Below are 72,089 nucleotides of genomic sequence, written 5' to 3' on the forward strand. Positions count from 1 at the left end.
GTAGAGTGCTGGCGTCTGACGTTGACGCGTTTCGCGTGCTCAGGCACGCTTCTTCAGAACGTAATGGCATAATGTGTTGATTGTTTAAATAGCCAGCATCTTAATTAGACGTAATTTGTCACGGCTATTGGTATTACCATATTGGGGCCATCTAGTGGTATAGGCAGTGTATCACAGTGACCATACTCAATTTAAAGCTAAATTAAAATTCTAGCATAGAAACCTGACTCTTAGTGAAATCGAATAAGTATAGCATAGGATTTGTTTTGTTATCTGTAGAGGAATAGCATTTGTAAAGGAGAGGATGTGATACCAGTGCAGAGAAGTTACAAAAAGCCAATCGGGGCTTAATGTTGAATCGCTGAAATCATGACAACCCAAAGGAAGGATTTCTCGGTGTGTCTACCTGCTGCATCTGCTGCTGCTCTGCATTTGCCCATATGGTCTTCCTGGTGAGTACTGGCCCCAGGTTTGTGGGAGTTGTTCCCCCTCTCCTCTTTCATCCTCTCTGATCCCGTTGTCCGGCTCATCCCTGCAGGTCAGCGCCAGATGAAAGCCTCCTCGCCCTCCGGTGGTCAGCCCGCCCTTAATAGGTATGCGGGGCTTGGGGGTTGGGGAGTGTAGAGAGGGGGGGGATTAGGGCATTATTTATGTCCTGGCTCCCTGTTTTTCTTGCTTTTGTTCCTTCGTCTTACAGCCCTCCTAGGTCGGAACAGCATTCCTCACGCAAGAGTGAACATCGTTCAAGTCCTCACCACCGGCACTCCTCCTCGAGATCTACTCGGAGGTCACAGTCAGGCTCCCATCATCATGGGAAATCATCTGCCTCAGCGGGCCCCTCAGGACGCCCAGATAGAGTGGGCTGTTGGGGTTGTGGTGCACGTGTCCCTGAAAGCAAGTCAATGTGCGACAAATGCTTCTCTCAAGCTGCGGGAGAGAGGGAAAATCCAGATCAGCGACTGGAGGCCCTAGTCAAAATGGTCGTCAAGGATTCCCTGGCAGACTTGGGAGTAGGTCGGGCACAGGGCCCAGAAGTGACTCCTCCAAGCTGTAATGTTCCGGTACCTTTTGGTACCCTAAATTACACTTTCCACAAGTGTATGCGCCTTACCATTTACTTTTGGAAAGGTGCGCATACACCTTTAAGACTGGAGCTGTCATCACTCAGCGCCGGACTAGATGGCTATTTAAGGCGTCGGTTCTCACTCACATGTGTTCGTTCAAACACCCTTATCTGGATGCTAACCTTGCTTGAAGCTTCCATGCTTGCAAGCTTACTTCGCTGACGGAACCTCGCTGCGCTGATCCCTGTATCCCGCTACTGGATCATCCGCCTCTCCTGAACCACCCTTCGGCTGTATCGCTAATAGTGCTAAGTACCCCGCAGGGGAATTCTCTATAAACTTATACTAAGCTTACACTATCTAGCTCTGCATAGTAGAGACTGTTTATCACATTTGCATAAACTAGATTGCTAGCTCTTGAGACTACTGCTACTTTTCTGCACTGGGTTGATCTCTTTTGTATGTCCACCTGCTATTCTATCATCTGCTATCATACAACATTGCTAAACCTTCCTGCATCCATCTGCTACTGTCTCACCTTCAAGTGTCTATCACCTACCACCTCCACTCAACCTATCCCTCAACCTTCATCATTGTGTTACCACATGCATAAAGTCACTCTAAGAACCAGCTTGCTAATTGTGTGTATTTACTGGCTGAAATAAGACCTTCCACACATGATGAGTCATTGAGGTTGGGAATGGTATCTCAGCATATCTCTTACATGGCTACTGACGTGGAACTATTTCTGCAGCTGAAAATCCACACCATATAAAAACGCAGGAGCGTTACAGATTGAACGAACCTAAAAAATGGATTCAGCAGAAATAGTTCCAGAAATAACCACTCAGGTGACACAATTAAAACAGCAAGTATCTGCGTTAATACACGCACTTGCTGAATTAAAAGAAGACAATCAGGCTCTGTCGCAGCAGGTAGACTGACACAACTTACCTCTGCTCAGTCCCCTGAACCCAAGATAAATCCCCCTTTGGTATTTACAGGCGATCGCAAAAAATTTCGCGAATTTAAAAACGCATGTGAGTTACTTTTTTTTGCTAAAACCTCGTACCTACCTTACTGATCACATTAAGGTTTGTACTATTATTTCTTACCTATCAAGCGATCCTCGAGCCTGGGCAGATTCTCTTTTTGAGAAAAACGACCAGCTTCTCAACTCCTATGCCTTGTTCCTGGCAGAGCTCACTAGCCTATATGATGACCCCAATAGGCAGAGTACTGCTGATCTTCAGTTAAGATCCTTGAAACAAGGAAGGAGGCCTGTGGAAGACTTTGTCGCAGAGTTCAAGAGATGGACCCTTGATTCAGAATGGAATGATGCATCTCTGAAAACCCAATTTAGGCTTGGCCTATCAGAAGCCGTTAAGGACGAGCTCGCCCGAGCGGATCTGCCAAAAACCCTGGATGCATTAATACAACTCAGTATTACCATAGATAGAAGACTACGAGAAAGAAAGGCTGAAAAGATGGGAATGCCATTTTCCGTTTCCTCTCGGAGTCTGGCCGTTCCTATGGAGGTAGGAACCATACGCCCACCGCTATCAACTATGGAAAAAGCCAAAAGACGAAATGAAAATCTCTGCTTGTACTGTGCATCCCCGGATCACAAGATAAACGTCTGTCCCCTAGTCAACAAAAAGAAGGGTGAGTGTTCACATGTCTCCCTAGGAGGATTGACAACTTCATTCACTAACCCCTACATTTCTGTTTTTCTGACATTACAGTGGGACCAGAACAGGATTACTACTAAGGCCATGATTGACACAGGATCTTGTGGAAATTATATGGATATATGTTTTGCTGCTTTAAATAAAATTCCTATTATTTCTAAACTCAAACCTGTCTCAGTAAGTCTTATTACCGGTGTTCCGTTATCCTCTGGTCCGATCACCGATCAGACACAAGCACTTCTAGTCACTATTAACGAGTCTCATAGGGAGACTTCTACCTTCGATTTAATACCATCACCCCACTTTCCCATTGTGTTGGGACTTCCCTGGTTGCACACACACCAACCAACCATAGATTGGAAGAAACGGTCCTTGACCTTCCCTTCTTGTTATTGCGAGGAAACGTGTAACCTCCCGTTTTCCGGGAAGATTCTGTCTGTGGTGACAGATGAGATTGCACCACTATGTTATCAGGATCTTTCTGAGGTTTTTCTTGAGAAAAATGCTCAAGCATTACCTCCTCATCGAGACTATGATTGTAGCATTGATCTACTCCCAAATAGCAAATTGCCGTTCGGTCATGTTTATCCTCTTTCACAGGATGAACTTGCCCATCTCAAAACCTATTTGGATGAGAACTTGGAAAAAGGTTTTATTAGACCTTCCACTTCTTCCACAGCAGCAGGACTCTTTTTTGTTCGCAATAAAGATTCAAGTCTCAGACCTATCATCGACTACAGAAAATTGAATGCTATCACAATAAAAGATCGCTATCCTCTACCGCTTATCCCTGAGCTCATTGAGCAGGTGCGTGGAGCTACCTATTTTTCAAAATTAGACCTGAAAGGAGCATACAATCTCATTCGAATCCGTGATGGACACGAGTGGAAGACTGCGTTCAGAACTAGATACGGATTGTTCGAATATCTTGTGATGCCATTCGGCCTATGCAATGCCCCTGCAGTTTTCCAACGATTTATAAACGATATTTTTAAAGACTTACTAGATGTCTGTGTTGTGGTATATCTGGACGATATACTTATATATTCACGGACCCTGTCTGAACACATAAGACATGTAAGACTTGTATTATCGAGATTGCTTGCACATAATCTTTATGTGAAGCTGAAGAAATGCTTGTTCCATAAAGATGAGGTACTCTTTCTAGGCTACATCATATCCAAAACAGGAATCGAGATGGACATGAGTAAAATATCCTGCATTCAGGATTGGCCTACACCAACTACACGCAAGGCGCTACAGCGATTCCTGGGATTTTCAAATTTCTACAGGAAGTTCATAAAAAACTTTTCTGCTATTGTGAGACCCCTCACACAGCTCACTAGCATAAAAATACCATTTAAATGGTCAGAAGAAGCAAATAAGGCTTTCCACTTGTTAAAGACAAGGTTTACTTCCGCTCCCATATTACGCCATCCAGACCCATCCCTCCAATACATTCTGGAGGTAGATGCGTCAAACCTGGCAGTAGGAGCAATACTCTCCCAACGACCTACCCCCACTTCACCACTTCATCCAGTCGCCTTTTTTTCTAAATCCCTGAGCAGTCCCGAGATAAATTACCCCGTGGGTGAGAAGGAACTGCTTGCTATAAAATTGGCTCTGGAGAATTGGCGACATTTACTCGAAGGCACCCAATTACCAATAATTATATACACGGACCATAAAAACCTCCAATATCTTCAGACTAGCAAAACTCTCTCGCATCGACAGGTACGATGGTCACTATTCTTTCTAAGGTTTAACTTCCTAGTGACCTACACACCTGCAGATAAGAAAAAAAAGGCGGATGCACTATCACGACTAACTGAAGAAAACTACTTTGAAATTCCTTCCGTTCCTATAATACCTCACAAACGCATTATTGGAGTTGTCCGTTCCTTGAAGGAAGAGGTTCTACATGGTATAAGGTTGGATTCACCCCCACCACAACTAACTACCGATGCAGAAGGCTTCCTCTACTACAACGACAAACTTTACATACCACCTACCCTACGCACCAAGATCTTGGAATTATCGCATGATGTGCCTATGGCAGGACATATGGGTATGACAAAGACTTTCAATTTGATTTCTCGGCAATTCTGGTGGCCTGACATGAAAACATCTATACAAAAATTCGTCTCTTCATGCAATGTCTGTGCCAGGTCCAAAATTGACACTACGAGACCATCCGGTCTACTATGCAGTCTACCAATACCCCAAACTCCATGGGAGGTTCTGTCATTGGACTTCATCGTAGAATTGCCTCCTTCCAAAGGATTTAATACCATCTTGGTGTCAGTGGACCATCTGACAAAGATGGCACATTTCATTGCTATTCGCAGACTACCTTCGTCCAAACAAACGGCAGAACTCCTGATGAAACATGTCTTCAGATTACATGGTATCCCAAAAACTCTTTTGTCTGACCGTGGATCCCAATTTATTTCTAAATTCTGGCAAGAACTATGTCACATACTACGGATTGAGCGGAAGCTCACTTCTCCTTACCATCCGCAGACCAACGGACAGACTGAAAGAGTCAACCAATGCATCGAGCAGTATTTACGTTGTTACACTTCTTACCAACAGGATGATTGGTTGGATCTTCTCCCCCTGGCAGAATTTGCCTACAACAACGCAACTCACAGTACAACCAAGCAGAGTCAGTTCTACTTGAACTATGGGTTCCATCCCTCTATTCTCCCTCCACGCATCCTTCCTTCAAATAACCCAGTAGCCTCAGACTATCTTTCCCAAATAAAGGATTCTCTGGGTTTACTAAATACTACCATTGCACACGCTCACAGTCAACAAAAGAAGTACTATGATCTTCGTAGAAGACCTTCTCCACAGTATACTATCGGGGACCTCGTTTGGCTCTCAACAAAAAACTTGAGACTGAAGATCCCTAGCAAAAAGCTTGGACCTCTGTTCTTGGGACCTTTCCCAATCAAGAAACTTATTGGAAAAGCTGCAGTGCAGCTTACATTGCCAATGGACCTAAAAATCCATCCCATTTTCCATGTGTCGCTACTAAAACCCCATGTTCCGGACCAAGGAATAAGGCCTAATATTCCACCTCCCCCTCCTGTACAAGTTGAAGGTGGAGAAGAATACGAGATAAAAGAGATTCTGGATTCTCGTTTCTACAGAAGAAGACTTCAGTACTTGGTTAGATGGAAGAACTATGGGCCCCAAGACGACACCTGTCTAAACACCTCTGACATACATGCCCCTAGATTAATCCGCAATTTTCATGCGAGATACCCAGACAAACCAGCTCCAGAGGCCTTCAGGAGCAGGCCTTAAGGGGGGGGGTATTGTAATGTTCCGGTACCTTTTGGTACCCTAAATTACACTTTCCACAAGTGTATGCGCCTTACCATTTACTTTTGGAAAGGTGCGCATACACCTTTAAGACTGGAGCTGTCATCACTCAGCGCCGGACTAGATGGCTATTTAAGGCGTCGGTTCTCACTCACATGTGTTCGTTCAAACACCCTTATCTGGATGCTAACCTTGCTTGAAGCTTCCATGCTTGCAAGCTTACTTCGCTGACGGAACCTCGCTGCGCTGATCCCTGTATCCCGCTACTGGATCATCCGCCTCTCCTGAACCACCCTTCGGCTGTATCGCTAATAGTGCTAAGTACCCCGCAGGGGAATTCTCTATAAACTTATACTAAGCTTACACTATCTAGCTCTGCATAGTAGAGACTGTTTATCACATTTGCATAAACTAGATTGCTAGCTCTTGAGACTACTGCTACTTTTCTGCACTGGGTTGATCTCTTTTGTATGTCCACCTGCTATTCTATCATCTGCTATCATACAACATTGCTAAACCTTCCTGCATCCATCTGCTACTGTCTCACCTTCAAGTGTCTATCACCTACCACCTCCACTCAACCTATCCCTCAACCTTCATCATTGTGTTACCACATGCATAAAGTCACTCTAAGAACCAGCTTGCTAATTGTGTGTATTTACTGGCTGAAATAAGACCTTCCACACATGATGAGTCATTGAGGTTGGGAATGGTATCTCAGCATATCTCTTACATGGCTACTGACGTGGAACTATTTCTGCAGCTGAAAATCCACACCATATAAAAACGCAGGAGCGTTACACAAGCCCTCCCCTTGGAAGACAGCCTAGGGAAGATCCTGAAACCTCTCCATCTAGTCACCTGTCAACTTTCCTGTCAGAAAGTGATTCAGAGGTTAAAGATCCCTGCTTGGGGTTTGAGTATGCTCTCGTCCCCTCCTTAGTAAGAGCGGTAAGAGAGACCTTGAATTGGGAAGACTCGGCTGTTTCTCCTCCAAAACAGAAGAGACGCTTTAAGCAGCTCTGCAAAGAGCGACTCCACTTCCCCTTTCTGGGTGAATTAGGGGATATCATTACTGAAGAATGGAATAAAGTGGAAACGAAAAATTCCATGCTTTCCAAAATGTCCCGGTTATATCCTTTCAAGGAAGAAGATGTAAAACATCTAGAATCTCCTCCCTTGGTGGACGCCGCAGTCATGAGGCTGGTCAAACATGTGACAACCAGTAGAGGACACTAGAGGACACAGCCTCCTTTAAAGATCTTTTGGATAGGAGGATGGATTCTGATCTCAAACGAATCTACCTGACTGCGGGGATGGCCTGCAAGCCGGCACTGGCCTTGGCCTCATTATCCAAAGCAATGGAGTTGTGGTCTGACTCAGTGGATGAGTCCTTCCGGAGCTTTTCTGAGGAGGCTGCCAGAAGTTCCCCCGATTCAGGAACTTAAGATGGTTTCGTCTTTTCTGGGGGAGGCATCTATTGACCTTATATGTCTGTTGGCCAGGGTTATGCTGTCCTCAGTAACAGCCAAGAGGGCTCTGTGGCTCCGTCCTTGGATGGCTGACCCAGCTTCCAAACAAGTCTGGTGTCGTATTCCTTTTGGGGGTTCTTCCCTCTTTGGGAATAAGCTGGATGAGACAATAACCAGGGCTACGGGCGGCAAGTCTGGCTTCCTTCCTCAGGATCGGCGCCCTCTCAATCCAAGGAAAGGACAACACAGAAGGTATGTCCCTGACCGTGCCAGGGAAGCACGCACCTATAGGCCTGGCAGAGAATTTGATCACAACTGGAGAGCAAGACAAACCTCCTCGCGGAAACCTTCTAAGAGTGTCCTCTCCGGTGAACGTGATACGGCCAAGTCTTTTTGAAATTGGGCCCGCTCAGGCATGTCGGGTGGGGGCTCAGTTGCTACACTTCCGGCATGTCTGGGCGGCCTCAATCCAAGACTTCTGGACTGTCAGGACAGCCACTTACGGGCACAAGTGGACTTTCAGAGAAACACCGAGACCAAGGTTTCTTCCTACCTCCCTGCCACCCTTAGGAGAGAAGCGCCAGGCACTATTTTCCTACATAGAGTCACTGGTTTCTCAAGGGGCTGTCGTCTCCGTACCAGAACCAGAGTGTGGCCAGGGAATCTACTCCCCTCTTTTCTTGGTCCGCAATAAAAACAGAACATGGAGGCCAGTCATAGATCTGACCTTTCTAAATCAATTTATCAGAAAGGAAAGGTTCAAGATGGAAACTCTTCTTTCAATTCAGCAGGCGGTTCAACCTGCAGACTGGATAGTGTCTATAGATTTAAAGGACGCCTATTTCCATGTCCCTGTTGCAGAAGATTTCCAGAAATACCTCCGGATTTCCGTCAATCAATTACACCTTCAGTTCACTTGCCTCCCCTTCGGGCTCTCCACTTCTCCACGAACCTTCTCGAAAGTTTTGCTGGCTGTGGTAGCTCTATTAAGAACAAAGGGCATTCGCTTGCACCATTACTTGGACGATCTGCTCCTCCTGTCCCAAGACAAATCTCAGCTGTTGATGCACCTGGACCAAGTGGTGTCCACCCTTCAGATGTTTGGGTGGCTGCTAAATCTGGAGAAAAGTCATCTTATTCCCACCCAGTCCCTCGTCTACCTCGGGGGCCTTGTTCAATATACTGACAGCGACAGTCTCCCTTCCGGAGGAGAAAATCACAGTGGTCAGGGACAGAATTCTCCGTGCCCTCTCATCACCTCACCTCCAAGCACGTCAGTGCCTGAGAATTATCGGGACCATGGTGGCTGTAGCTCCCATGGTAAAGTGGGCCCTATGGAGAATGAGGCCATTCCAAAAAGGCTTTCTTCGTCAATGGGACACCTGGCATCTGGATCAGACCATCTTCCTGACCCCGGCCATGAGAGCAAGTCTTTCATGGTGGCTGCAGCAGGAGCATCTTCTATGCTGCCATTGTCTTGTACAAACCTCATGGGTTGTGGTAACATCGGATGCCAACAGCACAGGTTGGGGGGCTCATTGCCTCTCGGAAGTGGCTCAGGGCAAATGGAAATTCCCCTCCCAGGGGATAGTGTCCAACATTCTGGAGCTACGGGCGGCCCTTCAAGCTTTGAAAGCGTTTCCTCACTTGACAGAAGGTCTTCCAGTGATGCTAAGACTGGACAACACCTCAGCAGTCGCATACATAAGGAAGCAAGGAAGGACACGCAGTTGGTCCTTGCTGCGAGAGGTGGAACCAATTATGGTCTGGGCTCAAAAGAACTTGTCCGACCTGTCAGCAGTATACGTTCCGGGAGTCCAAAATATCCAAGCCGACTTTCTATCTCGTGTGCAGTTGGACAACAACGAGTGGTCTCTCCACGAAGAGGTCTTCGAATGGATCCTGAGCCTGGGGTACTCCCCAGAGGTAGACCTTTTTGCCTCTCCTCGCAACCGCAAGTTGAAAAAATATTATGCGAGGTTCAGGGATCCTCAAGCTTTAGGGATAGATGCCCTCACGGATTGTTGGAGGTTCAACAGGGCATATGCCTTTCCCCCAGTTCCCATAATCCTTCAGTTTCTCCGGAGACTCAGGTCAGAAGCAGCGGAAATAGTGGCGGTGATTCCATTCTGGCCCAACAGGCTCTGGTTCCCTCTTCTAACACTCCTCAGTGTTCAGGATCCGATCCCGCTACCTCTCAGGCAAGATCTGCTATCTCAAGGCACCATACTGCATCCTTGTCCAGCCCGGCTGCATCTGAAGGTTTGGCTGTTGAGAGGGAAAGGCTACAAGCCTTAGGGTGCCCAGAAGAGGCCATCTCTACACTTTTGAGTGCCAGACGGAGTTCAACTAATAAAGTGTATGAGAGAATTTGAAATATATTATGTGACGATTGGTATCGGCGCTACCTTACAGTATAAAACGTGACTTCCCCAAAATGTAGGTGAAAAAATATATAAGGGTGTCAACAGAAAATGTTTTTTGTGAGTAAATTAAATGAAATAAATAATCCGTGTGTTTATTGAATTTCAAATAAAAAACAAATATAGTGATACATGTGCAATATACATATCGAAATGGTGAAAAAAAGGAAAATTATGGGGGGGGGGGGGGGGAGGGGGGTGTTCCCACAACCACAAGTGTTATATCAGGTATATACTTTTTCTGATATATTTGTGCCACACAAGTATTGAAAATAAACAGGTGCTACTGTGCAGAGTTCGAAATGACCACAACCACAAGTGTTATATCAGGACTTTCACTGATATATGCGCCACACATGTGCTAAAAATAAGCAAAAACTGCTGTGCAGAGTCCAAAGTGTCCACTAGGTGGCGTCTGCAATACGACCTGTGCAGCTGTATGGGGGGTCTCTTCTTCGTATTTGGGGGAGCACTTCCGAGCCGGTGGTCTGGTGCCCTAAATGCTCATAACGAAAGAAGGCCCCAAAGTGAATAGATAATCCATACAATAGCGGCAAAAAAGCGCAGTACACTCACTGTTAAGATGATCTGCTTGGATACGGGCGGCTATAATAAGTCCGGGAGTACGCTTAGTTGACGCCGCTCCAGTTGACGTCCCTCTGACGAAACGCGTAGGGCGGAGTCTAGAACGTGCAACGTCACTTCCGGTTGTCGGCCGTGGAACGCGGAAGCATCCCGGCGCGGACTGTTTTTTGTCTACTCTGATCCAGATCATCTTAACAGTGAGTGTACTGCGCTTTTTTGCCGCTATTGTATGGATTATCTATTCACTTTGGGGCCTTCTTTCGTTATGAGCATTTAGGGCACCAGACCACCGGCTCGGAAGTGCTCCCCCAAATACGAAGAAGAGACCCCCCATACAGCTGCACAGGTCGTATTGCAGACGCCACCTAGTGGACACTTTGGACTCTGCACAGCAGTTTTTGCTTATTTTTAGCACATGTGTGGCGCATATATCAGTGAAAGTCCTGATATAACACTTGTGGTTGTGGTCATTTCGAACTCTGCACAGTAGCACCTGTTTATTTTCAATACTTGTGTGGCACAAATATATCAGAAAAAGTATATACCTGATATAACACTTGTGGTTGTGGGAACACCCCCCTCCCCCCCCCCCCATAATTTTCCTTTTTTTCACCATTTCGATATGTATATTGCACATGTATCACTATATTTGTTTTTTATTTGAAATTCAATAAACACACAGATTATTTATTTCATTTAATTTACTCACAAAAAACATTTTCTGTTGACACCCTTATATATTTTTTCACCTACATTTTGGGGAAGTCACGTTTTATACTGTAAGGTAGCGCCCGATACCAATCGTCACATAATATATTTCACTTTCACCCTTGCACTTAAGGGTTGATTGGTGGCAGCTCACACCTTCTATTTACTTATCTATTTGTCCCCTCATATATCTTTAATCCATAGCGCTGGTCATCCTCCCTTTACTATGAGAGAATTTGGTCATGATTTTCCTCGCATCTGGCCACTAGGTCCAACCCTCATTCATCCATCAGGATTCAGGATGTGCTAAGCTTTCTACAGTCTGGTCTAGATCTTCCTCTATCAGTAAGTTCTCTGAGAGTTCAGGTGTCGGCTAGTTCAGCCTTTACCGGCATTTCTTGGGCTACCCATACGCTAGTCCGCCCATTCTTCAAAGGGGCAATGAGACTCAGGTCCCAGAAAAAGCCAAGGTTTCCTAAGTGGGATCTCCCCTTAGTTCCGGACTTTCTATCACAACGACTACGTGACACAGATGGAACTCTTACTATCCAGGAGTTGACATTGATGACCGTGTTCCTGGTAGCCATTACATCGGCGAAGGGAGTCTCTGAAATTGGAGCTTTAGGGGCACAGGAGCCCTTTCTAACCTTTTTTCCAGACAGGGTAGTCTTAATCCCTATGCTGGAGGCTAGACCGAAGGTTACTTCAGTTTTTCATGAAAACACGGAAATAGTTCTGTCTACTTTTAGGCAAGAAGAAGGTTCTTCTGTCCATCCGCTGGATGTTGGAAATTGCCTCAAGCAGTATCTGGAAGCTACGGTCTCCTTTCGACAGTCAGATCATTTGTTTGTCACTTTCGGTGGAAAGAACAAGGGTCTTCGGGCTTCTTCAAGGTCCGTCTCTTCTTGGATCATCCAAACTATCCAATGGGCTTATAGAGCTAAGAGCTTGACCCCTCCAGTGGCGATTACGGCTCATTTAACTCGGAGTGTCTCTACGTCCTGGGCAGTGTCCAGACACGTCTCGCCTGAAGTGATTTGTAGAGCAGCATCCTGGTCCTCTATAAATACTTTTTTGTCTCACTATTGTGTTGAGCCGGCGGCTCTTTCTTCTGTTAACGTTGGTATATAAGTCCTGTCTGTTTGACAGAGTAAATTAAACTTTTTGTTCAGCACCTGCCCACCCTATTGTGTACGGCGAGTTATTTCCCGATATGTATGCTGCCATGGAGTCTGTCAGGAAAACGGAAAATTTATATCAAATACTTACCGTAGTTTTCCTTTCCTGATGGACTTCATGGCAGCAGGAGTTCCCTCCCGGATTCTGAGGAGGATAGTTACAGAACACGTGTGCTGAACAGGTGCAAAGATTTATGGGAGTGATGTCCTATGGGTAGGTTTGGAGGCGGGGCCAAACCCGATACGTATGCTGCCATGGAGTCCATCAGGAAAGGAAAATTACGGTAAGTATTTGATATAAATTTTCCGTTTTTTCATCATTTTAGGCCAATATGTATTCTGCTACATATTTTTGGTAAAAAAAATCCCAGTAAGTGTATATTGATTGGTTTGCACAAAAATTATCGTGTCTACAAACTAGGGGAAAAATTTATGTAATTTTCTTTCTTTTATTTATTTTTTACTAGTAATGGCGGCGATCAGCGATTTCTAGGGGGACTGTGACATTGTGGCGGACAGGTCGGACACTTAACTGACACTTTTACACTTTTGGGGGGACCAGTGACATTACTACAGTAATAAGTGCTAAAAATATGCACTGATACTGTACTAATGACGCTGGCAGGGAAAGGGTTAACACCAGGGTCCATTAAAGGGTAATTGTGTCCCTAGGGGTGCTTTCTAACTGTGCAGGGGTTGTATTCACTGAATAAACACAGACACCTGTGTTCCTAAATAAGAGGAACACAAAATCCTGGCGTTCATTACTGACAGAACAGTGGCCTGCAATGTTTACAACGGCAGACTGCTGTTCTGTCTCCACGGGGAAAGATCGCGGGTGCCCGGCGGCAATAGAGGCCGCCGGACCTGCTGATTGGCTCCCCCTGTAGTCAATCGGCGAGTGCAGTTACATTGTTTCGTGGGACAGCATGGACTGCTTGCGGCAGTATATGTACTGCTAGCGATCGGCAAGTGGTTAAAGGACATGTACAACCAAAGCTTGTTTCGCTGTACATCTCCTATGGATCACAGGAGTTTTATTCGTGTTGCACTCATGTGACCCATTTTCAGCAGAGAGCAGGCTGAAGTCCGCTCTCTGCTGACATCACAGAAGCAAGCCGCTGAGAGCCTGAGACAGCTGCTCCCCAAACCTCCACAGCCCAGCGCTCCAGTGAGCCAGGAAGGGGCAGATCAGAGAGCAGTGACTGACAGTCAGCAGCTCTCTGCTCGGAGATCTGTCAGAATCGAGTGATCGGTGGTGTTTGATCGCTCGGTTTTCAGTGTAAAGGCAACAGGGGACAGATGCAGCATCAGACCGATTCTGCATCCACCTAGGTAAGTATAAATTAAAAAAAAAAAAAACTAAATAAAAAACTAAACTTCTCTTTTACGCATATGGCCAGCTTTACTCTTTACTCTGGCAAGTTCATTTGCACAACCATTGTTTAAGCGAACAGCTAAACACACAGTTAAAATACATGTACAGATTTTTTACCAAACAGAATTTTAGCAATTCTGTTTACCCTCTGTTATGTTCAGAGAATTCCTTCATGCTGCAAGGGGGGCATCACTTTTTATTACTGCAGCTTAGTGGCTTACTGTGTATGGTGAGGTCCATCTTGTGCAGGTTTTTCTCTTGTGAGTCACCTAAAATCCTCTCCCTTCAGATCTTAAAGTGTTACTAAACCCAAGACCCTGCATTCGTTATATCTGGTCCTTTTCCTACCTTTTCTCCTCAGCAGTATATAGCAGTCTTATCACTTCTTTCAGTGTCCGGCCAAGCACTGGCTTGTAGGAGGAGTTTTCATTCTCTCCTGACTGTCCTATGAGGCTGCACACCCCCTGACCCTCTGTCTGGACAGTGCCGATTGGCCCTGTGCTGATCACTTGCACCCCCCCCCCCCCCACAAGAAAAGAAAGAAAAAAAAAAACACCTCAAGTAGTACACACTAAACTGAACATATGCAGAGTGCCTCCAAGGCTCTGTACTAACAGAAGATGGATTGGGAACAGTAAAAGAAGGGGAGGATCAGGGAAGACAGAATCAAACAGCCTACAGTGCGGAGGATTAACTTCTTAGGTTCCACAGTTAGTATAACAAGCATGCTTTACTGCATATACACACTGCTTTCACTGTTGTGGGTTTACTAACTCTGTAATGACATAAATGATGTTATTATTATTGACAGCGCTGTTAAAAACAATAAAGTCTGACTGTCTAACAGTACTTAACCTCACACTTTCAGGGCTTCCTCACACCACAGATGTTGGGCTGCATTGGTCTGAACCAGGGGTTTCAAACTCAATTTCATTGCGGGCCACATCAGCTTTATGGTTGCCCTCAAAGGGCCGGTTGTATCTGTAAGACTATATAAATGTATCTACTTTTTATCACATTCAATAATGACATTCACCTCTGCATTCCATTATTATTAGTCTTAGTAATAACTTATGATACCAGCGGTGTGCAACCCTCATTCTGAACTGGCATAGAATTGAAGTATTCTTGTAATAATGATAAGCAAATGTCCAGAGCACCCCCTCCCTCCCCTTACATCAGATGTCAAAAGCCCCCCTTCCATCAGAAGTCAAAAGTCCCCCACCCTTCTTTACATCACATTGTACCTCCTCCTTACCTTGTGCTGCTGCCAGGAAGAAGCTGGGGACAGACCTGGGAATCAGAAAGTGCAGGGTCTGGAGGGGGAGCAGAGGAGGGCTGGAGTCAGTTGCCAGAGTCTACTGAATGCTGGGACTAGGGGAGGCATAAACGAGGGGGGGGGGGGGATTTGAAGGAGTTTTGTCTTCTTCTCTGCTGCCAACTGCTGAAATGGGGGGGGGCAGAGATTAGCCTCTCCATGGCAGAACAGAGAAGCACAGAATCTGGCGAAGAAGTTCTGTCCTCCTTTCTGCTACCAACTGCTGAGGCACGGTGGGGGTGGAGATGAGGGTGGTTCGGCAGCTGCAGGAGAGGTGTGAGAGCCTGGTGGGCCACATTTACCCCTTAGGTCTGGTGTTTGACATTGACACTTGTGGTTTACACAATCCCAAGGAATGGACAGGACAAAAAAGCCTTGTTCTCCATTGTGTCAGTTTCCACTAACATGCAGCATTAGTGTGAAAATATGAGGCAGGCTGAATTTTATTGCATCGCACTGCAATGGGATGTGCATGATGTAAAAAAAAATAAAATAAAATAATGCATCTCCTAAAAAATAGCAAACAAGTAAACACCTGAACATAAAAAAAACCGCATCACAGTGCATGTACAAATGCACCACAATGCACATCATCAGCAAACGTCAATCGACATCCGTTGACGTTCATATTGTTGTGTGAGCCTATCCTTAATCCTATTTCTGCTGAATTTGGGATTATAGGGAAATAATATATCTGTTTTAAACAACTTGCAGCTATACTAGAAGCATTCAAATTATACATCTAATGAGTTTTAATTAATACATTACTCAACTGTAGTTGCCTGGATTTCTGCTGTGAAGCTAAACTCAGGGCAAAAGCTAATTACACAGACTGAATACATATAAGGGAACTGTTTTACATGCCAAAGGATTTGCCTTTCGATCCAGTAAGATTTACACAGCTCTGTCACATAGCACAGCTAGGCAGATTACATCACTTTCTCTGTAACATTTAAAGTGGACCTTCAGCCAAAAACAAAAATTGCCCTGATTATTTTCTTCTCCCCAGACTCTATTTTATTTGCAGCTTTTTTTCAGGGAGCCAGGACCTTTTTGATGGTACCTGGTCCCACTTACTCAGTCCTCACCTAGGAGCAACCTCCCCCCTCCCACCCGCATCCTCCTAGGGCAGTGATGGCGAACCTTGGCACCCCAGATGTTTTGGAACTACATTTCCCATGATGCTCATTCACTCTGTAGTGTATTTGAGCACCATGGGAAATATACAGTGGGTACGGAAAGTATTCAGACCCCCTTAAATTTTTCACTCTTTGTTATATTGCAGCCATTTGCTAAAATCATTTAAGTTCATTCTTCTTCCTCATGAATGTACACATAGCACCCCATACTGACAGAAAAACACAGAATTGTTGACATTGTTGCAGATTTATTAAAAAAGAAAAACTGAAATATCACATGGTCCTAAGTATTCAGACCCTTTGCTGTGACACTCATATATTTAACTCAGGTGCTTTCCATTTCTTCTGATCATCCTTGAGATGGTTCTACACCTTCATTTGAGTCCAGCTGTGTTTGATTATACTGATTGGACTTGATTAAGAAAGCCACACACCTGTCTATATAAGACCTTCCAGATCACAATGCATGTCAGAGCAAATTAGAATCATGAGGTCAAAGGAACTGCCTGAAGAGCTCAGAGACGGAATTGTGGCAAGGCACAGATCTGGCCAAGGTTACAAAAAGATTTCTGCTGCACTTAAGGTTCCTAAGAGCACAGTGGCCTCCATAATCCTCAAATGGAAGACGTTTGGGACGACCAGAACCCTTCCTAGAGCTGGCCATCCGGCCAAACTGAGCTATCGGGGGAGAAGAGCCTTGGTGAGAGAGGTAAAGAAGACATTTTTCCTTGCTCAATTTTTTCTTCGGCACTGGTCTTCTCGCCCCTGTGAGTTTTCCAGCCTCTGGGGGAGGCAGTAATGTGGACACCCAAAGAAGGACACAAGGAAGCAAACATAAGACAGAAGGATTGTCATATGGCCTCGGCTTAGACAAGTAAAATGGGCTTTTGGATAGATTAGTTTTTCATACCAGTAATTAGTTGGGGGGAGAAGGACTTTACCAGATAAAAGGTAGCAAATAAAAAAGGTTCACTACTAGGGTGTACACACGCTTTATGAAATACAGTGGTAACATCTCCCTAAAAAATATATATGTGTATATGTCAGTTTTCATTGTATGTATTTTTGCACCTTAGGAAATTTTTTGTTGGAATGTTGGATTTGTAGCACTACTTCCTTGGGAGCTGCTGATTACGGGTTCCCCTGGGTTACCATTAGGAACAACCTGACAGTTTGACATTTTTCCCAGTGTTTTAGCTCAGTCAGAAAACAGTCCAGTAGCTTTGGTTTTTGTGTTTTTATTTGGAACTTGGATAGGAGAAGGGAATGAGTGGGATACTCCAACTTATAAACTATGCACAATAGGCTGGGATGACTTGAAAATGCTGAGTAACGCTGAGTAACGCTAGTCACGGCTAGGCCACTGTTTCACTTTGCCCTTGGCTGTGAAGTATATTTAAATGAGCTTTCTGAGGTAAACTGTACTGTACTGCAGAACAACTTCAGGGCCCTTCCTGGCACCCCTTTTGTTCCTAATCTTCGGGGTCAAATACACAGCACACCCTTTACTGATACACTCCTTGTATGAGCTAGCTCCTTGATCCCCTGACATCTCTGGAGTGGCCCTGGATGCACTGCAGCAATGCCCACCTACTGAGACAGCCATAAACCCCGGTGTGCTACTTGCTAGGTTTCCCCCACTGTCCAACAAGCTCCATCATTGTATACCAGTGGGGCCACTCCCTTAGACCCAGTAAATCACACCTGGAAACATGTGACAGGCAAAACTAACAGATCAAACTCCCCTGATAAGCAGCAGGAGCAAAAAGATGCTTTTGCCTAGCACCTGTCTAGGAGGGTGCTATAGATTTAACCTATTTATTTTAAGTATTTTAAGTATTTACATGAGTTGCACTATATAAGAAAATATAGGGAATTTACAGTAGCGCCGCACTGATTTTTGGATGTATGTGGATTAAGTACAGTGAAAGCACTTGTTTTGTGTCAGCTGCAGCTGGAGATATTAGATATAATAACAGTCGGCTCGCGATAATAGGGTTGCGCTTATTTAATATTGACAGCCTGCTGATTGGACAGTGAAGTAGCAATAGGAAACTGATGAAGTCATCTTCCTGCACTCATTATTTCTTGGCTTGAAGGCTGCTCCTTCCATTCCCAACGGGAGTGCTGCTGTACAGGGGACCACAAATGGAAGATATCAAGTCAAATTCTGGTAAATACATTACCCTATTAACCACTTGCGCCATGCCCACCATACATTTACTGCTGCACTCTGCCGCTGCTGGGCATAGCGACTATGCTCGCTCAAGAGACTGCAGGGGGCGAGCACGCGCCACCACCGGCGCGCTCCTGCCCCCGCTCGTTACCTGGAGGAGCCAGTGCATGTGACCGGTGGCTCCGATGGCCGCCGGCCACTCGCGATCTCCCACAATAGAGAGAGAAGGACAGACGGCTGATGTAAACACAGCCGTCTGTCCTTCTCCCTGAAGTGATCACACAGGCTATGTGATCCTGCTATATAAGATCGCATGTCTCTGTGATTACTTCACAAGCCACGCCCCTCCACAGTTAGAATCACGCCCCTAGGGATACATTTAACCCCTTCCCTGACAGTGTCATTTTTACAGTAACAGTGCATATTTTTAGCACTGATTACTGTATTAATGTCACTGGTACCCCCAAAAGTGTCAAAAATGTCAGTTAGGGGTCCGATCTGTCTGCCGCAATGTCGCAGTCCCGCAAAAGAAAATCGCAGATCACCGCCATTACTAGTAAAAAAAAAAAAAAGACATAAATCTTTCCCGTAGTTAGTAAATGCAATAACTTTTGCGCAAACCAATCGAAATCCGCTTATTGCGATTTTTTTTACCAAAAATATGTATCAGAAAACAAATTGGCCTAAAATGTTAAAAATTTTTGATAAATTGAATGAATTTCATATAAAAAAATGTGAAAAATATTGTTATTTTTTCAAAATTGTTGCTATTTTTTTGTTTATAGCGCAAAAAGTAAAAACCGCACAGGTGATCAAATACCACCAAAAGAAAGCTCTGTTTGTGGGAAAAAAAGGGACGTCAATTTTGTTTGGGTACAGCATCGCACGATCGCGCAATTGTCCGTTAAATTCACGCAGTCCCGAATCGCAAAATAGGGCCTGGTCATTGAGCAGCCAAATCCTCCGGGGCTAAAGTGGTTAAAAAATACATTGAATGATGTGTCAATACATACATAACTGCATTAATTTGTAATCTGCTTGGAGATCAGTTTTAATATAAAATGTATACAGAAGGCTAATGAATAGTTTAAACTGGACAAGCCAGTGCACAGTAGGGTTGTCACCTCATCCCTTTAAAACCGAACACATACCAAAAGATCCCCTTCTACTTATCTTTGGATATTGGGACAAACAGCTCAGGTATGGACTAGCCGCCCCCCACCACACCCACGAAATTGGATCCTCACGTGCCTACTAATAGCTCGCAGAGTTATACTCGCCAACTGGATCTCAACAGTGGGCCCATCTGTATCTCAAGTTCACCATGACCTCTTAAGCCTCATGATCCAAGATCAGCTCAATACGGACTTTAACCTTCCTTCCTCCGCGAACCGCTTTTCACGCAACTGGCAGGACTTTATGGACTCGCTACCTAAGGATGTGGTTACCACCTCGTCAGCAGATAATTTCTTGTATGTTCCTGGGTAGGATAAAGTTGCTGTGGCTTGGGTGTCATCACCCAACTTCATTCCACCCCCCCCTTTCCTTTTTCCCTGTTTCATCCCTTCTCTCTTCTTTTTCTGTTAATCCCCCCACGGCATTAGAGCCATTTTTGTGCCAAAGATCCATCCAACTAGGGTTCTAGTGTGTTTATGTTTTGACCTTGGGTAATTTTATCAGGCTGCTATATCACTTAGGTTCGTTACAAGTCTCTATGTTTTGCTCGTCTTCTGACCCTGTAAAATGTGTTGTTCATCACTATCCCAGTTTTTCCATGTATCATACTTTTGTTTCAATAAAGTTTCTTACAAAAAAAAAAACCGAACACATATTATTAAACAGGTTCTGTGGCCGATTAAGGTGGTAATAAAACTCACTTGGTGCCTTATCTGCAATAAATTTGCCTCATAACCTGTGTAATTCATGTGAGTTTGGGTCTAAAGGGATTAGGTGGCAACCTTAGTGCCCAGTGTTGTCAAGAAAACAATTAACACTGTAACTAAACTCCTTGAAGGCTTTTTTTTTCTGTAAAAGACATATTTGGACCCTATATCCATTGGCAATGAATATACTAAATGTACTGTGTCTGGTGAGAAGCGAGGCTGTGAACATTTCCTACCCTTCCTTACATCTTTTCTTTTGTCATTTATAGTCATATGATATCAGCTGATCAAGCAGGGATTATTAAATTCTACTCTGCGAAAGTGCCAGCAAATCTGCATGAAAGATGGTGTGCTCAATAGACATGGTAATATTCAGAGAGGAGGAAGCAAGGCCTGAAGGACTGCATGCTGATATGATTTATTACTGCCTGATATCCGTTATCAAGAGCTGACAAATCCTACTGGGAATTGTAGTTCCACATCATTTATAAAAGCAGTTTTTTTGTTTTATGATTCAATAATGTATTCTGCAGTAGAGCCAGGACACAGAAAATAATGAAAACAAAAATTATTCATAAAATATATTGACGTAGATATTCACTGTCGCTGTTCTCCAGTTTGTATTTGCTTTTAACGGAATTTCTTTTTTTTGTACAACCCAGGACTTTTTTGGTAAACGTCTGTTAGCAGATATCACATGTGCAGTCAGGCATAGGGAATATTTGGGTATGGAAATTGATCTATCTGAGGTAGCAGCTGGATTATTATCAAGCAGAAAACTCTGAACATCATGGTAAAAGATCTAAATTATCTTCTGATAAGCAACACAATGAAAATGACTCATGTGCTAAGGAATACAATTTAGGCATTCTCTACCTATAATCATTACGTCTCAATACCCAGCTTACTAATTCTATAGTTATCAGCTCAGTTACTACTCAGCAGGATAGAAGAGGCTTGTGCATGTATGTGTCTCTTGAACTACTGTTTCTCTTGTCATCCACATGGTATGAGGGGTAAGGACCTCTTTTGAGTGACGCATGTGGCATGGTCAAATCTTCTACAGACTGATCCGCCTACTGTAAAGAAATGGAAGCCTTTTACATCTTGTTCTGCATGTTGTAACAGAGCTCAGCCCTATCAAAGTGTCAGAAGGGTTAGATCAGAGTTTCTCAACCTTTTTTTTCAGTCAAGGCACCCTTTAAAAATGGACAATCTTGAGGCACCCTTTAAAAATCATGGACAGTCTTGAGGCATCCCATTCTAAAATGTAAAAATGCTTATAATAGTTTTGCATAATGCAGAAAATCCACACAAGGACACCCATCATTAGAGGTGATTTATTCTTCCAAAGCAAATACACTTTTGCAAACTGCTGCAGACTGGTACAAAATGGTAGAGACCAATGTTTCTCTTCTCCCTTAAGCCCCGTACACACGTACCAATTGTCGGCCGTAAAGATTCGGCCGACGACCGATCGGCCGATTGTAGGCTTGTTAGTATGATGCTTCCGACAGCCGACAGCGCATTTTCGACCGAACAGAATCTGTCGTGCAAGCATTAAAATTTTTGTTGGCCAACACCAGAACGGCCGATTGTTCGCCAGTCAGTACAGATTTCGGCCGACAGACAGCAGATTTGCAAGACTGGGCATGCTCAGAAAAGAAAAAAGACAAGGAAAGCAAGGAAAGTTAACCATCACATGACATCACTTCTGCAGTCGGCTGTTGTTGGCCGACAAAATTCGTGTGCAGTCTTTTGCACTTTTCAACAGACAAGACCGCCCTCGGACAAAAGACGGCCGATCGTTCGGCCGACGATCGGTACGTGTGTACGGGGCTTTAGTTTTTCTCCATCACTCAGCTAATGCCTCGTACACACGCAATGATTATCGGCCGACCGGTCGTCCGACTTTTGTCCAGAGTGGTGTTTTGTTGGTTGGAATGTGCCTAGACTGCACAGTCGGAGTCGGTTGTTGGAAGCATCAAACCAACAAGCCGAAAATTGGCCAATCGGACGTTAGCCGAAAATTCACGGCCAATTATCGACGCGTGTGTACGGGGCTTTAGGTGCCCTCAATGCTGATGGAGAGGGGAGGGTCAAACAAGGATGCTATGCAGACGACTGACATCCTCCTTATCAACTGGTAATGTTATTGGCCGTTAGGATGCTAGAAGGTTATAAATGAAATGAAACCCTGTGGCTTTGTGTAACTAGAAGGCAGGCTTCCACACACCAGCTTGGATACAATTGTTGGGCAATTTTTAGGCATTTTGCCAAGGCCCCCCTGAGGAAACCTTGAGGCACCCTGTTTGAAAAAGGCTGAGTTATTTGATAGTCAGCAATCTCCCCTATGCAGGTTTAGGGGCACTGGAATGTTTGTTCTGAGTGAACTGGTTTTACAGTTTTCTCCAGGATTGGTAACTCTTGGATTGAGTTCTGGAGCCCAGAGGTTTTATAGAGACTTGGAAGGCTGAAGTCTCTAAACCTGAGTCCACATTTTACCAGAAACCAGCATCCTGGTTGCGCAGGTTTGCACAGTCTTTTTAATACTGGGCTGTCAATGGTTCAGGGCTTCTAGCCTTGGAGACAAGCTGCTGTAAAAAAGCATGTGTAAACAGACACTGTGAGAGTGTCATTTCTGGCCTCTGGCATTGATTTGATTAGGCCATTGCCTATGAGAGATATTAAAGTGGAATTGTGGGATAAAACTGCTGTATCTAATCTTAAAACTGCTCCCACCCCCTTCTAACACCTATTCTAACTAGTAACTACCCTGCAGAAGAAAGAAATAAGTGTCATGTGACATAAAGTGACATAGTGATTCAGTCCTAAGAATGGTAGTTATCGTGTTTTTGAAGTGGATTACTCTCCCCCCACCATTATCCGACATAGAGAAAGTGATTTCCGTCCATATACAGCAGGGGTGTCAAACTCAATTTCTGTCACGGGGTAACGTGGCAGAGCCTGACGTAAGAGGAGTGGCTTACTGGGTAACTGGCGTAGCACAGGTTCACCAGAGGCATGGAGTCTAAGTGTTAGCCGGTTTTCACCAGGGCCCCAGATGGTGGGGATGGACTTGGCTGCTTGCTAAAACCAGGTCGCGGTCCCCCGGATTCCCTGGTTGAGCCAGGAGCAGGTCCAGGACCAATAGCCATTAGCAGGTAAACAGATCAGGATAAGGCAGGAGAATAGTCAGGACAAGCCAAGGTCAGGGCAGGCAGCAGGTAATCAGAATCCAAAGACAAGCCGGGTCAGGTAAGCAGGAACAGCAGATAATACACAGGAGAGCTGATGATCACACAGCAATGACTCGGAGTGATCACTGGCTTTAAATAGGCCGTTTGGCAAGATAGCCACGAACTGCCCACGGTAGCCTCAGCACATGCGCATAGGCGTTCGCCGGTTAGCGACGCCAGTGCGTCTGCGCAGGGTATTGAGTCCCTGACAATTTCATTGTGAGCCGCATCAGCATTATGTTTGCCCACAAAGGGCCGGTTGTATCTGTAGAACTATATAAATGTATCTACTCTTTATCATATTAAATAATTTCCTCTACATTCAATTAATACTGGTTTTAGTAATAACTTAAGACTTAAATGAGTTGTAAAGGCAGAAGGTTTTTTCATCCTAATGCATTCTATGCATTAAGATAAAAAGCTTTCTGTGTGTAGCAGCCACCCCAGTACCCCCTAATACTTACCTGAGCCCCATCTCTATCTAGCGTTGTCCACGAGTCCCTCGCTAACAGGACTCCTGATTGGCTGAGACACAGCAGAGGCGCCATTGGCTCCCGCTGCTGCAAATTAAATAAAGTCAGTTAGCCAATCAGGAGAGAGAGGGGGCACAGCGAGCTGCAGCTTGGCTTGGGTGGCTCGGGTGACCCCATATAAAGCTGCTTGCTGTGGAAGCACTTAACAGGAGGGAGGGGCAAGGAGCACCGAAGAGGGACCCGAGAAGAGGAGGATCCGGGCTGCCCTGTGCAAATCCACTGCACAGAGGAGGTAAGTATAACATGTTAATTATTAAAAAAAAAAAAAAAAAAAACCCACAAGACTTTATAATCACTTTAAGCTGTGAAGAGCAGTTGCAGACTGGCACGGTGCCCACTCACTCTCCTGTAGCAAATGATGCAAGTCTGAAAAAATGAATTTTTGTAAAATCTTACCGTAAAATACTTTTCTCTTAAGCTCATTGACAGACGGTTATACTGCCCTCTACAGGAGTAGGACTAGACAGGAAAGAAAACGTTCTGGCCACACCCTAGGGGCAGTCCCAGAGGGTATATCCTCTCACTTCCTGCTACAGCAAATCAGTTATGTCACAAAGCAGTGTTTAGAGAATTTAACCCAACCCAACTCAAAAACAGAGGGGCGGGTACTACGTCTGTCAATGAGCTTAAGAGAAAAGGATTTTATGGTAAGATTTTACAAAAATCCATTTTTCTCTGTCGCTCATTGACAGACGTAGTCCTCCTTGATTAATATCAACTCGGGACGTCCCAAAGCAGTGCCACAAATGAGGGGTGGGAAAATGGAAATCAAAATCCAATCTAGAAGGCCCAACCGGTGCCAACTAGAAGTTTTAAAGGCTCATCAATCACACGATGAGACTCAACTGAAATTCCAACGGAAAAAAACCCTCGAGGTAGACCACCGGTCTCCTCAAATTGCGGCCTGCAAAACCTTGCGGCCAAATGAGGCATCCGCCGATGCATTCACATCAACTTTATAAAATTTTGTAAAGGTATGAACCGACGACCAGGTAGCCGCCTTGCACACCTGGACCACTGACGCCTGATGGCGGTAGGCCCAGGAAGTACTGAGCGCTCGAGTGGAGTGCGCCTTAACAGGGAACGGAGGATTCCGACCCTTAATAGAATAAGCCTGTACCACCGTCTGTCTAATCCATTTGGAGATAGTCGCGGCAGATGCAGGCAACCCCTTTCTGGGGCCATCCGTGATCACAAAAAGTGAATCCGTCTTACGGAACGATTCTGTAGTCTTCAGGTATACCCTGATTGCCCGAACCACATCCAAGGAATGCAACGCATATTCCTGAGGATGATTGGGCTTAGGACACAAGGAAGGTAGCACAATATCTTCATTCAGATGAAAATCTGAAACCAACTTAGGAAGAAAGGATGGCTTCGGATAAAGAACTACCTTATCCCTATGAACCACTAGATATGGGGAATGGCATGATAATACAGCCAGTTCTGACACCCTGCGTGCAGAAGTGATAGCCACCAAGAAGGCCACCTTCTGGGATAATGTAAGCAAGGGAATCTCCCTGATATTTTCAAAGGGAGGTTTCTGAAGAACCGACAAACACCAAATTAAGATCCCAGGGCGGTAAGGGCGCGCGCACTGGCAGAGCCAAGTGCCGCACCCCCTGGACACCAAGGAATGAGTAGCCCAAGGCTTCTGAAAGAAGATTGCTAATGCTGAAACCTGACCCTTGATAGTGCTCAAGGATAGTTTCTGATCAACCCCCTTTTGCAGAAAAGCCAAGATTCGGGTCACCGAATAGGTACGTGGGGGAAATTCCAAAGATTCACACCACGCGATATAAGTCTTCCATGTGCGATAATAGACTTTGCTGGAAGTCGCTTTCCTTGCTTTAATTAGAGTAGGAATAACTGAAGCTGACAACCCTCTGTCCTTCAGTACCTGGGTCTCAATAGCCAGGCCATTAAAACCAGCGACTGTAAAGCACGATGGAAGATCGGTCCTTGAGACCGCAGATCCTCCCTGAGAGGAAGTCTCCAAGGAGCGTCCGCGACTAGCCTGTCCAAGTCGGCGTACCCGGCTTGACGAGGCCAGCTCGGAATTTCCAGGATAACTGGAGTTCCCTCCACCTCTATCCTGCGGAGAAATCTCAGCAGCAATTTGAGAGGGGGGAAGACATATAGTAGCTGATACTGCCTTTACAGGCCGTTCAGCGCGTCTGCTGTGTCCGCTAGAGGATCGCGGGTGCGAGCCCTGTTGAGCCAACCTACCAACAGATCCATATCCGGGGTGCCCCAATGAAGGGACAGCTGGTGAAATACCTCTGGATGAAGAGACTATTCCTCTTGATCCAGAATCTGACGGCTGAAATAATCTGCCTGTCCACCCCCGTGATAAATATCGCGGAGAGAACTGGAACAACTGTTCCCCCAATAAGAATGTTGGCCACTTCTATGGCCGCCAGGGCACTCTTGGTGCCCCTTGGTGATCGACCGTGGCATAGTCCGATTGGATCCGAACCGGGCTGCCTGGAGCTGCTCCGTCCAGTAAATCAGACAAAGTCTGATCGCTCTCAGTTCCAACACATTTTTCGGTAACCTGGAATTTATCAGAAGAAATGACTTCCCCTGGCTGAGCATCGGAGACCGAAGCCACCAGACCAGAGCCTCCCTGGTCCGCTCACTCAATCGGATCCGATTGTCCAGGGAATCGGGATTCCGATTCCATATGAGAAGAATCTCCTCTTTGGAGAATTCGGGTATGAGACTGGGCAAACGGTACTGCCTCTAAGGAGGCGACCATCAATCCCAGCCAGTTGACGGACAGCAACATCCGAATCATTGACTGAATCTTCTGGAGTTTCTCTGCATGGAGAAACACTCTTGCCAAGGATGTATCCAAAATTAGGCCCAGATAGTTCAGTCTCCTGGTGGGAACCAGGGATGATCTTTGGGAAAAGCAACGAAAACGCTGATGTCCTGCGAAGATGGGGATATAAGGATAGGCATCCTAAATGTCTATGGACGCCAGGAAATCCCCCTGATGCAGGGAGGCCACCACTGTATGGATGGACTCCATCTCTTCCAAGACCAAAATTGGACGCACCTAGCCCTTTTTCCTGGGCATTGTGAACAAGTTCGACTAGAACTCCTCCAAGGAATGGGAACTACCACTGCTTGTTGTATCAAGCTGTCCCCCGCAAAGCTTTTAAGCGACCCGGGGATGTCGACTATTGGAAGGAAAGAATCGCACCGGTGGAAGTGATCGAAACTCGATCTTGTATCCCGACCATATGACCTTGCGAACCCCTTTATCCGGGATTCTGGAAAGCCCTGGATCCGGAAACCGGTGAAGACGTCCCCCCACCCTAGAGATGGGTGGGGCCCATTCTGTCAATCCAACGGGATAACAGTGGCTTTATTTAGTCTGGAAATCGGTGAGTCCACTATTGGTGGTACCGTCCATCTTTGTAATGAGGGATTCCTCAAAATGATAGCGCCTAGCCATGCGTTTGGAAATAGCAGGGCTCATTTACGGACGACCCTATTTGGGCAAGGGAAATCCTTCACCATTTTGGTAGGCTTGCTAGTACCAAAAAAGGAATATGAGTCTCAGCTACCTCTGCCGGTGTAACCTCAAGATTTAAGGTTTCCCGGACAGACACAACTAGTGCTTCCACCAACGCTTCTTGTGCTATGGCGGAGGCAGAAGCGTCCTCCTTACTGTCTGAGGAGACCGTACCTGAGACAACAACCCCAGAAAAGGGACTGCAATGACCAGCTCAGAATCCGTATCTGAGGTATCAGATGACATAGGGGTAGGCGGGGGTCGCTCTTCTTGACCCCCGTCCCTGACAGGCTACCTCCACCCGGGATACCAAAGACTCCAAAACTGCTGATAATGCATCATCACAAGTGGGGTACTGGAGGGTCCTGCGGCCACCCCGAGGGGATCAGATGGGGATACATGTGTGGCAGGGTTCATGTAACAAGACACTTGCCAGCAAACACAAAAAAATTAATTGCAAGAAAAAAACATCTTTTTTTTTTTTTTCTTTTTTTTTTAACTTAGTCCCCCAGCGCAGTAGCGCCCCTCAGTCTACCTGCTTGGACCCCTCAGAAAGAGAGAGAGAGAGAGACCCCAAGGCTCACCTGATGCACAGAAGTTTCTTATCAACCTACTTCCAGCACTGTCTGTTACAGACAGGAAGTCTTTGGCTTGCTTTCTCTGGGCCAAGGAGGCGGCTACGCCCCTTTACACGCCTTCCGGCGCCTCCCAATTACTCCACGAGGTGTTTGGTCACCTCAAACATGGCCGCCCCCATGCTGGAGACACGAGGCTACGCCAATATGGCGGCCTCGTGCGATCTGCAGGAAAATGGCGGCGGCCTGTGTAGGATAGCGGCGGCTTGCAAGTTAGCAGCGGCCTGCGGGATGTGTGCATTCGGCCTGTGCGGCCTGCGGAAGTGCCTCGGCCTGCGGGAGGTGTCCTCGGCCTGCGGGAGGCTGTGCGGCCTGTGGAAGTGACCGGCTTTCTGGAGGGATGGCGATCTGTGGCTGCAGTAACTCAGGCATAGGCATCGGCCTGTGTACACACTAGACAGGTAGGATACCTCTATACCTCAATAGTAATGCCTTTTAGTAGTCTGCCACTGACTTCAGTCACCCTTACAGTCATATAGTGACTTTAGATAGTCAGCTCCCAAACCAAGCCTCCTGGTTTCTATTCACAAAAATCACACTCAAATTGGGGGATCTGTGACCTGTTATAGGATAGAGGGGAGACCCAGAAACTGAGTGTCCGACCATCCCAGAGAGGGGCCCGCGTCCACCAACAAACCCGACAGGGGGAGAGGGGGAACATTCTACTCACCATACCGGAACCAGGCGGGCGCCAACTCCTGACAGAACCCCTCTCCACTGGGGTGGGGGGGCTGTCGACCAATACGGACGCTGTGACTCTGTTGGTCATTGGCGTCCAGGCGAGACGTTTAACTCGCAGGGTCAGTCCCCGTCCAGTGGGACTATGTCGCGGCCGACCCAGCGCGGAGCTATGGCCTGCACGCGCTCGTAGGCTGAACTGGGGTGACCACTGGATCTCAACATCCAGCCCGTCGCCCAGTTTCCGCGTACTTGCTTGAAGATCTCACAGGAACACTGGAGAAAAAAAGCTGTCTAAAAAAAGTATTTCTAAAAAAAAATCCTGCCAGGAATCTAGGTCCTTACTCCTAACTAGACAGAAAAAAACTGATTTGCTGTAGCAGGAAGTGAGAGGATATACCCTCTGGGACTGCCCCTAGGGTGTGGCCAGAACGTTTTCTTTCCTGTCTAGTCCTACTCCTGTAGAGGGCAGTATAACCCGAGTTGATATTAATCAAGGAGGACTACGTCTGTCAATGAGCGACAGAGAAAGGAAGGTTGCACACCAATGGTATCATCCACATCAAAAACTAGTTTTGCCATGGTATTCTGTCTGAGCAGTCTCCAATAAAGTTTCTTATGGATGATACCAGTGGTGTGCAACCCTCCTTTTCAACTGACATAGAATTGTATTATTCGATCTGGGCTTTTACCTACTACATGTCGTGACTACACCAGTTAAAACATACAAAAGTTTAGCTACACGCCACCTTTTGAATGCTGCCAAATCCTGCATTCCTCCTAATCAGAAAAGTCCACAGACACCAATCACTGGTTTTTGGCTTAATAAAGTAAAAGAAAGAAACAATATGGAGGATTTATTCCTCACAGCACAGCAACGAGAAAAATATTCTAAAACTTGGATGTTGTGGAACATGTTTGCTTATTCTGAAGAGGGGAAGGCTTTTTTAACCTTAGTTGGTTGATTTGCAGTCGCCCCAGTGTCTTTACACCCCCCCTTCCTTTCCCCCCCCCCCCTTGCCTACCCCCCTTTTACGCCTCCTAACTCTCTTCACTACTGCCTTTCCTTTTTCTCTCGCCTTTCCTTTACTCTCTTTATCTCTTCTTAGTTTTTCTAAAAATAAGAAAAAATGGGGAAGGGCAATCCTGTTTATTCTTTTGGCAGACAGTTCTTGGGAGCTTTGAAGATCACAGAGCGGGTACAGTAAAAACGTCTTTAATAGGGACACTCCGCAACCTTGCTGCTCCCTTTTCATATTCAGATCCCATGCATTACTTGGTTATATATATATTCTATGCATAATGGTGTACCTTTATTTCTGTGTTACTCCTCTCTGTTATGACCTGAATTTGCCTTTTCTGGTGAAAATTAAATATTTGAAAATTTATTCTCAAAATAATTATAAAGCAGATGTTAAGTGCCCCCCCCCCCCCTACTATCAGAAGTCAAGAGTCCCCCACCCTCCCTTTACATCACATGCACTGCCTGTCACTGTGTACCGCAAATAGGCACTTTTAAATATCAATATCCAGTGCTAAGCCGTATACCATCTAAAGGGATACAGAGGAGAGGTCCGATTGCCACCATAATATCATCATATCCCCAGTGTTGTTGACCCTTTGGGGTCCCTTCTTTCTGGACGGTGGCTTATTATTGGTGACCGTGGGAGCGGATTAGAGCTGGTCCTAGGGTGACAATATTGGGATACCTGGCCAACCCTCTTTGTCCGCGTGAAGCCATTGAGTGTCTCCTGTCAGGATTTACAGGCGCAATTTTACCAATATCTGGTAAGTAGCTTTTATATTGGTGGAGGATCAAGCACTTGTGGTGGATTACATATTTGGATTTCACTCTATATCACATCCTTTACCGGGTTCTTGGACTTTTATTAGAGACTTTATTTATTGCACTTGTTCATTCAGTACATTTTGACTATTTTTATACTTTATTTGGATATTGAATTATTAATAATTAATTGTGCACATTTTTTTGATCACATATTTGATTATTTGATCACATCTATATGTCAATATCAGTTGTGATCTATGTCAGTTTGGCCACATTTCTTGTTTATTACTAGTGATTTTTGATTGATTACATATGTATGCTCACTAAGCCCCCGTTCACATAGGGGCGATCCGACTTAGGGTGGCGACCTCCGAGATCGCGGTGCGAGCAGCGCGCCGCGACCTCGGAGCGGCCGCCACGGACTTCATAACATTGAAGTCTATGGCGGTCGCCTCCTGGTCGCCCCAAAGAAGCTCCGGACCCTTTTTCTAAGTCGGAGCGACTTGTGTCGCTCCTATTAGAACGGGTCCGCAGCTTCCCTATGGAAGGCGACCTGCGGCGACCTGTGAGGCGACCAGGTCACCTCACAGGTCGCCTCTATGTGAACGGGGGCTTAGCGCACATTGTTTATTTATATAGATCTCATGTATTACTTGGTTATGTATATTCTATGCATAATTATAAACCTTTATTTCTGTGTTACTCCTCTCTGTTATGACCTGAATTTGCCTTTTCTGGTGAAAATAAAATATTTGAAGAATTATTCTCAAAATAATTATAAAGCAGATGTCAAGTGCCCCCCCTACTATCAGAAGTCAAGAGTCCTCCACCCTCCCTTTACATCACAGTGCACGTACCTTGTGCTGTTACTAGGATGAAGCTGGGAGGCAGAAAGTCTAGGGTCTGTAGGGGAACCAGCGGAGGGCTGGAGTCAGTTGCCAGAGACTGCTGAATGAGGAGACCAGAGGGTGCTGCAGATGCACAGAGGGGTGCAGGATCTGTAGGAGGAGATCTGTCCTCCTCTCTGCTGCTGACTGCTGAAACAAGGTGGGTTTCGGGGTTGAGGGGGGTTTCGCAGCTGCAGAAGATGTGCGAGGGCCACATGAAATGGCCTGGAGGGCTGGATATTGCCTGCGGGCCTTGTGTTTTACACATGTAATATACAGCCAAGCTGATATACTGTAGCTCAGTAGGTTTTAGACAAAATGGGGTAGATTTACTAAAACTGGCCAGGGCAAAATCTGGGGCAGCTGTGCATGGTAGCCAATCAGATGCTTACTGCAGCTTGTTCAATTTAGCATTAACAAAACCTGGAAGCTTATAAATTTCTATGCAGAGCTGCACCAGATTTTGTACGTTTTAGTAAATCTCCCCCAATGTGCTTTTTTGTTCACTATGTTGAATCGCTCGGTCGGCATAACCCTGAATCTAACTCTGCACTTTTTATGCTGACAAATTTTTATCACAAGGATATGAGCATCCCTCTTTGTATCATCTTTGGTGTATCTAGTACATCCAATTAATATTTAATACTGCATTTGTATCAGCTGACAAGTAAACAGAGGAAAAGAATGCTCTTAAATCAGTTCACAGCAGTTGGCACTGTTTCTGCCAGTTGTGATGCATGAGATGAATGTATCCATAACATTTCTTTTCACTAAAGTACTGCATCTCTTTGACATTCACATACAGCACTTAGGTGGTAACTGAATGTCATAATATATGCATTGCTAACAGAGGATTAAAGAAAAACCTATCCTAAGAGAAATGCCCAGGCTGTCAATGCTTGCCTTCGCCTGCTGAAAAGGCTAGTGACTTGGCTGTCATGGTGATCCTAGTTCTGATTTACAGACCTAGAACAGGTATGAAGAGTTTTCATCTCAATGGCTACACTGCAGAAAGTTTTGTATTTTAAAGCAGAACTAAAATCTCTCAATCAACTATTACTATTTTTAATCCTTATGTGGCTAAAATTAGTAAAGAGATAAGAAAGTATATCATTTTTACTTGTTTTTAAACGTTTTTTTTTTTTTTTTTTTTGTTACAATTACTTCCTGGATTCCAGGCTTAGGCATAATGGTGTCATACATGCCAGGAATTTTCAGGAGGGGAGGAGGAGTTTTCTCAGCTAAGCACACCTTCCTATCTACATGCCTGACCTAAGGGCAGATGGATTCCATGAAGCAAATACTACAACATACATGAATCATCTGCCCTTATTTTACTCATGATAGCTGCAGCTAAAAATGCTAGGGGTGCTTTTCAAACTAATTTTCGATGCTGCATCTGTCCCTCGCCAATTCTAAGATTGAGCCTTTACTGAGCAGAAGGCTGGTGACGGTCAGTCACTAGCTCTCTGCTCTGTCCCTCCAGCTCCCACTGGAGCGCAGGGCTGTGGAGGGGATGGGAATGGCTGGCTCAGTCTCCCAATGGCTCACTGAGAGTCTGATCCAGCTGCAGGTTGAGGAATGTGGGTGGATTCTGAATGTAAAGTTGGGATCTTTCTTGAGCCTGGATCGGCTGAGTGATGTCAGCCAACAGCGGGCTTTAGCAGAACAAACTACACTCCTTAGACCCTACAGGAGAAGTATAGCCAAAATAGCTTTGACCATATACTTCTCCTACAAAAATGAATTAGCCGCTTCCCTACCGGGCCAATTCTGGCATTCCTCTCCAATGTGTAAAAATTATCTGTTTTTTGCTAAAAAATTATTTAGAATCCCAAATATATATATATATATATATATATATATATATATATATATATATATATATATATATATATATATTAGCAGAGAAAACATTTTAAAGCTTAGCCTATGGAAATTTTTAAGTAACGAAGTTTAAAAAATTGCTGCGCAGCAATTTTCAAAACGTGATTTTTTAGAGAAAAAAATTTTTTCATGATTTAAAAAAAACCAAAACAGTAAAGTTAGCCCAATTTTTTTGTATAATGTGAAAGATGATGTTACGCTGAGTAAATAGATACCTATCATGTCACGCTTTAAAATTGCACACACTAGTGGAATGGCGCTAAACCTCAATACTTAAAAATCCTCATAGGCTACGCTTTAAAAAAGGTTTTTACAGGTTACCAGTTTGGAATTACAGAGGAGGTCTTGCCCTAGAATTATTGTTCTCGCTCTAATGTTCTGGACACACTTCACATGTGTGGTTTGAACGTCGTTTACATATGCGGACTCGACCTATGTATGTGTTCGCTTTTGCGTGTGAGCACAAGGGGATGGGCGCTTTTTTTTTTATTCTATATTTTCTTTTAATTTTTTTTATTTTTACACTTTCCCTTTACATTTTTTTTTTTTTTATCCCTTTTATTCCTATTACAAGGAATGTAAACATCCCTTGCAATAGGAATAGGGAATGACAGGTCTTCTTTACAGAGAAATCTGGGATCTATAAGTCCCCAGATCTTGCCTCGGGGCCAGCAACCTACGACACACGTGCCACCAATGGCATATTTAAAAGTGGCAAAACTGCCCTGGAGCCCTGCCTGCAGGCCCACCCTCTTGAGAAATGTATATTATTAAATATAATTAAATATAAAGATAAATAATTAAAATTAATTTGCTTATCCACTTGCCTACTGGGCACTTATACCCCCTTCCTGCTCGGCCAATTTTCAGCTTTCAGCGCTCTCACACTTTGAATGACAATTGCGCGGTCATGCTACACTGTACCCATATTAAATTTTTATCATTTTTTTCAAACAAATAGAGCTTTCTTTTGGTGGTATTTAATAACCCCTGGATTTTTTATTTCTTACTAAAAAAAAAGAAAAAAGACAGAAAATTTTGAAAAAAAAAAAGTTTTTCTTATTTTCTGTGAGTAAATTTTGAAAATAAATACATTTTTCTCCTTCACTGATGTGCACTGATGAGGCGGCACTGATGGGCACAGATAGGCTGCACTGATGGGCACTGATGAGGTGGCACTTATGGGCACTGATGAGGTGGCACTGATGAGGAGGTACTAATATGCCGCACTGATGAGCACTGATAGGTGGCACTGATAGGCGGCACTGATGAGCACTGATAGGCGGCACTGATGAGCACTGATAGGTGGCACTGCTGGGCACTGAGATGTGACACTGCTGGGCACTGAGAGGTGGTACTGCTGGGCACTGAGAGGCAGCACTGACGGGCGGCACTGATGGGCACTGAGAGGCGGCACTGATGGGCACTGATGGGTGGCACTGATGGGTGGCACTGATGGATACTGAAGGGTGGCACTGATGAGCACTGATGGGCAGCACCATCAGTGCCCACACTCAGTGCCCATAGTGCTGCTAGTCAGTGCCCATCAGTGCCTAGATGAGCAGGCACTGATGGGCACTGACTGGCAGCACTATGGGCACTGACTGTGGGCACTGACGGCGGGCACTGTGGGCAGTAATGGCATTTTTTCTCTCTTGTGTAATCAGGGCACTGGTGATCAGTGCCCTGATTACATTCCTCTGTGTTCCCCTTACCGCTGACGGCTCTCCTCTTCCTCACACTGCAGTCTCTGTGTGAGGAAGAGAGCTGGCAATGAGAGATGATCTCATATGTTTACATATGAGATCATCTCTCATTGCACGGTCTGATCATGTGGTAAATGGCCGCTGTGATTGGCCATTCACCACGATCTGTGATTGGCTGTGTCCAAGGGACACGGCCGACACAGATTTTTCCTGATGCGCGCTCGCGGGAGCGCTTGGGGAGCCTGTCACTGGGAGGCCGTTTAAAGACGGCCTCCCGGAAATTCGAGTCCGCGCTGTAGCCATCTATCGGCTATAGCGCGGGCGGCAGGTGGTTATTTAAGCTTTTTCTGATGCTAAAGCTGGGTATACACCAGTAAAATGTTAAACAAAAATTCATACGAAAATCCTCAGTACATTTGAATATCAAGTTCAAGAATTTGTTTACTTTTAGAGCCGGTCCATACTAGCGCGACTTGTCAGCCTGACAAGTCGCACTCCCTCGCGGTCCATTGACCGCTACAGGACCCGTTCTAATAGGAGCGACACAAGTCGCTCCGACTTAGAAAAAGGGTCCTGTACTACTTCGGGGCGACCTCGGAGTGACTTGCATAGACTTCCATTATGTGAAGTCCCTGCAAGTCGCTCCGAAGTCATCGTGCATGGTAATGCACAAGTCGCCCCCTGAAGTAGTAAGTAGAGTCGTGTCGCCTTAGTGTGAACCGACTCTAAACATTCGATTTTGGAAATAATGGACTTCACCAAACGAAAACAATATACACGTAAGAAATCTATACATTTGAGAAAGAATTTCCATCCTGCGCCTTCGAGTTTTCACTATGGTCCAAAATGAAGGTCATCTTGGCCCCACTAATGATTAGAGAAACATACAACATTCTTACAATTAAAAATGTTGAACAAAATTCTACTAGTATACAATATACCCAGAATAAGTGTAGAAAGAAAGTATTTTTGTAGATATTGTAGTGTGATGCAAGTAGCTGTAAGTTGGTAAAAATGACTGTACTTAGTTTAGATAACTTTAGCATTACCATGTTCAGAGTTTAACTTTGTTGTGTAAATTGTTGAGTTGGCCATTGTTATCGATGGAAAATAAAAAGTACATAGCAGCATGGGGCTATATTCCTTGTTATCTGTCTTCCTAAAAATCTACTTGGAGTTTGCTGTCATGTATATACTTTAGCTCAGTGTTTCTCAACATTTTTCAGAAAAGGCACCCTTTAAAATTCCACTCAATCGCGAGGCACCCCATTATAAAATTTAAAAAACAAAACTAATGGTTTTGCTTAATGTAGCTACATCCACACATAGGACACCCAACATTAGCAGTAATTTATTCTTCCAAAGCAAATACATCTTTGCACACTGGTAATGATTAGTATTCTTCAGAATAGTTTTTTCTACTTTCTCGTTTCTCTCCCTCACTCAGCTAATGTGACCTGGTGCTGAAGGAGAGGGGTAGGTGCCCAATGTCCTCCTTATCACTCCATGACATCATTGGTTGTTAGGACACTGGCGGTTGGAAGGCTGTAATTGTGCACAATGAAAACCTGTGGCTTTGTGTAACTAATAGGCAGGCTTTATCCTCCCTCTGACTTACATATATTTTTTGGTAAATTTCTAGGTATTTTGCCAAGGCACCCGGAAGACATCTGAAGGCACCCTGGTTAAAAAAAGGCTACTTTAGCTACATAACTCATTTGACCTTTCCATTATGTACAATTTGTCAGTTGCAATGACATGCAATAATTGTACATTTATGTGTAAATTTGGTGATATGCCGTGTAGTCTGAAATTTTATAAAACTCTGGTCCGAACACATCTGGAGTATTCTGTCCAGTTCTGGTCTCCAATCCTCAGAAAGGATGTGCTGGAACTGGAGAGAGTCCAAAGAAGGGCAACTAAGCTAATTAGGGGATTGGAGGACCTAAATTATGAGGAACGTTTACAAGCACTGGATTTATTCTCCCTAGAGAAGAGACGCCTGAGAGGGGACATGATAGCGATTTACAAATACCTCAACGGTGATCTTAGCATAGAAAAAAAACTATTCAGTCGCAAGGAGTAAGGAGTGCAAGAGGACACAAGGCCATACAATGCGATAAGAGGAGAAGAGATTTAACCTTAGGCTACGTAAGGGGTATTTTACAGTAAGGGCTATAAGATTGTGGAACTCTCTTCCACAAATGTTCGTAAGTGCAGAGAGTATGGCTACTTTTAAAAGACTCTTGGACATACATCTCCAAGAACAAAACATTCAGGGGTATGGGAAATGAATACTTCCACACACACCTACACAGATTGAACTGGATGGACTATTGTCTTTTTTCAACCTCAACGACTATGTAACTATTTGTGTATGATAAGCCAACTGACCCTCAACTGCATGGAGCCCCCCAAGGTCAAAATGATGCCCTGCATACCATGGGCATGCAAAGGCACCCAGAAAATCAATAGTCACATGTCAACAAAATGATTTGCTATTTCTTGCTAAATCATAAATGTTGTAAAGTTTGTTAAATATTATCTAGCCTGTAGTGTGGTAAGTTTACCAGACAAATTCTGTTTGAAAAAGATGGCCTTTGCATTAGGCTCTGCATTTGAATCCACATATGTCTGTGAACAGATTTTTTTCACACCTGAAAACAGTGTTAAGTCCATCTTGAAGCCAACTTACAACAGATAATTTAGAGGTGTTTGTGTAGGTGAAATTCATTTCCTACAGGCCAGGCATAGCACAACCAAGGCTGGACATACATGTTCAATTATCTTGTACAATTTTCCTTTAGATTTGCCAAAAACCATATAATATGAGGTCAAACAAACTAATTGTATCTATTGTATCCAATTAGGCAGGCCCCTGTACTACATAGTCTAAGGTAAATCTAAAGGAAAATTGTACAAAAGAATTAAACATGTATAGCCAGCCTAAGTTGTGATAGAATCACACTGAAACGAAGGCCAGTTTACTGTTCAGTACACATCATTGGTAAATATGAACACGTTTTGTGTATACACCTGTTAATCTAGTAATAATTAATGAGTTTATCTTGCTACTGCCAGTAGAACTAGGAGTATAAAAAATGAAACTGAAATATGTGGCAAGCTAATGTTCAGTAACATGCTGGATGTCTAATGATTCTAAATTGAGACAACGTGGAAATGGTTGTTGGCTGCTGTGCTAAATATTCATCTGCTGAACACGTAATTATTTAACCACTTGCCTACTGGGCACTTTTACCCCCTTCCTGCACAGGCCAATTTTCAGCTTTCAGTGCTGTCACACTTTAAATGACAGGTCATGCAGCACTGTACCCAAATGAAATTTGTATCATTTTTTTCATACAAATAGAGCTTTCTTTTGGTGGTATTTAATCACTGCCTCAGGTTTTTTTTTTTTGCTAAAAAAATGAAAAAAAACACCGAAACTTTTGAAAAAAAAAAAAAGTTTTTCTTAGATTCTGTCAGTAAATTTTGTAAATAAAATCATTTTCCTCCTTCACTGATGGACACTGATAAGGCGGCACTGATGAGCACCGATAGGCTGCATTTATGGGCAATGATGAGGAGGCACGAAAATGCCGTACTGATGGGCACTGATATGCGGCTCTGGTGGGGAATAATAGACGGCACAGATAGGCGGCACTGATGGGCACTAAAAGGCAGCACTGACTGGCATCACGGATGGGCACTGATTGGTGTCACTGATGGGCACTGCTGGGGCTGTACTCTAATCGGGGCACTGATAGTGGGGCACTCCACAGGCGCGTGAGAGCGGCGGTTCTGAACCACCATCATGTGACGTTGTCCCAGAACGAGAGTGCTTTCCGCCCGCCACCATTTTACTATATGGCAGGCGGGAAGTGGTTAAGCTGGCTATACATGGGTCCATTTTTTTATTTTCAGCCAGCAGGTTGAACAAAAAAAAAAAACTGACCCGATTCTCTTATCCACACATTCAAGGTGGATTGGGAAATCCTCTTTGCTGTGCCATTGTAGGGAGGGAGACTTTCCCCATCGTCAGAATACACAGATCACAAATTAAGCAAAAACGTACTAAATAGAAGTCGTTTGGTAGATCTACAGTGGCCACACATTGATCGACATTTGACTGATTCCTAAGGAACCGGCTGAATTTTGATCCATGTATGGCCAGCTTTACAGCTTTACTAAACTGTAGACTATGCACCCAAGAGCTACCACTACTAACCTGCAATTGATTATACAGTAGATTTAACACAAATAGCTTCTCTGTCCTTTAATGGTGCTAAATCAGTAAAAACTCCATAAAATAAATACCACATACTTTCTGTGACCAAATTGCCTAAATATAGCAATGTAAAACAAGTGCTTATCCCTTGAGGCCCCATTTATACTGGTGCGATGTGGGAAACCCTGTGAATCAGTGCCGGTTCCCGCATTGCAGCAGAATTGCATACTGGTTCACACTGAAATCTGCAAATCGCTGGGAGTGTCAATGTAAGGTTAACTCCTTTACGACCACCCACCACAGATGTACTGCGGCAGGCAGCTGCTCCTGGGCGAATTCGCTGTAGGGCGCTCGCTCTCGGGAGTCTCGGGGGCGAGCCCACGCCGCAAGTGGTGCGCACCCGCCCCCGCTCATCAGCGGGGAAGCTGATGCGTGTGCCAGGCGGCTCTGATTGCCGTCTGACACTCGCGATCGTTCCCTGCTGAGAGAGAAGGACAGTCAGCTGTTGTAAACAGAGCCGACTGTCCTTCTCCCTGGGATGATCACGGAGCCCATGTGATCCTTCTATATAGGATCACATGTCTCTATGGTCATCTCAGAAGCCACGCCCCCCCACAGTTAGAATCACTCCCCTAGGGTCACATTTAACCCCTTGATCACCCACAGGGTTAACCCCTTCCCTGCCAATGGCATTATTACAGCAACAGTGCATATTTTAAGCACTGATTATTGTAGTAATGTCACTGGTACCCCCAAAAGTGTAAAAAATGTCAGTTAGGGGGTCCGATCTTTCCGCTGCAATGTCGCAGTCCCACAAAAAATCCCAGATCGCCACCATTACCAGTAAAAAAAAAAAAAAACAATAAAAATGACATAAATCTTTCCCGTAGTTAGCAGACGCGATAACTTTTGCGCAAACCAATCAAAATACGCTTATTGCGATTTGTTTTACCAAACATATGTAGCAGAAAACAAATTGGCCTAAAATGTTAAAAAATTGGGATTGTTACATTTTTTTGGGGGGAATGTTATATAGCAGAATGTGAAAAATATTGTTTTTTATTTCAAAATTGTCGCTCGTTTTTTTGTTTATAGCGCAAAAAATCAAAATCACACAGGTGATCAAATACCATCAAAAGAAAGCTGTATTTGTGGGAATAGAAGGACGTACATTTTGTTTGGGTACAGCGTCGCACGACCGTGCAATTGTCCGTTAAAATAACGCAGTGTTGAATCGCAAAATAGGGCCTGGTCAGGAAGGGGGTAAAATCTTCCGGGGCTGAAGTGGTTAATGACACCCCCATATTGGTTTGCAGATCGCAGTGCGAACTGTGAAATGGTGCAGTAACTGGATCACATAGGTGTGAACACCCCTGCGTTCCGATTCCAGTGCGAACCAAAAAAGGGTCCTGCACCATTTTGGTGCAAATGCGATGTGATTTCAGCCATACGTTTTGTATGGCTGAAATCGCATCGCACAAATATCGCATGTGATCTGCACAACAATGGGGTGCGAATTACATGTGATGTCTGTCATCGCACTAGTGTGAACCGGCACTCAAATGTGTAACTTATAAAACAAATAAAAGTCCATCGATTCCAATGAAAATCATACAGCCAGATTATGTGCAATCCAGTGCTTCTTTCAGTGTGTCACATCATCAAGTGCTTCAAATCAGTGATCTTTAATTTATAGGAGATCTGCAGTGCTTCAGTTAACAGATATCAATACAGCAGCTCCCACAGCCCATTCACAGCTCTCAAAATGAATCACTTATAACCTCAGAGAGCAAAAAGAGGAACAAAGGCAGACCGCATTGTGTAATACCACTAAAACAATGTGCTTTATTATCAAAGAAAGGTACCCACAATGTAATTTAGAAAAACTGTATCACCACATCGGTAAGCAGACAGTTGGCATGATGACATCACAGGGCAGGTCTCACCCAATGCGTTTTGTCGCAAAGAGGACATTGTCAGGGGACCGGAGCTCCTGTCCCCTGACAATGTCTTCTTAGCGATATTACACGATGAGGTCTATCGTTGTTCCTCATTGTGTTCTCTGAGATAATCAGTAATTCATTTTGACAGCTGTGAGCGGGCTGTGGGAGCTGCTGCACTGACATCTATTAAAAAAGCAAGATTGGCCGATTTCACTTTTTTTCTTTTGCAATTAATTTCTGCAAATGCATTGGGGGTCAATGTGGAAGGCAAAGTTCGTTTTTGTTAAGAATTACTTAGGCTCAAAATGGTTCTTGAGTGGTTTTCTTTGCGTTTTGAGTGGTTTTTTTTATGTGTTTTTGTTATTTGATGTATTTTTCACATACTAAGAAAAAAAAATAACAAGCAACAAATTACACAAAAATAAATGTAAGTTCAGATACTGGTGCAAATCTGATACCCACTTCAACCACGCGGGAGGATGAGGTATAGAACTGAATGAATTAAAGGAATAAAAAAATGCTGCCAGTAGTCAGGAGAGAGACTGGGAATTCATCATATAATTTCTTAAAGTGAATGTAAAGTCTTTTTTTTTTCAATAAAAATAACAAACATGTTATACTTACATCCTCTGTGTAGTTGGTTTTGCACAGAGCAGCCTGGATCCTCCTCTTCCTGGGTCCCTCTTTGCTGCTCCTGGCCCCTCTCTCCCTTTGAGTGCCCCCACAGCAAGCATCTTGCTATGGGGGAACCTGAGTCGAATCACAGCTCCGTGTATCCATTCAGGCACTGAGCTGCAGTTTGGCCCCACCCAGTTTGGCACTTCTGATTGGCTAGCTAACTTTCATTGACAGCAGTGGGAGTCAATGGCGCTGCTGCTGTGTCTTAGCCAATGAGGAGGGGAGTTCCAGATGGCTAAGTTAGTTGTTGACATCGAGAGGGGGTTCAGATAAGCATCAGGATGGCTGACTGGAGCTTCTGCACACAGAAGGTTTGTTACCTTAACCACTTAAGGACCGCACACCGTACATTTACTGCGGCAGGGCGGCCCTTACATGTACGTGATTTAAGGCTCTAGGGGGCGTGCCGACGGAGCCGCGCTCCAGCTGTGATTAGACACAGCGGGAGCCAGTCCGCGGGACTGGTGGTCGCGATCACTGACGGTCTTTCGCAATTGTCAAGGAGACTGACAGAACGGCCACCTGCCTATGTAAACAAGGCAGACCCTCTGTTCTATCAGACAGGAAGGGAGAGATTGTGTGTTCCTAGTAGTCAGGAACCCCGATCTCTCCCTTACTGCAGTCAGTCCATTCCCCCCACAGTTAGAAAACATTCCTTAGGAGCACACTTAACACCTTGATCGCCCCTGATGCTAACCCCTTCCCTGCCAGTGTCATTTATACAGTAACAGCGCATATTATTTGGCACTGATTACTGTATTGGTGTCACTGGTCCCCAAAAACTGTCACATTTACCAAAAATATGTGGCAGAATACAAACTGGCCTAAACTGATAAAGAAATTAGATTTTTTTAATTTTTTTATTGGGAATGTTTTATAGCCGAAAGTAAAAAATATTTTATTTTTTTTTTTTTTTTTTACAATTGTCGGTATTTTTTTGTTTATAGCGCAAAAAATAAAAAATGCAGAGGTGATCAAATACCATCAAAAGAAAGCTCTATTTGTGGGAAAAAAAGGACATCAATTTTATTTGGGTACAGCGTCGCACGATCATGCAATTGTCAGTTAAATAATGCAGTGCCATATTGCAAAAAACGGCCTGGTCATCAAAAGGGGTAAAACCTTCCAGGGCTGAAGTGGTTAACGCATAGAATGCATTAGGATAAAAAACCTTCTGACTTAACAACTTTTTTAGAATATAATACTATATAAAGATCAGCCAGGAACAGGTTTCATCAGTTAAAGTGGAATTTTAGTCAGAAAAATAAAGTGATTGTAATGTTTTTTTTTAAAATACCAAACATGTCATACTTACCTGCTTTGTGTAGTTAGTTTTGCACAGAACAGCCCCGATTCTCCTCTTCTCAGGTCCCCCACCAGTGTTCCTGGCTCCTCCTCCCTTCTGAGTGCCTTTATAGCAAGCCGCTTACTATGGGGGCACTCGTGCTGGCTTGATCCCATTGACACACACAGCATGGCTCAGCCACTCCCCTCATGCTCTCTCCTCACAGACTGTGATTGACAGCAGCGGGAGCCAATGGCTCCCACTACCTTCATGGCCAGTGGCAAGCGAGAGAGCTGAAAGAGCCGCTGCTCTTCGGCAATAGGCTCCTGCAGCTGTCTGTCAGAAACTGGGAGGAGGGAGCAGGGGCATAGCTTGCTGAGTACTGTGCATTTCAATGGATGCACATAGCACCATCTGGTAGTGTGCATGCATGAGTGTCTCCTTACAAACAGGGATGCAAGAGGTTCAGGGACTGGCCAGAAAACCAAAAAAAGGGAAATTTTCAAGGAAGCAGAATATACGTCCTATGTGAGTCTGGACTTTGAATGCAATTTTAAAAAAAAGGTTTAGTATCACTTTAACCGGTAGCAGGATACACAGATAAAGCACAAGGAGGTGCTTACATAAGGGAATAGCTATTTACTTCCGCCCTTCTAAAATATTGGTGGGTACCACAACCAGAGGACAAGCAAATGTCTCCTTGCCTGTCTATGGCCGGTTATACTAATAAAGATATTCGTTTTCTCTTCATTCATAGTAAAGCTTTTTTTTTTTCTCATAATGAAAGTAAGCCAAGTACAGAACAAGGGCAGGTAGCATTGCTGACACTAGAGATACTTTGCTTTATGTACCTCTAATCTGTTTTCAATCTTTAAAGTGTTTCATGTAGTTGAAAACTAGCTGTTGTGACGTGTTTACAATACTGTATGCCAAGGTAACAATCTTGATTAGAAATATTCCACTGTGACACTTTCATTAGTTACACTGTTCGACTTTGTTAGCTTTGCTTATCAAAGGTACCAGTAATGCTATAATAGTCTAATAAATCAAATGTCATGTAACAGTCCTCTACACAGATTAACACCGCAGGACTAATGCCTTCATTTTAGATTTTTTTTTTTTGTATAAGTATTAATCATAGATTTTCAACAAACTCACACAACCTATAACAGAGTTTTTCAATCCTGGCCAGATCTAGGTACTAGGATATCGAGGAGCTGAATGAAGGAATATAAGGGAGCGAGTGCTAAGGCTGGCCATACACTATACAATTTTCTTGTTCAACTTTCCTTTAGATTTACCAAAACCATGTAATATAGGGTCAAACCTAAACACTTTCAATTTGTATGCAGTCAGGCAGGCCCTTGCACTACATAGTTAAAGGTAAATCTAAAGGAAATTGAATAAGAAAATTGTATAGTGTATGGCCAGCCTAAGACTTTTATTTCTTGCACCATTATGCTTTAACCCATCGAAATTTTTGATCCCAAAAGGAGTGTTTCTGGTTCCCACTAAGGGCAACTTACTGCCCATGTTCTGTCAAAACAGCCAACTTGTTGAAATCTCCAATCACGTCACTTCCGGTGACTCTACAGCATCAGTAATTGGACATTTCAACGAGTTGTCTGTTTTGACACAACATCAGCAGCGCAAACACTCCGGTACGTAAAGAGTTACCTGTTTTGATAGAGTAGCTGCTAAGGAGGAATAAAGTTGTCGTCGCCTTGGAGGCAGACATGATGTTGGTTACTAGCAGTTGGACTAACATCGTCCACTCATTATATTGTCTACTGAAGTTTATACGCTGCTGGTGTTATGTCAAAACAGCCAACTTGTCAAAATGTTCAATTACTGATGCTGTAGAGTCACCGGAAGTGAATTGATTGGAGATTTCGACAAGTTGGCTCTTTTGAAAGAACATGGGCAGTAAGTTGCCCCAAGTGCAATTTCTGATGCTGGAGATTCACCGGAAGTAACGTGATTGGGGATTTCGATGAGTTGGCTGTTTTGACAGAAAACCCAAATTTTTGGTAGTGTGCACTGCCCCCTGAATTTTTCATTAGCTGGCACACCCCCCCAGTGGCGTAGCGTGGATTGTCAGCACCCGGGGCAAGGCAAGTAATTTGCGCCCCCTAACCCGACTTTGAGGTCACAAAAGTGTGAAAGGGGCCTTCAGTAATCAAGGTATAGTGTGCCCCCTTTCAATGCAGAGAGACCAGCGTGCCCCCTTTCAATGCAGAGAGACCAGTGTGCCCCCTTTCAATGCAGAGAGACCACAGCATGCCCCCTTTCAATGCAGAATGACCAGCGTGCCCCCTTTCAATGCAGAATGACCAGCGTGCCCCAGTTCAATGCAGAATGACCAGCGTGCCCCCCTTCAATGCAGAATGACCAGCGTGCCCCCCTTCAATGCAGAGAGATCATCGTGCCCCCCATCAATGCAGAGTGACCAGCATGCCCCCTTTCAATGCAGAGAGACAAGCATGCCCCCTTTCAATGCAGAGAGACCAGCGTGCACCATTCAATGCAGAGTGACCAGCGTGCCGTGCCCCCCTTCAATGCAGAGAGATCAGCGTTCCCCCTTTCAATGCAGAGAGACCAGCGTGCCCCCTTTCAATGCAGAGAGACCAGCGTGCCCCCTTTCAATGCAGAACGACCACAGCGTGCCCCCTTTCAATGCAGAATGACGACAGCGTGCCCCCTTTCAATGCAGAATGACCAGCGTGCCCCCTTTCAATGCAGAATGACCAGCGTGCCCCCTTTCAATGCAGAATGACTAGCGTGCCCCCTTTTAATGCAGAATGACCAGCGTGCCCCACTTCAATGCAGGGAGATCATCGTGCCTACATCAATGCAGAGTGACCAGCGTGCCCCCTTTCAATGCAGAGAGACCAGCATGCCCCCTTTCAATGCAGAATGACCAGCGTGCCCCCTTTCAATGCAGAATGACCAGTGTGCCCCCCTTCAATGCAGAGAGATCATCGTGCCCCCTTTCAATGCAGAATGACCAGTGTGCCCCCTTTCAATGCAGAATGACCAGCATGCCCCCTTTCAATGCAGAATGACCAGCGTGCCCCCCTTCAATGCAGAGAGATCAATGTGCCCCCCTTTAATGCAAAGTGACCAGCATGCCCCCTTTCAATGCAGAGAGACCAGCGTGCCCCCTTTCAAAGCAGACAGACCAGCGTGCCCCATTCAATGCAGAGTGACCAGCGTGCCGGGCCCCCCTTCAATGCAGAGAGATCAGCGTTTCCCCTTTCAATGCAGAGAGACCAGCGTGCCCCCTTCAATGCAGAGATACTTACCTGCAGCGGCGCCTTCTCCTCAGTTCCCCGCGTCTCCTCGAGTCCTCCCGCCTCCTCCTCGACCAATGGCATGTGTTTGCCTTTCGTCCAATCAGGAAGTGGGTCTCGGACCCACTTCCTGATTGGCCAGGAGGAGGATCCGTGTGACAATAGCAAATTTTTTATTCGCTATTGTCCCACAATGGGTGGGCTCGGGGCACACTGCTTTGCACCCCGGGTCCACCCTTTTTTGAAGCCTATTAGAGCCTCTGGCTCTAATCAGGTGATTAAAAAAAAACCCACTCTGTGACAGCGCCAGGCTGCTGACTCACTCGCTGCTAAACTGACTGAGCAGTGAGGAGAGGCAGCATAGGTGGGGCTTGGCATGCAACGCCACCCCACCCTACACCAATGGACAGGTGAGACACAGTCCAGCCCTGCCCCGACCCATCATTTTCAGCCATAGGGCGGCCACGCTGGGCATCTTCCAGCCTAAAGATGGAGGCAGCCGCAGTGTGTGAACTGTGTATGTCAGAGTCAGACAGACAGTGACACTGCAGATGCGCCCCCCCAGATGTTGCGCCCGGTGCGGCTGGCCCCCCCTGCACCCCCCCACGCTACGCCACTGCACCCCCCTTCATTCTGTCCTCTCCTTCCATCCCTCAGCTATCATTTTCTATATAAAGAAAATACCAGGACATTAAACTGGTTCCATATACAAACGGTCCACCCCAATACAGCTTTAGCACACGCTTGGTATAATGACAGAAAGTTGGAAATTAACTATACAGTGATAGCCCATTGCCATCAACAACATGAACAACTGAATATTATTCTGAATATTATTTCTATGAATCGCACACTAGATCCAGAAAGTGCTAATACAGAATCAAATAAGGAATTCAAAAAATAAAAGTAGAAGATTAATTTCAAACAAAGCTACTAAAGAAAACATCTGACACACTGAAATATAAAAGATTTCATTTTCTAGGGTAAAAAATGAGATTTGACCCTTGTCCATTATAGGGTGACCTTACATAATCAATGTAGTATCCTTCACAGGTCACAATGTAGAAAAGAAACGGGAGATTGCAAAGGGTTTAGAGAATATTATGTTTAGATTAGAGATATTGCTCAAAGCTTAACTCCAGGTAAGAAGCTAAATACACAGTTTAAATGCGTGTATGGAAAATATTTTAACCTACTGACAAATATGTGACTTTTTTGACCCAGATGCCTAATCTTGTGATCCAGACATCTTTTCTAGACAGCATTGCCAGGTCTTGTACCCCTATTGCTGCAGCAACACAGCTTGGTCAAGGGCATGCCACACAGCCTGCTGATTATTTAAAATGACCAGAAGTACAATAAGGAGTTATCACTCAGTTCACTATGAATTCTTATCCTGTCAACGTGTTTCCTACCAGCACATACAGAAAGCTTAAATCAAGTGAAAATCAGGTACTTAAGCCGGCTATAGATGGTTCAATTCTTGGCCAGTTCAGCAGGAATCGGCCTAGATTCAAACCATGTATGGGCAGGCTGAATGTACCAAGTTGATTGATCGCTGTTATAGTCTCTAGCAATAATCACTGTGTTTTTCCGGTAGGGATGGCTCCCCCCACCAGGAGAACCAAATGGCTCTGCGGGAGGGTTTCCCCTCATCAACACTGACTGTGTTGATCATGGAATCAAGCAATTTTCTTTCCTGCAAACCAATGCTTGCAGGAAAGGAATTTGCTCCGTCTATGGCCAGCATTTCACTGGCTTTTTACATTTAAAATACATTTAATGATGTCTTTATGTTATTAAGTGGTGTTTTTTATTTTATATTTTAAATATAGTTACAATAGTCCAGCTTGGACCAATGTAATTGCATTACCACACCTAGCCGATGCCCCTGGAAGCTGCAAATCACTGAACTAATCACTGTTACTACAGTGATTTCCACTTGCTTCCGGGTTCCGCACCATCTAGGGCAGTGGTTCTTAACCTTGTTGGAGGTACTGAATCCCACCAGTTTCATATGCGCATTCACCGAACCCTTCTTAATTGGAAAAATAAAATATGATTTTTTCAAATTCAAAACATAGGTATATATTATTTTAGGTATATATTTATACATAGGTGCACAAAATGAACAAAACCATTAAGAACAAAGAACAAACCATTAAAACACGATTTTCACACAAAAACATAATAATGAATATTTACTGCAAATTAGTGTGACTTCTGCTGTTGTCTTTCAGAGACCAGTTCAGAAATGCGTGGCTTTATCTTGGCAAATGCCACTCTCATGTCATTATCATGTCTCATGTCACCTCACCCTGTCCTGCTGTAAGGGGGGAGAGCTATATGGGGGACGGGACCTCACCTCACCCTGGCCTGCTGTAAGGGGGATCTATATGGGGGATGGGACCTCACCTCACCCTGGCCTGCTGTAAGGGGAATCTATATGGGGGACCTGGTCCCCCATATAGATCCCCCCTTACAGCAGGCCAGGGTGAGGTCCCCCATATGGATCCCAGGTCCCCCATATAGACCCCCCCTACAGCAGGCCAGGGTGAGGTTAGGTCACTCTGGGGTCCCCATATAGATCCCCCCTTACAGCAGGCCAGGGTGAGGTGTGGTCCCGCCCCCATATAGATCTCCCCCTTACAACAGGACAGGGTGAGGTGAGGTCCGGACCCTGGCCTGCTGTAGGGGGGATCTATATGGGGGACCTCATCTCACCCTGGCCTACTGTAATGGGGGATCTATATGGGGGATCATGTCCCCCATATAGATCCCCCTTACAGCAGGCCAGGGTGAGGTGAGGTCCCATCCCCCATTTGGATCTTCCCCCCTTACAGCAGGCCAGGTTCCCCATAAAATAGATCCCCTTTACATAGTCTTCTCAGTGTTCTCACACAGTCACTAGACTAGTACAGCCAGTACTACTCCAGTCCTACCTTTTTTTCACCTGTGTCCCGACTCCCGATCACAGGCTAGGTTTTCCTCCTGCAGGCTGCAGCACCACTGTCACCACTGGCTCTCTGGCCTCTCACCTGCCGGCTTCTTCTGCTGCTGCGGCTGCCTGGCCTGGCGGTTCTCTCCCGCGCTGCGTGGGTGGCCGCTGCACGGCTTAGTCCCTCCCCCAGACAGTCCCTCTCCGCACCGCACGTCTGGCCTGTCTCCAAAACCCCCCCACCACCACCACCACCACCACTCCACAGTGGGCAACGCCGGCTCCGGCTGGATCGGATTCGGCCAGGAGCCGAGCTGCACAGCCAGCAGTGAGAGTGAGCGAGGGGCAGAGAGAGCTGCGAGTGCGAGCATAGCGGGAGCGGGAGCGGGAGCGGAAGGACATGCCCGAAACTGGAGAAATAGTCCCTAACAGCGAAGTGGTACTAGTGGAGGGTGTGCCGAACCCTCGAGACTGACCCACCGAACCCCTGGGGTTCGATCGAACCTAGGTTAAGAACCACTGATCTAGGGGCATCAGCCAGGCATGGTCCAATGAAACTATGTATAAAATATCCATACCTCGACTGCCTTTTAAGTTTAAAACTCTACAGTATGATTAGAACTATCAAATACTCTTCTCATTTCCCTAATTATTATAGTCATTCCAGAAGCTGGACATTTATAAGCTATGCTGGCTATCATATATCTCTAGAACGTGTGTATACTTAAAGTGGTTCTAAAGGCTGAAGATTTTTTACCTTCATGCAATCTATGCATGAAGGTAAAAAACCTTCAGTATGCAGCTCCTCCGGCAGCCCCTCCCCCCCTTATACTTAACCAATCCTTATCGCGATCCAGCAATTTGCATGAGAGCAGCTGCTCTCCCAGGTCTCTGCCTCCTTATTGGCTAAGAGACAATGGCTCCCACTGCTGTCAATCACAGCCAGTGAGGAGGGAGTGGAGGTGGAGTGAGTCTTATGAACACACAGAGCTGGGCTTGCGAGCAGGTATGCATGAGTGCCATCTTATCAAGCAGTTTGTTATGGGGGCACTCCGAGAAGAAGAGCAGCCAGTAACAACGGCAGGAGACCTGGAAGGAGGAGGATCGGGGCTGCTCTGTGCAAAACCATTGGACAGAGCAGGTAAGTATAATATGCTTGTTATTTTTTTTTTTCATTTACCTTTTTTATCACTTTAACCACTTCCTTCCCAAGCCTATTCTGACACTTCGTTCCTACGTGTAAAAATCAACTTTTTATAGCTAGAAAATTACTTAGAACCCCCAAACATTATTTATTTTTATTGGAGAGACCCTATAGAATAAAATGGTGTGCGCTGCAATTTTTTATGTCACACGGTATTTGCGCAGCGTTTTTTCAAATTACATTTTTTGGGGAAAAAAAACACATTTAAGAAAAAAAAAACCCAAAACAATTAAGTTAGCCCAATTTTTTTTGTTTATTGTGAAAGATGATGTTACACCGAGTAAATTGATACCTAAAATGTCACGCTTAAAAATTGCATATGCCTGTGGAATGGCGGCAAACTACGGTGCCTAAAATTCTTCATAGGCAATGCTTTAAACGCCTTTACAGGTTACCAGTTTAGAGTGGCACAGGAGGTCTGGTGCTAGAATTATTGCTCTTGCCCTGACGTTTGCGACAATAACTCACATGTGTGGTGCGATCACCATTTACATATGCGTGCAAAAGTAACGTATGCGTTACTCTCGCATAAGCACGGTGGGAAGGGTGCGCTTTAAATTTTTTTTTTTTTTTTTTTATTTTATACAAACATTTTTTTTTATTTTTTACACTTTTTAAAAAAAAAAAAAAAATTATACAAATTGTATTGCTATCACAGGGGATGAACAACATCCCTTGTGATAGCATGGGCCGTGACAGGTCCTCTTTATGGAGAGATTTGGGGTCCCCTCCATGCAGCCGATCCTTCTGAGATTGGTCCGATCAGCTGCCTCTTTGACGGCTGGTGGCCAGGTAAACAAAGGGGCAGGACTGGAAATGACGAATACTCGTTGCTCCGGGAGACAGGGTAACTATGTCAGTTCCTCTCTCTCTCTCTGTCCCAGGCAGCCATCCCCCCCACTGGCCGCATTGCTCCCGGCCTCCGGGATGGGACTGGAAAGCCTGGGAGACGCGGCGGCAGGAGGGGGGCAGAAGTAATCGAGCAGCTAATTAGCCACCCAATCACCTCTGCCTAAAAGGGAATCGCTGGCTGCAAACAGTGATACTGGGATATTGCCTGTAGGTGCAGGCATGTTCTCGGTATAACCACTGAAACCCAAGGACGTATGGGTACATGCTTGGGTGGAAAGTGGTTAAAAGATAAAGTATAAGCCAAATGTTTAGACAACCATCAATATGCAACTTGAGGTTTACTAAATGAATGCAAATGAAAAAGCAATAATGCAAACAAGATTGTAATAAGGATATGCAATATTCACAAATCAAATAAGAAAAGGCAATGCGTCTAATACAATAACAGGGCTACCTAAAAGTATTTTCCCTAAAAGGAAAATAGGTGGCAGCATAGTCTATAAGACACTCAATAAAAATGGATAAGCAGTCATTACTAATAGCTACTTGTGTTTCCCTTAAAGGAAATTTTATGGTTACAGCATACACTTTAATTTGATAATGTCATCATAGCAATACAAACAATAGTTGTTTATGGCAATCCAACATAAGCTTGCTTTCATGTTATGAGATTTGCCTGTCTTTTAGCAGTAGCACCCTACTAGTTAGGATACTGGGAACATTTTGTTTTTGGCTTTTGTAACTAGAGTAGCAGTGACTGTTTGGTCTGGTCTCTTCAGGGCTTTACAGGCTGGGCGTACGATTGCTCCCCCTACCTCTTGAAGAAGCTTCTAGAGCTTAGGACAGTGCTTCTCAACTCCGGTCCTCAGGGCACACTAACAGGCCAGGTTTGCAAGAAAACTGAAATACATCACAGGTGATATAATTTGCTGCTCAGTGATTGCAGTATTCTAGTCTGCATCTCCCCAAGGTAATACTTAAAATCTGGCCGGTTAGTGTGCCCTGAGGACCGGAGTTGAGAAACACTGGCTTAGGAACTGAGAATTCAAATGACCAGCCTGGATATTGATCAGGGCCCAGCCAGTACCTGTGAAAGGTGTGCCCAGATGGTGGCTGGGATGCTGTTAAATAGCCTGGGGCTCTGAGGAGATTCTCTTTTTCCCTCCTGAGGGAATGTATCTGTGAGCTGAGAGGAGGAAGGAGGGGGCTGCTTGCCCCTGGAGCCTTTTGGACTGGATGCTGGACTACTCTACAAGATGCTGCACCTATTGACTGTTTATTCCAGTATCCTGTGAGTAGACCCTCCTTTACCTGCGCTAAAACTACTTCATGGTCCCCAGCAATGAACCTGTAAATTGTTCTGGTCTACCTTAACGTGGGCTGAAACTAGTTTGTGGTCCCCAGCTGTGAACATGTAGACTGTTCCAGTCTGCCTTTACCTGTACTAAAGCTACTTAATGGCCCCCAGCCATGAACCTGTACACCAGTTTAGCTGCACTTGTGCTACTGTTACTAAGTGACAGGTGTCCTCTGCAAGCAATATCTGCCATTTTGGAGCATCCCATATCACCCTAAACCCCCTCCTGTTACCAGTTCTACAAGAAAATAAACTTCAAAAGACATCAATTAGACTGTTCAATGAGCCAGAGTGAATGGACTATTACTTATGCCTGGCTGCCTTTGCATTGTGTTGGGATAGAACCTGTTTAATCTACAGCAGCTCCTATGAGGGTAGAGCTACATAGCCATCTCTTTCTAAAAATTATTGGATTCCTTGCATGCTTTGAAGCACCTCCTCTGCCGTTTACTTTCAATTTCTAAAGACTACATATCCTATGGTTCCATGCTGCCCACAAGCTGTGATCCTTGTACTGACACTTCGCCCTGAAATTTTCCTCTCAGCACATCTGTAGGTCAGAAGGCAGGCTCTGTGAAATGCGTGACATAGCAGTGCCTATCCACTGGACACAGTGAATACATATCACAGAATTCAGGGAAGTCAATGTATAGGGATCCTCACCAATTACAATGTAAGTTTTCAAATTTCAGGATCATTCAGTGTAATAGGAAAAGGCTAGAAATAACTGAAATACAACGTGGAAATTGATATGTGACTCATCCTGGCAGCTCTCTCGTGCCTCCCCCTGTTTCTAGAATGTTAGAGAATATTCTATAAGATAGTGGGCGGAAACTAAGAGGGGTTGCCTTGAATATTTAGGGGCCCTTAGCCAATCCCCAGGCTGGGGGCCTGGGAAGAAAATAAGGAGCCTTTAAAGAGTCGTTAGCCATGCCAGCAGGGGAGTCGGGTGAAAGATGAAGCAGTGCTGAGGGGGAGTCTGTCTATGGCCCTTGAGGGGCCACTGCTGGGGTGGGGTTTTACCTTGGGCTGGAGCTTGGGAAGCTGGCTTGGAAGGATCCCACCACAGGAGGCAGTTGGAGGGACCCTAACCGGAGAAGCAGCAGGAGAGACAGTAAGTAGTTTAACATGGTGCAGGGACAGACATGGGGAGAGACTGCCTGCTGTAGCAGGTATCTTTTGAAGACAGCAGTGTGTCAAGCCTTCATCCAACCTTACCCTGGGGAATCTCCATGTGTGTGTCATTTAGAAGAAGTGGAAAGAGAAAGCAGGCAGGTGGGCTGATGGCAGCCAGGCGGGCTAGCATTTCTGCAAGCAGTAGAACTGGGAAAATTGTCTACAGGAAGTAGAAGGTGGTGCGAGATGCTGTTCACTCCACATATGCTACATTACCAGGGGACTCAGAGTTCCTAGCTTGTAATGAGCTATTACTAAGCTAACAAGAGACTGTTAGTTCCTAAAGGAGTGATCCACCAGAATATGTACAAAAGGGAACCAAGTTTGTGCATAAGGAAGGAAGAAGAGGAATCTGTAAATAGGGAGAAAGTTGTCCCTGGTTCTGTTTATTGAACATTTGCAAGGTGGGCATCCCATGATCCCTTACTCCATCAAAGTTATCATCCCCAATAAAACAACAAAAACAAGCAAAAGGGCTGATTTCTGTGTCTTAATGCAAGAAGGAAATGCTGGTTGACTGGCTGTGCAGCAGTGGGCAACCCTGACTTCAGCAAACTCCTACGGGGATATTGCTTCAACACTTTAAGGAAATAACTCTCTCACAGAGATGTGGTAAGAGTCTGGTAGTCCAACAGGGCAACTAAAGGAATCCTTTTCCACAGGGTAGTGACAGGAAGAGTCTGCTCAGGATACACAGAACAGGGCCGGTGCTACCACTAGGCAAACTAGGCAGCCGACTAGGGCGCACTGCCACCTAGGATGCAACCATGGCCAGTGCCACAATCCTCTCCTGTCACCTCCTTATCCCCGGTGGATGTCACCTCTAGAGAGTGGGGCAGAGTGTACAGGAAAGGGGGTGTAGGGTTAAAGGGGGGCAGTGTGTATAGGAAGGGGGGTGTAGGGTAAAGGGGGCAGTGTAAAAACAAAATTAATGCAGCGCTAGCAACAGATTAATATCAAAAATTATAAATTATTTAAATTGAAACCAATCTATATCATGTGAATACAATATGTAATAATAAAATATATTAATCACATTAAGGTGCATAAATTTCTATAGAAATATTTTAAAGTGCATATTTAAACTAAAAAAAATAAATAAACATTCAAAATGTGAGATTTAAAGTGCAAAAATGGTGGAATAAAGTCCTTATTGATGATCCAAAAAAGGTGCCAAAGTGCCAAGTAAATAAAGGTGCTTGTGAGGTGAAGGTGCCCTCTTGGTTCCCCACTCACCGGAATTAGATAGTATAAAAGCCCTTGGTTTTATTGCACATTTGCCCAGGATCAGATATGGAATTCCTCCGATGTGTCCTCCGTATGGAAATCGTTCCCGATAACACCATTAAAAGAAAAGAGGGCCATACATCGTGAAGTACGTAGGTATAATTTTATTCCCCAACAAACGATTGAATACTTACAAGATCAAAGAATAAAAATGGCATATAGCAAACAAAGCAAGTGGCGCCGCTCTTGGCGTGCGTTCCACATACAGGAAGTTCCCGACCGGAAATGACGTTACGTCCGCAACCGTCCAGACGCACTTCCGGTTGCAGGAAGGGGATGTAGCATTGAAGCAGGGCAGTGTGAGCAGGAAGGGGGGTGTAGCATTAAAGGGGGGCAGTGTGTGCAGGAAGGGGGTGTAGCATTAAAGCAGGGCAGTGTGTGCAGGAGGGGGGTGTAGCATTAAAGGGGGGCAGTGTGTGCAGGAAGGAGGTGTAGAGTTAAATGAGGGCAGTGTGTATAGGAGGGGGTGTAGGGTTAAAGGGGGTGTAGCATTAGAGGGGGAAGTGTATGCAGAAAGGGGATATAGCATTGAAGCAGGGCAGTGTGTGCGGGGGGGGGGGGTAGCATTAAAGGGGGGCAGTGTGGGCAGGAAGGGGGGGTGTAGGGTTAAAGGAGGGCAGTGTGTGCAGGAAGAGGGGGATGGATTAAAGGGGGCAGTGTATACAGGAAAGGGGAGTGTAGGGATAAAAGGGGCGGGGCATTATGTGCAGGAAGGGGGCAATGATTACAGTATTTTTTTTTGGGGGGGGGGGGGTGGGTGCAAGTAGCTGGTCTTGCCTAGGGCACAAAATAGTCTAACACTGGCCCTGACACAGAATAATGGCTGCCTGCATTGGACCATCCTACTTTAGGCTTGAGTCTCAGGACAGGGCTGGCATAGTGCTCTATGTAGTAACTGGTGCTTAATAGGAAGCTGCATGTTCTTGTGCTCAAACCTGGTATTTGCATACCTGGTTTAATGTAGAAAACCAGTATTCTTGGGGGCAGCTCACGTGCCCAGTCATTGTTGTGTACCCAGGCCCAGGGCATTTGTGGGGAACAGTTGCAGAAGCCCACGCCTGCATTTGATCATGGTAAGTAAAGGGGGCACTCCACTACACAAACATTCTGATCAAAGCAGACACGTGCATGTTCAATCTTGTACCTGCTCTGAACAAAGCTCCCAAAGGAACCAAATCTCTCAAAGCTCCCAAATGTACAACCCCCCCCCCCCCCCCCCAAAATGTTTACCTTTTCATTTTAGGAATAGCACCATTGTATATTAAGGAAAGTAGGGGATAGGGCACAGTAGTGAGCAAGATTTACTGTTTGTCACCGTTCAAGTAGTTAAAAGACCACAGTAGGATGTACCAAAACTACTGTAAAGATACAGTATATATAAACTTCACCATCCAATAAATGTTGTTTTACATTTTCAAAATTATATTTTATTTTTGTAGACTTTTATGCATTTATGTAACCAAAACAGTGTATTCTTTTTCATTTGTCTTCTTATGCTTACTGCAGAGCTAGCAACAGAGCAAACATCCTTTCATAGAATGGGAGTAACAATAAACCTCTTGTTTCTATATTGAAAGGTTCAATCGATGACCTGTTCATCTGCAAAGAGAAAAGGAAACAAATGTAGCAGACACTTCAGGTCACAGGCTATATTTTTAGCTGCTGAAATCTTTGTCACATTAAACAAGGAACTGGAGCAAGCAAAACAACCTTTCACAAGGACACAGATTAATATTTAAAGCTGCTTCAATCCTGCAGTAGGTTTTGGGAAACCAAACTACCACTTTCAAACTCATAACCGATTTTAACTAACAGGACATTTCCAGTCTATTAAACAAAGCAATTAAAATAAGGCCATGCTTATGCACTACCATTGGTTAAAATGGAAACAATCTGCCGCGTTTGTCATAAAATGCTTTAATCAGTGGCGGCTGGTGCTTAAAATTTTTGGGGGGGGGGGCGCAAACAGAAAAAATCGAATAGGCATTGCTTTGTGGCAAAAAACGCGGCAAAAAATTGTGTGACTTTGAGGTCACAAAGGTGTGAAAGGGGCCTTTAGTAATCAAAGTATAGTGTGCCCCCCTTCAATGCAGAGTTACTACAGCGTGCCCCCATTCAATGCAGAGCTACTACAGCATGCCCCCATCAATGAAATGACCAGCATGTCCCATCAATGCAGTGCCAGTGATCAGCATGTCCCCATCAATGCAGTGACCAGCATGTCCCCATCAATGCAGTGACCAGCATGTCCCCATCAATGCAGTGACCAGTATGTCCCCATCAATGCAGTGCCAGTGACCAGCATGTCCCCATCAATGCAGTGACCAGCATGTCCCCATCAATGCAGTGACCAGCATGTCCCCATCAATGCAGTGACCAGCATGTCTCCATAAATGCAGTGCCAGTGACCAGCATGTCCCCATCAATGCAGTGCCAGTGACCAGCATGTCCCCATCAATGCAGTGACCAGCATGTCCCCATAAATGCAGTGCCAGTGACCAGCATGTCCCCATCAATGCAGTGACCAGCATGTCCCCATCAATGCAGTGACCAGCATGTCCCCATAAATGCAGTGCCAGTGACCAGCATGTCCCCATCAATGCAGTGCCAGTGACCAGCATGTCCCCATCAATGCAGTGACCAGCATGTCCCCATCAATGCAGTGCCAGTGACCAGCATGTCCCCATCAATGCAGTGACCAGCATGTCCCCATCAATGCAGTGACCAGCATGTCCCCATAAATGCAGTGGATGAGGCGGCTGGCTGGATGTGGCTGCAGGGGAGTCAGCTAGCAGCAGTTCCGGGGAGACTATAGGGGAAGGGGGGCCCCGGGCAGGAGAGGTGCGTACCGTATGCTGGCTGGGAGTGGGACCCAGTTTCAGTGGCTCCAGAGGTGTACTTACCGCCCGCCGTCAGACTCAGCGAGGAGGAGCAGGTAAGGGAAGAAGCCGCGGTGGCCTGGCGATGGCGCTGTAAGGACCTGTCACCTGCTGCCTAGGAACTCCGTGACCAGCGGTCTCGAGGGATCCAAGATCAGTGGCGGCCGGCGGCAGAGGAGACTGTACAAGGTTCCAGGTGGTGATACATGCACTGCAGTGTTGCAAACTGCACCACTTATTTACCGGTGGTGGTATGGACGGATCGATCCGATTCCGGTCCGGTGACTCCGGTCTCCTCTCCGCTCTCTGCTGGTGCCGCCTATCAGAAAGTGGGGGTGTCCAATCGCAAAGACTTGCGCCCAGGTTACGCCCCCAGAAGGCAGCCAATCGGCGCCTCTTCTGGGACGTAACCCCACCCCCCCCCCAGCCACCAGCTCCTTCACAGAGGCCGGCGAACCCAATTTTTTTTTTACAACTTTATTTGTTCGCTTTGTAATTTTTTTTTTCTTTTTTTTTCTTCTTTTTTTTAGGGGTAGGGGGGCGGCGCCCTGGCGCCCCCTATGCACGGGCCGCCACTGGCTTTAATTAAAATAAGGTTGTGGACAAAGCCTGCTCTGCTACATGCAACCCAGTACCTCAGTAACAGTTTTTTTCTCTTCAATTTGCATATCTAGTTGAATTATGGGTATAGAGATAGAAAAAAGCTGCGCTAATAAGAACCAATTGTCAATAATGATATTGTACAATCCACCAATCTCAATAATGTTAAGTGAATAACAAAAAATTGCATAAAAATTGTATAAACACATTAATGCCTATAGTGCATCAAATGGTCAGTGATAACACCAAGACTACTTAATGAATGACATGGAAACTCATTGTGACCACTAGAAATCAAAAAAAGCTATTCAAATATATATATATATATATATATATATATATATATATATATATATATATATATATATATATATATATATATATATATATATATATATATATATATAAAGAATGGACAATAGTCCAAAAGTTCTTAAGACATATAATAAAGTCCCAAAGTTGAAAAATCCAAAATAGGAAATGAGTGAAGTGAAGGAAGGTATGTAGCCAATATCTGTTGTCACCACGGTGCTCCAACGAAAGTGACAAACCTGTCTCCTTACCAGATTCTGGTGTACAAATAGCCTGTTTATATGGTTCCTCACAGCGCCACTCTAAATCAGGAAATCCTTACTTCAGCAAGCCCCCATGAATGGCCAGAGAAGGATGAACTGTTCCTGGTATTCACAAATGGGAACTCCCGTGGTATCATACAAAGAAAAGATGGGCTCAATAGTGTGATATCATCAAGACCATTTATCAGGAAATAAAAAATAGCACTCACAAATGTATGAAGAAATAAGTTCAAATTTCAAAGAAGCCGGCCGGCTCTCATGGAGCCCGTCCTCCGGGTAGCGCAGTGACGTCAGCACGCCATACCCTACGCGCTCGTCTAAGAAAGACTTCTGACATTTTCTCTTGAATTAAGGTTATGCATGTTGTTGCAAAGTGCAGTATATTCAGGACAAAGAGAAGGAAAAAATAAAAGGGGGGGGGATCACTGACAGTGTATCTCCAAGTATACTGAAGGCCAGAGTTTCCCTGAAATACAAGGTAATTATATGTCTCGAAGTATAAGAACTGTCAGGAATAAAATTCTTCAAGTAGAACTAAGGCTCCATGCACCCTAGCGTTTTTCATAAGCTCAAAAAAAACTAGAAAAAATGCTGGATGAAAAATGCTGATAATTAATTAAAATAGGCATTTGGATAGTCTTTTTTTCAATACCAATGGTTAGTGCAAATATCCTGGAGTTGGGCCTTAAACTGCTGGGTAAGATTGACAATTGCTGGAGCCTTAGGTGCAGTGGAAAGAAAAGGTAAGTAGCACCAGAAGCACCGGAAGGTTGCTAGGATGTGCGTGACGACAGCCGACAGCAGGTTCAGGAGTGCAGGACTTAATGCACTCCCGTGAACCCCAAGTGAAGTAGGGCCAAAAGAGCTTTGGCCCTAATTCTACTTTAAAACAAAAAGGCTAAGAAACGGTAGTTGCTTGCCTGCTGACTGAAGATGCCTTGATCAGGCCATATGAGTCATGGTATTGATATGCATGTCTTAGAAATCATCAATAATATTAAGAATGGTTTTAACAAACACACTGTGTCAAGACATTTCAAAGAAAAACACAGTAAGGATCCTAGAGGGTTAGTGTTTTATGGTATAGATTGTGCTAGGCAACACTGGAGTGGGGGGAGATAGAGTGAAGAACATTTCTAAAAAGGAGACTAGATGGATCAACGAATATGACTCACTACAGCCTAGAGCAGGGGTCTTCAAACTATGGCCCTCCAGTTGTTCAGGAACTACAATTCCCATCATGCCTAGTCATGTCTGTGAATGTCAGGGTTTTACAATGCCTCATGGGATGTGTAGTTCTGCAACAGCTGGAGGGCCGTAGTTTGAGGATCCCTGGCCTAGAGGGATGAGCATAGATATTGACCTCAATTGTTTTTAAATAACTTTTAGCTGATTAGGCTAAGCTAATATGTATATTCTATTATATAAGTAGGGTCTGTCCATTTTATTTGCATTATGTTATTTTAGGGATAGATATTTTTTTTTATTTAGATATCGCTTTTGAGTGTTAGGAGGTAATGATGGTTTTTTTGGTGAGATTTTTTTTCGTTTTAGTGAATTTTATGCTTTATTTGTTTATATGAAATTTTCACACAATGATGACCTATTTATTACACAGTCATTTATTTTGATAATGCGATATGTGAATATTTAAACAATGATTTAATTGGGTACTGAATGAATTATGGATGTTCACCTGTTAAATTCCACTAAGATATTTTAACATCAACATTTATAACTTACTTGATACCTGTATGGTCTTTTATGATGATTGCATTTTAACATTGTACTCTAGGTGGTCATTTAATACCAAATGAGCTCTTTTAATTGAATTATGTAATAAAATTTCTGTTTTTAATGTAATTATGTTACCTAATTTTAACGTATGCGCCTAAATGCGCTCCTTTATGTTAAAAGGTTTTTCACCTTTTTTGTTTACTGTGGCATTCTATTAGCCTATTTAGTGACCTCAGCTGGGGATTAAATTTAGTAGCAAGATCAAGTTGCATTTAGCGTGGATATTTTTATTATTAAAAAATTAGGCACTACCAGCCTCGCTGGCTTCTGTAGTCCTAATACTTCTGTTACATTTGGTACTTTCTGATTGCCTGTATTTATACCATTTTTGTGCTGCCATTTCTCTTAAATAAAGAATGCATTAAATAAAGAGAGTGATGGAACAATAAACGGTCAAAAAAAAAAAAAAAAAAAAAACAGATGTTGTTTCATGATGACTTCATTAACCACTTGCCGACTGCCAGCAGTACATATACTGCGGCAGGTTGGCTCTGTCTCACGAAACGACGTAACTGTGCGTCACTTCGCGGGACCACTAGTGGGGAAGCGCGCGCCCATTCACCACAGAGGGAGCCAATCAGCAGGTTCGGCGGTCGCTATTCCCGCCGGGCACCCGCAATCTCTCCCCATGGAGACAGAACGGTGGTCTACTGTTGTAAACGCGGCAAACCGCTATTCTGTCATTAATGAAGACAGGGATCCTGTGTTCCTCTTATTTAGGAACACAGGTCTCTGTGTTCATTCAGTAAATACAACTACCACACAGTTAGAAAGCACCCCCTAGGGACACATTTAACCCTTTGATCGCCCCTGGTGTTAACCCCTTCCCTGCCAGTGTCATTAGTACAGTGCATATTTTTAGCACTGATTACTGTAGTAATGTCACTGGTCCCCCCAAAAGTGTCAAAAATGTCAGTTAGGTGTCCGATCTGTCCGGCACAATGTCGCAGCCCTGCTAAAAATCGCTGATCACCATCATTACTAGTAAAAAAATAAATAAAAATTACATAAATCTTTCCCCTAGTTTGTAGACGTGATAACTTTTGCGCAAACCAATCAATATACGCCTAATGGGATTTTTTTTTTTACCAAAACTATGTAGCAAAATACAAATTTGCCTAAAATGATGAAAAAATTTGAATTTTACATTATTTTTATTGGGAATGTTATATAGCAGAAAGTAAAAAATATTTTTCTTTTTCTTTTTTTCAGAATTGTCGCTCTTTTTTTTTGTTTATAGCACAAAAAATAAAAAACCGCAGAGGTGATCAAATACCACCAAAAGGAAGCTCTATTTGTGGGAAAAAAGAACACCAATTTAATTTATTTGAGTACAGCGTCGCAATTGTCAGTTGAAGTAATGCAGTGCCGAACCACAAAAAATGACCTGGTCATAAAGGGGGAAAACCTTCTGGTCCAGAAGTGGTTAAGGAACTTACAAAAATGTAATCTTTAAACTAAATAACAAACCTAAAACACTGGAATATCTGCTTAGTTTATAATTCTGCAGATGAAACCCTAAAAGCTGTCCATACATTATACAATTTTCTTCAAAAACAAGGAGACAGGAAGGCGCAAACACCTATAAGAAATGTATTTGGGCAAAAAAAAAAAAATGGATAAAATTTGGTTACTTACAAAAGTGCAACTGCTAAAAACACATAGAAAACAAGATGCCATATACAGTAAGACATGTATGCTCCCATTGTCTCTCGCTGTATGGCCACACTGACACATTTCAGGGATGCACCCTCTTCCTCAGAGCTGAGCTCAAATACATTTTATTGTGGTAATGCACCAGGTGCTTGTGCCTTCTTGTCTCCTTGTTTTTGTAGTTCCACTTTAGATTCCCCTATCCATGGATGGCTGCATATGCATAGTATTCGAAATTGTTGCACAGTCCCTTTCAACAGTGGAGGACCTCTGAGCGCTGGAAGTGATCATTTTGTAATACAATTTTCTTATTCAATTTCCTTTCGATTTACCTTCAACTGCCTGATTGCATGCAAATTAAAAGTGTTTAGATTTGACCTCATATTATATGGTTTTATTAAATCTATATGGTTTTAGTAAATCTAAAAGAAAATTGTACAGAAGAATTGTATAATGCATGGCAATCCTTACAAGGCTAGATTGGCCACTGATCACCTGAAAATGTGTGGGATCACTAGAAGAACCAAAGACAGTGGATACATTTACCAAAAGACTATTTCAAAAGGAAAGTTATAGAGCATATCCAGCACTGGTTGAAGCTTGAAGGAGGGCTTTTCCTTCTCCTTTGACTGTCCTATGAGGCTGCATGACCCCTGACCCTCAGTCTGGACAGTGCTGATTGGCCCTGTGCTGATCACATGCAACCTTCCAAAAAAACGAACTCTTTAGCAATACACACCAACATCTTTTAAAATCCTTATCAGTAAATGATTACGTAATGAAATGAGGCAAAAATAAATAAATGAAGACCAGTATGTATAATTTATGCATTTATATTTCATCGATCAAAGGATGATTCACACTAGTGATACGTCCTTTATAAATTATAGATCATGGATATGTAGGAAAAGTAAATAATACTTCTGACACCCAAGTTCGTAGAGTTAATAGATACTTAGCTGCATATGCTGTCTAGTAGTCTTACACAGTAAGTGAAAATGTGGAAATAAAACGTGATATTAAAAACGCAGGAGAAATATATATGGAGAGCAACAAATATAGAGAGTTTGCCTAAATGCAATGTAAAGGGAATTAGACAGTAGACCAGAATATCCTGGTTTGGAGTATAGTATTATCAGCAGAGTGTACAGAGGGGAGCATACAGAGGGGAGTCAGTGTGGAGTATTCCTCAGGAGTGGACATGGTGTATAGAAAGATCAATTTAGGTTAGAATTTGTATATTAATTATAAGTGCCTGCCAAGAACACAAATGATTTAACTATTATTATTATACAGGATTTATATAGCGCCAACAGTTTGCGCAGCGCTTTTAGAAGTCTAATATATGTAATAAGTGGGGGGGGGGGGGTGAAAGTTAATGGTGGAGAGGAGGATGAGAACCAATAGTGGCTCAAGTGGTGGACAATTCTGCAGGTACTTATCTTGTGTCACAGCATACTGGAAGATGCAATGGAATGTTCTGTCATCAGTTTAGCACAAATCCTAAAACTACCAATGCCACATAACTTATGACCCCCTATCCCAAAATAGCTGTTCAAGAAACAAAAACAGCTTGCTTGCCAAATAATAGATGCTGTAATGCATTTTAGTAAATATACCAGCGCATAGAAGACCCAAGAGACAGGATACAAGATACTGACACAAATTGTTCCCGGAATGCTCCCTGCTATGATTCGGTGTGTTAAGGAGGAGGGCACTTTGCTCCACATTTTCCAGACTTGCCTGAGACTCACAGACTTCTAATTGAAATTAAACATTATATTTTCAAATTGACGGACATCAAGATGCTGACAGAGGCCTTTCTCTTTCAGCTGACCCCAATGTCTTTAAAATGCTATAAAAGCTCTCTATTGTTACATCTCCTGAACTTAGTAAAGGCATGCATCCCGTTATACTGGAAGAAAACCATTGCGCAGCCCCTGAAACCGTGGCTTGCCAAGGTAAATGAAACCTGCCAAATGGAAACTCTCCTGGCATCAGCCAATTGTAGGGAAGAATGTTGTCACAGAACATGGTTCTACTGGAATGAGTTAACTTGCTCTACAGAATACCATGATATTTTGGGTTTGCAGGTATTATTATCCCTGGCGGTGTTTCTCCAGTGAGTGGAGATACTGAGAATGGTTCATATCCTTGTCCTCCCACATATACAATCCTTCCCTTACTCTAGCCCCCTCCCCTTTTTTCCTTTCCTCCTTCTTTACGTTACCTTTTCTCATCACTTTATAATCTCAGTCTTAGCTACTAATCCTTTTCCCTGAATATTTTGATGGTTCTTCTGCACACATGGCCATGGTACCTTAAAGACTATCAGAAGGTAACAACAAAATCCAAAGAAAAAAGTAGGGGTTTCAAGGCCAGTTGGGAGAAGGAAGACCAGGGAACAAACGCATTAAAATTCATCCATTTATTAGTGTATCTAAAAGAGTTTTGTGTATAGATGAGGGATACACAGAAAGAAAAAAGACATCCCTCATATATTCATCAATATATTAAAAACATTGCGTTTCCTTAAAAATAACATCCTCAAAGGAATTTGCCTGGTACCTGAATCAACATACCTTATATTTATAGTCATAACAATCCGGGAAAACAGCTGATGGAGTTGTAAATTAACAGCACACCGCGCCATTCCAATATGGCGCCGGCGTGCTGATCAAGCCTCTCTATGGGTATCCAATCTGAGGCTGCCGTGTCGATTTAGGTACCAGGCTAATTCCTTTGAGGATGTTATTTTTAAGGAAACGCGTTAGGAGTATCATGAGTGCCTATATTTACTGAATGCTTCTTACCATCTGACAAATTGTAAGTGTATTTCTTTTATCTACAATAAATTGCCCATACGGTATCACGCTATGGTGTCTTTCAGGTTTATCCCTTTACACATATCCATGAGTGGGGATTCTTAGGCATTTCCGTGTGGAGCAGTCTGAGGACATTTACTAATATCTGTGATCCAGTGACGCTGCAGAGGTTCCTATTATTCGGTACCGAGGACATCTGTACATTCAGCCTGCATGACCCAATTGCTGCACAGTATTTTGGGTCCATACCATCTGGTGAGCATATCTGTATTCTTTTGGCGTGGGATTTATCACCTGTTCAAATCATCATTTTCCTGTGTGGGACCTATTACCCTTTCAAGTCACAATTTTTACCTTCATGGACTTATTGGACTTTTCTTTCTTTTTTTTAATAATTTTCCTTGATTGTTCATGCATATATGTGTGTATATTCATTTGTGCACATTTACTCACATATATATATATATTAAATGATAGAATGACTTATGTTCAACCAGCTAGCTAATGCATAGATCAAAATTCGGCCAGTTCAGCAGGGCAGAGGAACAGTCCTATAGTGCTATTATGTTCTGCTGGCATGGAGCCTTCTTCACCAGCAGAATACGATGATCAATGTTGCCAGTTAAAGCTGGAGGCACTAGTTGTACAGGGAACAATCTGACAGGCTGGTTGTACACAAGTTGATTGATAGATTGACTTGTGTATAACCAGCTAGCCTATGCATGGGTCAAATTTTGGCTGGTCCATGCTGAACAAGCCAAAATTCAATCTGTGTATGGCCAGCTTAAAACTGAAGCACCACACTAGAAGTTCACCGTCCAGATATAAATAAATTCCAAAAAAGGATAAAAGATTTCATTAGAAAGCCAACGTGTTTCAGGAGCCAGAACATTTAATCTTTATCAGGGCTTAAAGAAAAAGATTGGAACACACTGGACTGAGTAAGGTATACAGTATGGGGTCTTAGACGCTGTGCTTGTAAATCAGCCAGGTTCAGTCAGAAGCTGGTTTACCCTAATTTGGAATACATTTGTGTCTGAACTATCACCTTTTGGTAAGGTTCTTCAACCGCAGACTTTCTAGATTTGTATTGCTGTCTGTATTCCCACTGGTAAGAATCACCTTCTCTGTTTGTCTTGTTGACTGCAGTCACCAGAACTAAAAATTATGAGAAATCCAAAATTTGGAGTTGTCAATAAAAAAGAAACAGAGGGAAAAATTAGGACACTTGTTCCTGTATCAACTATTTAGGAAGGCATTACCCTCACTTTGGAGGGATTTCTTCTTACTTCCTGTTGTGTCTTCAGAACAGGGTATAGAGGTAAATTTCCCAAATTGGACAAACATGGCAAAAAAACTGACAAGGGGTTTGAACCATTCCCTACTCTTTCCAAAATGGATAAAAAAATGGTTTTAGATACTATTTAGACTTCACTATGATTAGCTAAAATTGAACATATTTTGTGCCTGTTGCTCAAAATGTAAAAAACAATAATGTTTTGTGTTTCATATCCACAGGGCAGACAATCAGTTTTGTTCTGTGCATGCATCCTTTTGCTGAAACACATAAATCTTTAATTAGCAATGTTGTAGTCTTTCCCAAGTGGACAGAAACAGTGTGGATGAAGATGTAAAAACAGACTTGCATCCAAATAAAGCATCAGTCGTGCTTCACGAAAGCAGGAATTTGTTACCGAACAAAAATTATTGACTGCTGGGCTCAAGTCAACATAGATTACACGCAGTGAGGTCATCTTGAAGGAAAAACATATTTGTTGCCTCTGCTGGAGACCAAAATTAATATGATTAAGCCTGATAAAGTGTTAACCTTCAGCTGTTTTTGCAGTTTTCAGGTATACGAGCTGTAAGGATGATTGTGCTATTCCCTAAATACTCTGTGTGGGAGTGAATGATTAGTCATGAATTCTAAGCAGCAAAAATGATGATCTTTACAAGGCTAAAGCTGCATTAACTTGTTTCTGTCTGAATCATGTGTAGCTAAGTGTCAGCTAATTGTGGTATTACAGGTCTGTTATTATATAAAAATATTTTATGGACATTTTTAATTGTATCTGAATGTCTTGTATATGTACTGTATTTTCTGGCGTATAAGACTACTTTTGAACCTCAAAAAAATCCCCCAAAAATGGGGGGTCGTCTTATACGCCGAGTATAATATCTCCAAGGTAACCTAAGTATAAATATTACCGGTAGATCGTGTAATAGGGGGGTCGTCTTATACGCCCAGTCGTCTTATACGCCGGAAAATACGGTAATTGCTATAGGTTATTTTACTTGTGTCTGTTTGGGTTCATTAACACAGCAGCAGTTCTCTGAAGAGTGATGGGTGGTTGATTGCTTTTCAGATGGTGTTTGACAGGCAGTGAAGAGATGTTATGTTGCCTCCTCACTGCCCCCGTTTTAACCCCTTAAAGCCCGCACCACCATACCACGCCATGTGCATTGAACAGTTTCTATGGGTCGTGTCGGGGAGGGGGGTTAATATTTGTGACATGTGCATAACCCCACACAGCTGCCTTTTCCGCTTGGAGGGGGGTTATGGGGCAGTAAAAATGTGACTCAACCTCCTGCCCCCCCCCCCCCCCCCCAACTGCAAGTGTAAGCTAAGACTTAAAGCATTACTACACCCACAACAGTAAAATACAGTAAGTCTATATATGCAGTAAACCATGCTTATTATACTCACTGTGGGACCGAAGGGATTAATCCTCTGCATTGTGTATAAAGGCTGGTTGATCCTGTCTCTCCAACTCCAACCCATCTATTGTTAGAACAGAGCATTATAAGTCAGGCTGCACATGCTCAGTTTGGTGTGTATTGATAGAGAGGTATTTTTCTTGTAAGAAACAAGGGGGGCCGACAAATCCCCAGCCCCCCATGTGAATGAGTATGGGGTATATTGTACCCCTACCTATTCACCCCGAAATAAATCAGTGCAGTGTAAATAAAAACAAGACATGTTTTTTAACAAGTCCTTTATTAAAAATGAAGAATGTCCCCCATCGTAGCTCGTGTCTTCCTTCTCCAGTTCCGCCACCAATGTGTTCTTCCTCCGACCTTCTCCCTCCGCTACTGTCTTCTCCCTCCAGTCTTCTCCCTCCAGTCTTCTCCCTCCAGTCTTCTCCCTCCAGTCTTCTCCCTCTGCTGCTGTCTTCTCCCTCTGGTGATGTGTTCTTCCTGCAGTCTTCCCTGCCGCTGCTGTCTTCACAAGTGGCAGAGCCTCCAGCCTCCCTGAGGCAGTGAGCGGCTGTTGCAGGGTGGAAAGAGGGATAAGAGAGAGTACCAACAATGGCTGGGCCATGGAAACCCATGGGTGACATCACGGATTCCAGATTTCCCAGCCATTGTTGAGCACTCCCTGAGCCGGAAATGCAGGATCACGTGACCAGACTGGAGTGGATTAAACACATTTAATACATGGCGCATCTATGTTTCTATGTGCTAGGTGATTGGACACTGACAAAAAGACAGGAATTCTCTTGCTATATAACCCCTCAGTTAACTGTCCTCAGTTTTTTAGCTAGCTGTAAACCCAAAGAGTATATCTTAGAGATATACTCTAAAAAATAGATTTTACAGGTTAGTAGGAAATCTAGTGTTTTTTTTTTTTTTTTTTATTATTGTAAATTATTTGGCACAGAACAGCCTTACTATTCGTTATTCATAGGGCTGTCCTAAGGCAAGTGTGATGGGATGGGAGTGTGATACAGCAGCTACGGAAAGGCCACAAGAAATTCATACAGCAGCCTGCAAAACACTGCAACCAAAGGCCATGTCCTCAGCGACTTTAACATCCACCTGGTAACATCTTGTAAAAGTAAACTGAAGATCAGGTTGTGGCCTTGCAGACCTTAGCCACAGAAGCTTGATGACAGAACAAGCAGGAAGCACCTACATTCCTGGTAGAATGATTTGTCACCAGGAAAAGTGGAGCCTTTCCTTTCACCCATAAGCTTGAAAATGAACTGACAAATTCTATGGGAAATAAAACACTTGATCCTTCTTTGGTTATTCAGGAAGAACAAATAGAGAGTCTGATCGCCTGACATGTACTGGAGGATTTTGTCCCCTGGTGACTGAGGGCAAGTTAAAAAAAAAGACTAAACAATGTCCTGGTTAAGACAGAAGGCCAAGACCACCTTATGCAAAAAAGACAGCTGAGGAAAAGGAACCATCTTGTCATGGTGAAGTACCAGAAATGGCTCTTTACAAGATAGAGACACCAGTTCTGCAGCCCTCCCACCGATGTAGCAGCAACTAAGAACACAATCTTCTGCGTCAAAGAGCTAAGGGAAGGTCTAGAAAAGGGCTCAAATAGAGGTCTTCTGTAGAGCAGAACAACAAAATGGAAATCCCATAAGGTTAAAGTCTATCTAACTAGAGGAGCAAAACATATGATGCCCTACAAAGGCAAGCACCAAGGAATGAGAAACAGTTGGCATCTGAAAGAGAACTGCCAAGGCTAAAACCTGACCCTTGACTGTACTTAAAGTCAGGCGCATACAGTATTAATCCCCATTGGGATAAAAAACAGGATATGCCTCACAACATACTTGTGAGGATGAAATTTCCTAGCCTCACACTAGGCCACATAAGATTTCCAGGTCCTGTGGTAAATCTTCCTTGGAAGCAGCCTTCCGACTCTTAAAAGCATAGGGATAACTGAGCCAGATAGTCCCCTGTGTTTCAAGACTCTGGCTTCAGTAGCCCTACCATATAAGCCAGTAACTATAGGAAGAATGAAAGATAGGATTTACGAAAGGAGGTCAGAGATGATCTGGAAGAGTTCAAGGACTGTCCACTGACATGCCCACGATGTCAGAAAACCACATTCTCCTGGCCCAGGCTAGTGCTATCAGAATTACTGGTGTTGACTCTACCTGAATCCTGCTACACAGATAAAGCTGTAACAGATGAAAGGCATAATCAGCGAGAACTGGTCCCAGGTGTCACCAGGGCCTCCACCATATTGCCTGAGGATCCTTGGTCCCAGAAACAAAATGTATCCAGTTTTGCATTAAATCTGGGCACCAGAAGATTAACGCATTGACGGCTGAGGAAACCCACCTGCCAATTTTCTGCTTGTAACATGGAACCGCAACCAGAGCAGGGACATAAAACTCTGCCCCAGACAGCATGAGATCCACCTCCTCCTGGGCTGCTGAACTTGTGGAGCCTCCTTGATGATTCATGTATGCCATGGCCTTGGCATTGTCTGACTGAACCCTTCCGGGAGACCCTGATTGTAACAATCACGTAATTACCTGTATGGATCTCAGCTGCGGAAGTCAACCACTCAGTAACGGAGCTATGTTTACCAATGTGAGGTTTGGTCATACAGGCTACAGTAACATCACAGTGAGACTTTTTTAGCAGAGGAAACAATTTAGGCCAAGGCAATATACTTGCTGTTAGCTGAGTTAATGGGAACTGCAGTTTAGCTGAAATTATAGTACACTGTTCTGCCAGTAGATGGAGCAGTGATCCAAGAAGTCATGTAGAAAGCAGGAAGGACGGAGGCAGTCTAAGTACAGTCACAGGAGATGAACGGCTTGAGGGAGCAGATCATCAGTGTCTGATGTGTTGCTGAGACACTGAGGGAATGAAGTTCACGCCTTAAGTAAAGGATGGGTGGGGCCACACATGGAACGAGGAACAGGAAGTCAGGTAACATGGAACAAGGAACAGGAAGTAAGGTAAGTCTGTTACACTGATGCTGTACTGACCAATGCAAGTGAACCAAGCGGATCACCGACAGTTCCAGAAAATTGATGGGATTGACATCTGCAAAGACCAATTCCCTGTACTAAAAAGTGTCCAGAACTCCCCTCCAATCTGTTAAGTTAGAGTCATGCAGATACAAACTAAGGGATAACCAAGGGTTCTGAGAAAGGTTGCCTCATTCCCCAGGGTGATACATTACCCCGGAGGGAGACTCACCTTCATGTGAATAGTTTCCAGGATCAGGTCCTGATATTCCAAGAGTTAGGCAAGATACAATGCTAATGTCTGGAGACTGAGCACCCACAGTCAAACCTCTCCAGAATGTGTTTTGTGAGTGATACGTTGCTTAGAAGGTGTACAAATTAGTAATCGACCAATATTGGTTTTTCGTTGCCGATATTATTTTTTTTTTTATCACTTGACAGGTACTCTTATGGAGGGATCTGGGGGTCTAAAATGTGTACACCAAACCAAGTTTGGCTGTTTTGAATGCTGTAATTTTTTTGAATCTGGCGCCAAGTACATTTTTACATGTTTTTACATGGA

Source organism: Pelophylax lessonae (assembly GCF_965119305.1).
Source record: "Pelophylax lessonae genome assembly, chromosome: 2".
Classification (NCBI taxonomy): Eukaryota; Metazoa; Chordata; class Amphibia; order Anura; family Ranidae; genus Pelophylax; species Pelophylax lessonae.